This window comes from Haliotis rufescens, unplaced genomic scaffold (genome assembly GCF_023055435.1).
Source record: "Haliotis rufescens isolate VD_foot unplaced genomic scaffold, xgHalRufe1.0.p SCAF_84, whole genome shotgun sequence".
Lineage (NCBI taxonomy): Eukaryota > Metazoa > Mollusca > Gastropoda > Lepetellida > Haliotidae > Haliotis > Haliotis rufescens.
The window spans coordinates 295,748-367,836 of record NW_025964377.1 but is presented as its reverse complement, the minus strand read 5'-3'; the positions used below and the strand labels follow the sequence as shown (position 1 = coordinate 367,836).

The following is a 72,089-nucleotide window of genomic DNA, read 5'->3' as shown; positions in this document are numbered from 1 at the left end:
ACTCATTCACACACTCACTCACTCACTCACTCACTCACTCACTCACTCACTCACTCAAGTCATTTCCCCTGTCTTGTGACTTGACAACTTGAGTACAGTATAGAGCAGATACGCCAGTCCGACACCAGCCTTCAAGGACAACAAACTCTTCAGTGACAGGGAGTGATGTGTTTGCACCCGGCCGGGGGACAGTGATGGAAGGGGCAATGTTTGGCAGTGTTAGTTTTGCACTCACTCAACGCTCATTCTGACAACGTAACGGCGCTCATTAATAGCAAACTGAATCCATAACATCTGGTGATGAAGATTCGTTAATTAAAAATTCCTGTAGGCGTGTAAAAGATGACTCTGATTCCTGGGTCATGTTGGCAATATATTTGTTGAACACCCCGCTGTGAAGTAATTGGGCAACTGACGCACACACCTCGTCCCACGGCTTTTATGACACACTTTTTTACATAGTTGATCCATATTTGTCAGTATCTAAGCTAGATAAAACGCTCCAAAGTTTTGGTTGGTGTTGAGAAACCCGAGGGTAGCAGGGGTAGGGCGATGAAGTTCAAGGGGGATGATGAACTCCTTGCGGGTAGTTTCAGCAAGCTATGTCCTAGGTTATGTAAGTATCATCTTGAGAACAGCAGTATTAAAGGGCACGTTTACCTAGAGGGTAAGTTTTTCTAGAGGTCCAGTGTTCCAAGAGGGTCAGTTTTCCTTGAGGGGTAGTTTTCCTAGAGGGTCAGTTTTCCTAGAGGGTCAGTTTTTCTAGATGTCCAGTCTTCCTAGAGGGTCAGTTTTCCTAGATGGGTAGTTTTCCTAGAGGGTCAGTTTTCCTAGAGGGTCAGTTTTCCTAGAGGGGTAGTTTTCCTAGAGGGTCAGTTTTCCTAGATGGGTAGTTTTCCTGGAGGGTCAGTTTTCCTTGAGGGTCAGTTTTCCTAGATGGGTAGTTTTCCTTGAGGGTCAGTTTTCCTAGAGGGGTAGTTTTCCTAGATGGGTAGTTTTCCTAGAGGGTCAGTTTTCCTAGATGGGTAGTTTTCCTTTCGGGTCAGTTTTCCTAGATGGGTAGTTTTCCTGGAGGGTCAGTTTTCCTTGAGGGTCAGTTTTCCTAGAGGGGTAGTTTTCCTAGATGGGTAGTTTTCCTAGAGGGTCAGTTTTCCTAGAGGGGTAGTTTTCCCAGAGGGTCAGTTTTCCTAAAGGGCCAGTCTTCCTAGAGTGCCAGTTTTCCTTTCGGGTCAGTTATCCTGGAGGGCCATTTATCCCAGACGGGCAGTTTTCCTAGACGGGCAGTTTTCTGGGTAGTATCCCTGGTACCAGTTACCCTATAATCCCCAAAGCTGACAAGTGAAGTTAAGTTTTGAGGCGGTCGAGTCGCCAAGAGTCTAAAGTGTTTTGCGCGTCATTCTAAAGACCCTGGTTCGATTACTCACATGGTTACAATGTCCATTCTTTGCAACGGCGTGAAACAATATTCACTTGTTTCTTTGGGGCCTTAGACATACCAATATATATGTAGAAATACCAAGTGATGTTAGAGTCGCAATGCTGTCTTCACCCCCGTGTACCGAGCTGTATTGATATACAGTCCCAGGGGGTGTTTGTATCACAGCTTTGTCGCGTATAGTGTCCTGTAGTCACTGGTTCAACAGGCACTGTGTAATGTATTCACGAGACTTGCACTGACAAAGACGCCTTTGTTGGGACACACCCGGTTTCACCTCCACATACCTCCGAATTAAATCCCAGTATTACAAATACCTGTGTTATATACATGATAAGCGCTACGTGATCAAGCACTGGCTCCGAGTTGGAAGTACTGAAAGAAATAAGGAGATCGGGTGGTCAATAATAAGGGGATATGGTGGTCAGTAATAATGGGGTGGTGCGGTCAGTAATAAGGGGGTGGTGCGGTCAGTAATATGGTGATCGGGTGGTCAATAATAAGGGGGTGGTGTGGTCAATAATAAGGGGATATGGTGGTCAGTAATAAGGGGGTGGTGCGGTCAGTAATAAGGGGATATGGTGGTCAGTAAAAAGGGGATATGGTGGTCAGTAATAAGGGGATCGGGTGGTCAGTGGATCGGGTGGTCAGTAATATGTGGATCGGGTGGTCAGTGGATCGGGTGGTCAGTAATAAGGGGATCGGGTGGTCACCTTTTTCGGCACGTCACTTATTGATTCAGTGGTTGGTTAGCTTGGTCCAGACTGGAGTATGTGCACGTCATTGGCAATAACTGAAATATCCACACACTCACTCGACACCAAGGCCCGCCTTGCTCCGTACACATAGACATCTCCATCGCCAGCAACCCAGTGTATGAGTAATGGGAATTTTCCTATTACACAATCAATCCTGTAACCCCATCACCAGGGCTTCAAGAAACACGCATCTATGAACTAATGAACTGAGAGTTTGCAGATACTGTTGGTCTTATTAATGTCTACATCTCCAAAACAAATTCTGACAGACAGGTGTAAATTCAATTTTCTCATCCTCGATAACAGCTTGGTTGTAAATTAATCTAAAAACTTTGAGACGCCCACCCTGCTGGCAAGTCTCCAGTTCGTAACCACCCAGGTGGCCCGATCTGGAACTACTTTTATAACCATGTATTCATCCGCATACCTACCACATGCACTGACGTCTGGCAACTGCACCGGTACAGGTGGTTGAGGTCAACATGTTCGTAAAATAGTTCGTAACATATTGAACAATGTCAACACACATAGCTTTGATAACATTACAACCACATCTGTATGAAAGACCAGGTGATCCCCCGCCCCGCTCCCCGCGAGTACACCTGGGAGGTAGGGTTGTGTGTGTAACAGGGGTGTTATTAATGATATATAGGGGGAACATGTGACGTAAATCACGTGGAAGCGGTGAAAGACGGGTGTGTGAAATCCACAGGTGGTTGGACGAATGCCTTTCATCTTTTGACAGAATTGGACTGAGAGTGGAACACGGCGCATGCGTAACGTGATTAATAGGGGATATGTCAAAAGTCCCGAGATAGTACATTATATCATGGATGCATTGTGATATAATGGTTATCACATTGGTATTGTTCCCCAAGTATATGTTTATGGTGCTGTATCCAGTAAGAAACTGAACTGAGTGACTGAGTGCTGTGTTAATATCTGGGGTCTTTTTAACCCAGCTGTTAGATAACCAGTTTTATTCAGATGTATTACGCTCTGTGATATAAATGAGACGGTTAATACCTCACACCGCATCTAGCAATACTCGGCTGTATCACAGCTTGTAAATAACCGAGACTGGGTCGGGTAAACAGGTGGTTGATATCATGAGCATCAGTTCACGTCATCACCCACGTTATACATTGTAGCACGACTCTTATTCCGTGTGACTCGTGAAGATCCGGGGTAGAATAGGTCTTCAGCAATCCATGCTTGCCGTAAAAGGCGACGATGCTTGCTGGGAAAGGCGACTAACGGGATTGGGTGGTCAGGCTCGCTGACTTTGTTTGATGCATGTCATCGTATCCCAACTGCGTGGATCGATGCTCATGATGTCAATCACTGGAATTTCTGGTTCAGACTCGATTATTTACAGACCGCCGTCATATAGCTGGAATATTGCTGAGTGCAACGTCAGAGAACAAGTGAGTGAGTGAGTATGGTTTTACTGCGCTCTTAGCATTATTCCAGCAATATTACGGGGGTAACCAAAATTGGGCTTCACACATTGTACCCATGCAGGGAATGGAACCCGGGCTTTCGGCCTGACGAGCGAACGCTTTAACCACTAGGCTACCCCACCGCCAAACAAACAAACTTATTCCGTGTCCAAGATCAGCATTATCGTCCTACAACAGCGACTTGATGTACAGATGTCAAGCACAAACGAGCAGGCATATATGACTTGTATTGCGGCAATAAAACTCGAACTACTTTACGTTAAACCCTGTCCTGACCTCAGATTTGTACTAACCTCATACACATCAAACGTGTTGTCGTAATGTCATCCCGGGTCAGCAACTCGCTGTGGTTTGTGTTGCACTATGTATCCTGGACACAGACACATTGACAGAGGGACGCTCAGCTATTGAACCCCGGATCACAGCCAGCAGAGGTTTATGAGCTGTAATACCCGACCTCAGACATTCTCACTATGCCTTCAGCTTATAATGTCATAAATATTTATATGTTTCTGTATAAAAGGTTAGACCGATAAGATACCGTTAGAAAGCAACGTTCAGACCTCGTGGCGGGTCGGTGATGCACATCTATTTGTCGTGAGAGTTGGGGGTGGTGTTGGAGTGTTGGTCTGGTAAGCAAGGAAGTGAAGGGTTGGTGGTGTTTGGCTGGTTTGGCTCGTAAGTGTTAGACGGATTGGTTGCTTAGCAAAGAAGTAAATGGTTGGTTGTGCTTAGTTGGTTTGGCTCGTAAGCGTTAGACGGTTTGGTTGGTTTGGCCCGTAAACGTTAGACGGATTTTTTGGTAAGCAAGGAAGTGAAGGGTTGGTCTGACTTGGTTTACGTTGACCTAAATTTCTGTCTGGCTCAACCCACAGGTGCTCAATTGGGGTAACGGTCATGCTGAAAATTGCACCTGATGCTTGCAGTGCCAGGACAACGCGGGGACGTAGGATCTCGTCAGGATAACGCACACCTGTTAAGTTGCCCTGGCTATGAACACAATCTGTTTATCGCTCTGAGAGATGGCTCAACATATCAATGAAGGCATACACAGGCAAGGGTCTCGTTTTAATTTGGATAAATCACCAAGCAGGTTATTGAGAAAGAAATTCTACCTCGGACGTGGATAGTGAGACGCCATTGTTTTTAGATAGGAGCATTATGGCAGTAGGGTTCGTTCCGATTCGTTTAGGGGAAATCAATCGGAAAGATTTGGCTCGCATCCAGTTCTACTTGAAACAGCTGAAGTGTTATATTTGAAACAAGCTATAATCTTGAACCTAACACTTGCTGGCTAGCCCTTGTTTGAAGTATAAACAACTAACGCCATTAAATTGTTTCCTTGTCACTACTAGACCAGTTGTGTCTTTGGACAATCAGTGGTGAGGTGACTGACAAGACTACTACTACTACTACTACTACTACTACTACTACTACTACTACTACTACTACTACTACTACTACTGCTGCTGCTGCTACTACTACTGCTACTACTAGATACTACTACCACTACTACTACTACTACTACTACTACTACTTCTACTACTGCTGCTGCTGCTACTACTACTAGATACTACTACCACTACTACTACTACTTCTACTGGCACTAGGAACGCCTCTCTGGACCAGTGCATAGAGTCCTCCTGTTGTCACCCTGCCTCACGCTCGGCATTAAGGGGATAAAACAAGGACTGGTCGGCTCAGAGTCAGTATGCTGTATCTGAGTGGGGTATATATGTTGATATATATTGTTTTGCTTCAACTCCTAACATAATTAGTCCATTGTGATGTTTTTGAGTTCGTTTGAACTTCTTAATCATATATAGTCAAATAAAAGGACAGAGTTTTCAGTATATTTGAGAAATGTGACATTTAGGCATTTTATTAATTACCCAAGTAAATCACATTTTACACATTGACTGCAACGTATATACACCGAGAAAATTAGATCGACTGTCGACGATAATCTGTCGTATCCCTTATTCTGTACCTGAAGAAACAAGTGTTAAGTCAGTTTTCAGTGACAGTCAGTTGCTATACGTTTCATCCCGCGTGGAGAGATATGGGACACTTCATTTCTGAAAACTGTATCATCACAATCACGTGGACGACGTGAAAGGTTGGCATGTTCAATATGTGCATTCTACTAAAATAACCCGGCCGGTTTATAAATTTTGGCTCCACATCTGTACATTAGTGTTGCTCCATGTTAGTGGTATTCTGAATGTATAAATGGTTCCCCGGGTGGGAAAATAACGTCAGCAGTCTCGGTGGTCAATTGTCTGTTCCTAAGTAACAATGTAGCGTTTTTATACTGTTCAGTATATCACGTGAACCCGCAAGTTGGAGGGCGGTTTATGTGCTGTGTTCCCTAATCAGATGTTAAAGCTTGTAGTCTAATCTGATTTTAAAGGTTGTGACCCTTATCCGATGTAAAACAAGCTGGAGATGATTGAAATCACGTCACACAGCTAATTGCTTGAATGTGGGTCAAGGTCATAAGGAATAAATGTGTGTTTGATAAGCAAGGTCCTGTCCTAATCGGCGTTAAGCTGGTAAACAGAATAATCTCTAAGCCCAACAGCCCCTCTGCTGAGCGTGCTAATCACCGCATTCCATTTACAACCAGGTGAATATCAATAGTTCGATACTGCTAGCGTGCAATACAATACCTTCATTGTTTTCCAGAGCGTCACGTGACAGCGAGCAGACGACATTGAGCTCGGCAGACGACATTGCTAGAGTAGACGACGAGGAGAGGCTACGTCAAACGACTTGCAATGAAGTTTGATGACATGTAGAATTTTCGGAGAAGACGACACTGAATAAAGCAGACGACAGAAGGAAGAAGAGCAGACGACCGCAGTAATGGCGGACGCAGAGATCCTCAACGCTCTTTCGGAGGGTCTCTGCAGCTGCGGAATTTGCGGCCGTCCTCAGCGACGTCCTAAGGCTTTGCCCTGTCTACACTCTTTCTGCAAAACGTGTCTGAACGACCACATCAACGGCGAGCTCGAACGAAACGGGTCCAAGTCTTTCCCTTGTCCGAAATGCAGACAGACTACACTGCTTCCTTCCGACGGCAGGAGAGGGAGGTACGGCGATAGCTTCAAGGATGATTCGTTTGTAAATAAGCTCAGTGAGGTCTTGACCGCTTATAACGACGACAAATCCTGCGACATATGTGACAGAAGGGACGTGACGGCACCTGCAGTCAACTGGTGCATGGACTGCTATGACGCAATGTGTGACGCGTGCGGCAAGGTCCACCTCCACGGGGCGACCACCGCTGACCATGTCGTCATTTCCGCTGACGAGATGCGTAAACTTCCGCTGGAGAACGTCATGAAGCGGAAGCGTAGTGTTCTGTGCGGGAAGCACGAAGGGGAGGTGCTCAAGCTGTTCTGCGTAGACTGTCGAGGTCCTGCGTGTGTCCAATGTGCAGCGACGTCACATAGAACATGTAAGAACTGTGTAACGGTGGTGGAAGCTATGTCTGAGCGGGAGGAGGATTTAGGCGAGCTTATCGTTCAGGCAGAAGCGCTGCAGCTCAACCCCGAGGGGAAACCCAGGGGACAGGCCTTGGGGGACTCGGGGGAGGTCTTGGAGGAGACCATTAAGCGTTCAGAGGAGAGGATTAAATCCCTCTCGGCAGATTTGATCAAGAGGATCGAAGAGAGCCAGAGCAAACTTCTCAGTCGTCTGAACGACTCGGCACAGAAGCTTCGTAGCCAACTAAACGGGTCCAAAAAAGGCCCCCCAAAAGACCACATGACGACCCTAAAGTGCGCAAGTGAACGGATGCAGGCTCTGCTCAAGTACGGAAGTGACGTTGAGATCTTGCAGGTGTACGAGACTATCAAAGACTCGATCCAACAGATAGGGCAGGAGGGGGACTCGACCGTGGAACCCCCTGAAGACATGATGGTCAGGGTCAACTTTGCTGTGACAGACCCTGTGAAACTGTTCAACAGGGACTTTGAGGAACTCGGTGAGATTCAAATCGAGGATTGCAATTCGGACGAAGGTCTCTCCTCGTGGGGAGTCGCCTGCACGTCGAAGGGGGAGATAATCGTGGCTGATTGCCGGAACAAACGAGTTCAGAAGTTCACCGGTAATGGCGATCTCATTGATCAGATCCAGATCAGCGAGGAACCACGAGATTTGACGAGGTGTGGCGACAGAGAGGAGGTGGCCATTACCATCAACAAAAAAGTAATCTTCTTTGTCATCACTGGTGGACAGATGGCGCTCAAGAAGAGAGTGAGGACGGACAAACAGTACGACAGTATCGAAATGTCCAAATCGGAAGACAGTTTGCTCGTCAGCTGTCTCAAAGATGCTTCTGTGGATCTCATCAGCCTTGAAGGGGAGGTCCTGAAGTCCTTCAACGCAGATGCTGAGGGCAATCCGATATTCGTCCAACCACGATACGTTTGCTTCACAAGGGAGGGGAACTACGCTGTCACCGACGTCACCAGCAACACCGTCAAGTGTATATCCCCCGAGGGTCAGCTTGTCTACGCCTACCACCCCGACGGCGCCCACGTCCTCAGAAAACCTCAAGGTCTCTGCGCTGACAAGATCGGCAACATCTTCATCGCCGACTACGCCAACAGTCGGATCCAGCTGATCACCAGCGAGGGGTTCTTCCAGAGGTTTGTCCTGGCCAGAGAAAGTGGACTTTCTCGACCAGTGGCCATCAACATGACGTCCTCCAACAAGCTGATTGTGGTCCAGAGTGACGGGATGGTCAAAGTCTTCAGCTATGAATGACCCGGGCATATGAAGCCCCGCTTCAAAGTGAGTAAATTGCTTGTTGTGAGAATCTTGTTTTATGTCGAGTCAGTAATATTTCAGCTTATATGTCGGCGGCCTGTAAATAAGCCAGTCGGGGCATCCAAGCCAGTGGCTGTTATAATCAACAACAATGTACACCCTCTTGGTATGAAGACACAACAGGCACGATATTGTTTAACGCCGCTCTCAGCAATAGTTCAGCTTTATAGCGGCGGTGGCGGCCTGTAAATAATCAAATATGGATCAGACAATCCAGTGATTGATATCATGAGCAACGACCCACGCTGTATAGCGACGATGACTCGCAATCAACCAGGTCACCGGGCCTGACCACCCGATCGCCTCTTACAAGCATGGGTTGCTAGGGACCAATTTAAAAACCGAATCCCCACAGGGTACAAAATAGTTGTGATAACAGTACTATTATTGATGATGATGATGATGATGATGATGATGTTGATGTTGATGATGACTATATGCATTTAGCGTTAACAGCGCATTTTGTTAGGATGTGCATTTTGTCAACAAAGCTCCCATGTCTAAACAGAAAACGCGTCATCCCATGCAAACCGGAGCTTTCAAAAACCTTTTGAAAGATGCAAAGCTCAAAAGGATAAATCATTCTCGCATTTCAAATTTCCAACTCTGATTTGAAGATGAAAAGAAGGCCTCCTTATTTGCTATAGGTTTCCGTTTTGAAATTCAGAAGCCCGGAGTCATTTCGTAACTTTCTCTTTTACGGCGTTCATTCACAATACATTAAATTATGCGCGAAGTAGGAGGATTTTATTGCGCTTCAGGCGATAGGGATACCAGAAATGGGCTTCACACATTGTACCCATGTGGGGAATAGAACAGGCATTCAGCGTGTCGAGCGAACGCTTTAACCACTAGGCTTCACTAGGCCTGAAAGTAGGACTGGTGGTCAGCCTAAGTGACCGCTGGGCATGGGGTGCTGATATTAACCACTGGGGTGTCTGTGGTTTGAGGGTCGACCAGGGCGTAGGTCATCTTCCAAACTTGCTCGCCTACTCATTGTTTAACTGTTGCATAACACACACACACACACACACACACACACACACACACACACACACACACACACACACACACACACACACACACACACCTAAACAACATGCAAACGTTCCCCAATATTCTTTGGTGATTGACCCTCCATGGTAAGACCATTGATGCCTACCTACTATATATGCTCACGCCACACGGTAAAAACTGACGTCACGGGTAGGCACAATAAATAACCTATATATGACAAGCTTAGACACTTTCTGATATTCCCTCGTCTTGTTTGAAGGGGCATACAACGCTATCACTCACTCTATCACAATAATCAGTCGGGCTTTTGGGTGATCATTGGCTAGTTATTAAAGCGCTGGGTCGTCACGGATGCGATTCCCGACGTGTACAATGTGTGAAGTCCATATTCTTGCGAAACCCTCCTTCTTGTGAAGGCCATATTCTTGTGAATCCCCTCGTCTTGTGAAGGCCATAGTCTTGTGAATCCCCTCGTCTTGTGAAGGCCATAGTCTTGTGAATCCCCTCGTCTTGTGAAGGCCATAGTCTTGTGAATCCCCTCGTCTTCTGAAGGCCATATTCTTGTGAAGGCCATATTCTTGTGAATCCCCTCGTCTTGTGAAGGCCATAGTCTTGTGAATCCCCTCGTCTTGTGAAGGCCACAGTCTTGTGAATCCCCTCGTCTTGTGAAGGCCATAGTCTTGTGAATCCCCTCGTCTTGTGAAGGCCATATTCTTGTGAAGGCAATATTCTTGTGAATCCCCTCGTCTTGTGAAGGCCATAGTCTTGTGAATCCCCTCGTCTTGTGAAGGCCATAGTCTTGTGAATCCCCTCGTCTTGTGAAGGTCATAGTCTTGTGAATCCCCTCGTCTTGTGAAGGCCACAGTCTTGTGAATCCCCTCGTCTTGTGAAGGCCATATTCTTGTGAATCCCCTCGTCTTGTGAAGGCCATAGTCTTTTGAATCCCCTCGTCTTGTGAAGGCCATAGTCTTGTGAATCCCCTCGTCTTGTGAAGGCCATAGTCTTGTGAATCCCCTCGTCTTGTGAAGGTCATAGTCTTGTGAATCCCCTCGTCTTGTGAAGGCCACAGTCTTGTGAATCCCCTCGTCTTGTGAAGGCCATATTCTTGTGAATCCCCTCGTCTTCTGAAGGCCATATTCTTGTGAAGGCCATATTCTTGTGAATCCCCTCGTCTTGTGAAGGCCATAGTCTTGTGAATCCCCTCGTCTTGTGAAGGCCACAGTCTTGTGAATCCCCTCGTCTTGTGAAGGCCATAGTCTTGTGAATCCCCTCGTCTTGTGAAGGCCATATTCTTGTGAAGGCAATATTCTTGTGAATCCCCTCGTCTTCTGAAGGCCATAGTCTTGTGAATCCCCTTGTCTTGTGAAGGTCATAGTCTTGTGAATCCCCTCGTCTTGTGAAGGCCACAGTCTTGTGAATCCCCTCGTCTTGTGAAGGCCATATTCTTGTGAATCCCCTCGTCTTGTGAAGGCCATAGTCTTTTGAATCCCCTCGTCTTGTGAAGGCCATAGTCTTGTGAATCCCCTCGTCTTGTGAAGGCCATAGTCTTGTGAATCCCCTCGTCTTGTGAAGGTCATAGTCTTGTGAATCCCCTCGTCTTGTGAAGGCCACAGTCTTGTGAATCCCCTCGTCTTGTGAAGGCCATATTCTTGTGAATCCCCTCGTCTTGTGAAAGCCATAGTCTTTTGAATCCCCTCGTCTTGTGAAGGCCATATTCGTGTGAAGGCCATATTGTTGTGAAGCCCCTCGTCGTGTGAAGCCCATATTGTTGTGAATCCCCTCGTCATGTGAAGGCCATATTGTTGGTACCTTGCCTGGATATTGATGCACTATTTGCACTGGCGTGAAACTAACTCACTCACTCACTCACTCACTCACTCACTCACTCACTCACTCACTCACTCCATCTATCACCTATCCTCCATGTTTTTCAGGTGACATGTTGGTGCCCACACTGCCTCGCCAAGGAAGAACAGGAGGCGGCAGCTGCGCAGTAGACGCATTCAAAGAATTCTGGGAGATTATTGGCATCAAGGCCCTGCTGTAGACGCTATATCAAGACGCCGTCATAGATTCAGATGCTTGTAATGTGCTCGTAGAAAACATGACGTACTTCACTGTGTATATATCAGTCACGATGGCTTGTAACCTAGAGGACAAACTTGGCAGATTAGGAAGTAATAAACATATTGGCTTTACGAAAAAGTAGCAAAACCTCATTGACACATAGGTAGGGTTCTAATGAAGATTTGTATATCTGGATAAGTGTAGATTCACAGAAGATATAAAACTACATATACTGAACAAGAGAACCTTGAATATTTTTAGGGATATTATTTATGAAATAATGTACTTAATCTACAAAAAAGGATGTTTATGTTCAGTATATTTGTATCTTGGTAAGTAATGGGTTTCAAGACCATAACGAACACTGCTAGTCTTTAATACAAACTAACGACCCCTATTTGTTTTCCAAACAAGGAGACGGCGACGACAGTGTAGTCATCACGTCATCAACAACTCTTATCGTGCGCCACCTGTTTACCTGTAGAAACTTATGGCGGTTTATTCAAACAAGTTACCCAAGATGTAATCAGCAGCTACTAGTTATAAGGTATAATTTAAATACAGAATGTAATATGTTTTGTGAAAATGTTTTGCATGCTGTGTCTACACCATGCATATATCAAGTAATAAAGCCGAGAAATAATGGGGCGGGTTGGGTGGGTTCATTTCATCCCTAGATGTAGATTGGGTTCGACCCTCGGTAGGAGCAGGTTACGAGTTCATCAGTTCTACAAGTATTGAAACATGCATCATGTCATGTACAGGGAGACCCCGTTAATCCAGACGGTACCGTTCCTAGTATTGTCCGGATTAACAAATGTTAGGTCTGTCGAATCAAGGGACACGTTAATAGTGGCCCTTTGGCTTGGAACAAAACCTGGAATCGGCCGGATTAATGGGTGTCCGCTGTATATGTACACGACACACGGATAGGTAAGACTAAAAGATTAAATGGGGACTCCAGGAATAAGTTGAGTATGGAACCATTGGGAGTTGTTGAGCTCGAACTTAAAGTGAATTGATATCCCATCACAGCAGAAGAGGAGAAACAACCTTTTGACCTCGAAGAATATGATACGCATGACCCAAGCTCCTCGGGAGCGGTCACGTGTTGATGACGTCACTTCCGGTCACACTGGTAGGATTTCCGGCGCCTTTGCTTTTCCTTCCTTTCTATCACGTCAGTATTGCCATTTTAGTTCCTGTGTTTAGTTTGTATTTAGCTTTCTTATATTCCACGTCATGCGTCTTTCACCCGGATACACATGCGTTAGACAGTTTCAGAAATCCGCTGCCAAGTGAAATAGATCCTTAGGCTAAGGTTCTGCAAGTGGCAGCCAACCCCTACACGTTGCTGCTGAAAAAGCAAATATGAAAGATTGATTTTGATTACATACACCTTCACAAAATGATATTTTGATTTATTGTTAAAACAAACACCTCTTAAGCAAAACATAAGGGCAGGTATTCAAAGTCCGGACACTTGGCAGCGAATATATATTTCCATTAACCTTTCGTAGCGTTCCTAACAAAACATTCCTTTTTTTATGCATATATTATTCAACAAACTTCCTCTATGTGTTGTGTGTTAATATATTGTTGAAAACCTGATCCGTTAGGGATTGTCGTTTATTATGGAGATGGGTTGCACCAGAGATGTGCCACTCGTGACCTAACTAGGACCGTTCTCGTCAAAGTGGGTGAAAAGCCAGACATAACATAGTTCCCCTTTGTGAACCCGTCCCCCAACACCCTCTGTAATACCATGACAAGTCACTCACGCGCCATGTGGTTGTATGTTGCACTGAAGATGCTTGGCTTAAGACATAGGAATACTCATTCTTACTGAGGTCGTCACAAATGTAGGGCGACAAGGGACAACAAAGCTATGTTGCACTGAAGATGCTTGGCTTAAGACATAGGAATACTCATTCTTACTGAGGTCATCACAAATGTAGGGCGACAAGGGACAACAAAGCTATGTTGCACTGAAGATGCTTGGCTTAAGACATAGGAATACTCATTCTTACTGAGGTCGTCACAAATGTAGGGGGACAAGGGACAACAAAGGTTTGTGGAACTATTCCTTGCTTTACGCTTGTACAATATTTAACGAATTTGTTGATGTTTTCTTTTGTTCATTTCATCTTCACGTAAACGTTTCGTGTTTCAATTTCCTTAATAAAGTAGACAAACAACAGTTATCATACATGAGGGGGATTAACATGTGTACGTTAACTAGTAAGAACAGTGTCGAGGTTATCAAATTATGGCGACTGAACCAGACTGAACCAGGATGAAAATGTTGCCCAACATGAAGTATTATGGTACAACAAATACTATATTTAGTGTGTATATATATTTCGTTAGCAAATACATCTATCTTTCGTTATATCAGAATCGCTTATCTAGAATATTTCTTATTTTAATTCCCGTTACCTTTCTTGTCTATTTAGTTCCTCGACACATCCACTTATATTCTGTTTTTATTGTCTGCTAACACGGTGCTATGGACCCACGCGGCTTGCTGCCTTTCTTGCCTTTAACGTTTATAACGCTTTTATGCACTCGCTCTGTATTATTTGTACTTTCTAACAAGTGTTATTTTATTTCTGTTAGAAGCCGGAATGACTTCCTTGTGAAACGTGGCCCGATCGAATCATATGTTATGTTCATTAATGTTAATTCGACTTTGATACTGTATAGAGCATCTTCCTTGTTACCATTTACAGTATTATGAAATGAACAAAGTTGTATGTGTTCATTTTAAGATCTACGTCAAACATAACCCCCAAACACGTCATTGAAATATATTTCTAAATTCATAATCGTGTAAATGTAGATTCACTGACAAAATGTTTCTATCCAGACTAAATCCACAGATCACGTATAATGAAAAGCAGTCTTGCCAATTAATCGACAATTAGTACTTTTCTGGCACCTAGGTAAAACGTAGATAGGTTTCGATATATTTACACATGTGCCTATGTCAGGTAAACCGACACTTTTTTAAATCATGATGACGTTGAATTGCTTTTTCACTTTTTTAACATCAAAGCTGGTTCAGCCTCCAACATCACAACAACCTGGATTTATTCCTCACTACTCGAAAATGTATTTTTCCACATAAAAAATAATTACAGATAAACAACCTGTAAGCCTCAATTAAAAAAAAACAGGTGCTTAGTTTAACAGAGCAATATGATTACGTAAAGGAATTGGAAGATGCACTTACATATCCATTGTGTCGACTAAATACCGTCATATTATCCACATCTTCAAAAGGTCATCAATCACATCATAACCAACAGGACTGTATTACTTTCAAATACCCAAACGACGTAACTGATGGAGTTTCCACTTCAAAACATAACGCAAGATGAACTATTCCTGCTATGGATTGAAACTTGGTGCTACATTTCTTGTTTCCAAAATTCCGACAGTAGACCAACTTACATTGTCAGCTTACTATATATTCATTGGATTGTTGTGTTTGTAGTAATTTATTCATAGTTTCGTGATGACGTCTTACATTAAACAATTACTATAGACATTCATCAGAGGGGTTCTTGAAATTCCACAGTATTGTTTGAGCAAGTTGATACATACAAAAGCATGATGATGCCACTTTGGTACCATAATACTATTTTTTTCAAATAGAAGTTTACGTTTTTCCAATTCTTTTCCCGTTACTTCGAGTTTTTTCTTATTACTTCAAGAATATTTAAAAAACTTGAAATTTCGATTTTTTTCTCTTATTATTTTCCTTGTTTCAAATCTATTTCCAAAACTCGAAATTGCGAGAAAATTATTGACATAACGAGAATTAAACCAAAATAATGAGAATAAAATCGAAATAACGAGAAAAAAAATCGAAATTTCGAAATAATATTTGAAATAAGGAGAAATTTCGATTTAAAAAATAATTTAAAAATATTGTACCAAAGTGGCACCATTAGATTTTCGTAGATACACGATTAAAAGTAGTGTATAAAATAAAAGCGACAAAACCCTAAAATCAGAGTCCATTGTATGATTCAGACTATATCATAAACATGTGTTAATGAATCACTATCAAATAGTGATGACGGCAGGTGTTCGGCAGGAAGAGGTGAGCGTATCCTGCCGCACAGGTGGCACCCGTCACAAACACATGCAAAGGCAAGTGTTTACACGAAGAAAACAACCCACGGGAACACGTGTACCATTGCACATGTCATTATATTGTCAGTTTTTATTTGTATTATTTATGAATTGAATAATGTATGTTGTTGTTGAATAAATTAAGATAGAGATTTCCATTTTGGTGTTGTTTGTAAAACACACTTGTATAACAAAAGAACCTGACGAGTTCCAGAATGAAAGGAGTCTAATAAACATCACACAGTTACATCTCGGGACAAATCCCCGTGTTTCGGAAGGTCAAGGGTGGGCAGACTGTGAGTGAGTGAGTGAATGTGGTTTAACGCTGCTTTAAACAGTATTCCAGTTATATCACGGCGTGTCAGCTTGATGTGGGAGGAGTGAGTGAGTGAGTGTGGTTGAACGCTGCTTTGAACAGTATTCCAGTTTTATATCACGGCGTGTCAGCTTGATGTGGGAGGAGTGAGTGAGTGTGGTTTAACGCTGCTTTGAACAGTATTCTAGATATATGACTGCGTGTCAGCTTGATGTGGGAGAACTGAGTGAGTGTGGTTTAACACTGCATTGAACAGTATTCAAGATATATCACGGCGTGTCAGCTTGATGTGGGAGGAAAGCCAGAGGTGATGCAGGTCTCGGACGTTTGCCACTTTGATGAACCCACGAACATGGGTATAGTGCTGGGAGATGGAGGATGGCTTTACCGGTCGCACCAGCCACTCGGACACTGTGCATGACAAGTGTCAGCAGTGCTCCTGTTAAACACGGTGATAGTGCTGGGAGATGGAGGATGGCTCTACCGGTCGCACCAGCCACTCGGACACTGTGCATGACAAGTGTCAGCAGTGCTCCTGTTAAACACGGTGATAGTGCTGGGAGATGGAGGATGGCTCTACCGGTCGCACCAGCCACTCGGACACTGTGCATGACAAGTGTCAGCAGTACTCCTGTTAAACACGGTGAGGTGGCCTGGAATGGGGTTTGAGGTCGCGTCCAAGATTATTGCACATATATAGCGACGTAATGCACGTGCATGTGTTTGTGTGGCTGCTTGTTCTAGTCCAGGCTGATGCCAATTTTATAGTGCTAGCCAACCGAGATACAATGCCGCAGTTTAACATGAATACCCCACTCAGACACAGCAGTATACTGACTCCGAGTTGACCAGTCCTTGTTTTAGACCCTTAGTGCCGAGCAGACAGGTTAACAACAAGTACCATCTTTTAACGTGTTTTGTTATGACGCGGACGGGGATCGAATCCCGGAACTTCCGCTCATCGGGCATACGCTTTACCAGTAGACCACGGGAGCGGTTAATAAAACTGATATAAAGATATAGTTGTTTAGATGGCCCTAGTTCAGTAGCGGCCTTAAAATCGCGAAGACATTGTAAATCACCAAAGTTGCACTCTATCTTTAAACGTTAAGATAGCAATGGACAATATTTCGTCAGTGGTAACAAAATCCTATTTTTGGAAATTTGGACATATTATCCCCATTTAGTCAGTGTTTGGTTATCTCGCTTATTCCAACCATCGACCAGCCAGCCAGCTACTACGAACATAGGCACTCCAACCTCCAAGTTTCTTTCAGAAAATAAGTTATTTAAGTAATTTAAAAAAAACCCCACCATTTTACTCCCAGATGTCAAACAAATCTGTGCTTAATACCGTGTTTATTCTATATAGATTCCTGTGATTTCGAGATATGACAGGACATACAAACTATATCCCCCTTTTTAATGGAAAAGCATTTCAGTGTGGAGTTTATGATTATTGGGCATATGAATATTTTAAAATAAATTACAAAAGTACGTAAAATTTTACGTTGTATTGGTGTTTGGCCGCTGATTTTCATTTCCAAACGTTTTGAAGGATAACTTCTTTGAGAGGCATTAAGAAGTTGTTCATCCACACTGACTGATTTGAAGGATATTTTATGTCCGCTTCAGCGAATACGTGCACACCTCCGACTATCGCTGTTCAGATGGTGCGTCGGTTAGCTGTGTCACTTATGAACCTGGTGTTCGGTTAGAACGATTAATGGGTCAATCAAAGTCAATATGCGGCTTGATACTTCTAAACAAATATTGGATGTAATATTAAAAGTGTGACTAGATGAATAAACGTCTTAACATCTAAACAAAGAGTTCCTTATATTACTGCTTACATGGCATCACGAGAAAATATATTTTTGAATACATGGATATCTATGTACCTCGCCTAATGAAAAATATAATTATTATATAGGTTCCATATTCTCATTGTGAAAATTAGGTAATAATACATTACAGTTATCAACATAGGCCTGTAATCAACTACGGTAATTATACATAAGAGTTATCGATATAAACTTACAAATATCCCCCTACAACATGTACTGTATCAACAACGGTAATTATACATTAGAGTTATCAATATAAACTTACAAATACCCCCCCCCCCCCCCCCACCCCCCCCCCACCCACCACCACCACCCACAACACGCACTGTAGTCAACTACGATAATTATACATTAGAGTTATCATTATTAATGTAGTATATCACCAGGGAGCAGCACGGCGAGTGGTCTTGTCAAAGAACGTATATCCAGTATCATAATTTATTAGACGAGGTGTCATAAACCACTTTACATACGGCTAGCATGTTAGGTACTGAGTTCTGCAAACACTTGCTGGTTTGATCATTGCCAAAGCTACATTAGTACTTTAGGCACCATGTGTTAGGCGTGTACGTGCTTATAATAAACATGTAAACAAATACACTGCCCGAGGCACGTGTACGGCTCTAGATGGACTCAGGTATTAGGGAGAAAACCCAAAAGCCATAACTCCTACTGATTGTTTAATGAGTGAGCGAGTGAGTGTGTTTTTTTGTCGCTCTTTTGCAATGTTTCAGCAATATCACGGCAGGGGAAACCAGAAATGGGCTTAACACATTGTACCCATGAAGGGATTCGAACCCGGGTCTTCAGCGTGACGAGCGAACGTTTTACATCGCCGTCCCTATTCTTTTTTAGTCCAAATGTATTTATGTAAATATTACAGCTGCGTTCCCTCATCCATGTTTAAAGTGAATGAACATCTTAACAAATGTATTTATGTAAATATTACAGCTGCGTTCCCTCATCCATGTTTAAAGTGAATGAACATCTTAACAAATGTATTTATGTAAATATTACAGCTGCGTTCCCTCATCCATGTTTAAAGAGAATGAACATCTTAACAAATGTATTTATGTAAATATTACAGCTGCGTTCCCTCATCCATGTTTAAAGTGAATGAACATCTTAACAAATGTATTTATGTAAATATTACAGCTGCGTTCCCTCATCCATGTTTAAAGAGAATGAACATCTTAACAAATGTATTTATGTAAATATTACAGCTGCGTTCCCTCATCCATGTTTAAAGAGAATGAACATCTTAACAAATGTATTTATGTAAATATTACAGCTGCGTTCCCTCATCCATGTTTAAAGAGAATGAACATCTTAACAAATGTATTTATGTAAATATTACAGCTGCGTTCCCTCATCCATGTTTAAAGTGAATGAACATCTTAACAAATGTATTTATGTGAATATTACAGCTGCGTTCCCTCATCCATGTTTAAAGTGAATGAACATCTTTAAAAATATATTTCAGTTTACCGTTTCGTTTATTTTACTTTTTTTTCAAGGAAGACGTGAAGAAAGAAAAGAAATCTGACTGTGCGAAAATGTTTCTAAATAACTTGCTGTATGATAAGCCAACCTGAATATATCAATCACAATTTTGATTTTGTCTTTTTATATATATCTACAATTTAAAAACTAATTTATTCAACGATTGCGGGGGTCCTTTCACGGTGACCACTTAGGGATTCCTGGTAAGAATAACTCCCCAGCAACCTGTCAATCCCAAAATATCGCATGGCCTTTGTAAAAGTCGCTGCTAGTTGAAATTTAAATTGTTGTGGGGAAATGAATAATCACAATATTTTCAACAAATGTAAAGACATTAAATCACAACAGCAGATGAGACGTGGTTGTTTAGGCGACGGTGAACTGACTGCACCACACCAGATGCCACAGACCAATAAACCCATAAACCTGAGGGAGGCGTCCAGTCCGCAAACAATGTCCAGAGCTTGCACATATATCCAAATAGAGAGTGTGAAACCGGATCCCACCCATCAGACTCAAGGGTTGACTTAGTGTATCACAGCCCACGCCGTGAACATCTGCTGGATCTGGATGAGATCGTGACGATATATCATAGTTAGTCATTTTTAATTTTGGACCATATATGTCAATTTAATGTAACACCCTAGCTTATATAAAGAACACAAACTGTTTTCAACCCACGACGTGCAGCTGAGAGCCGATGCAGTCAGGTAAGCAGCAATTATACTGTTATCAATACAACAATCTATACCGCTGTATCGTGCAGTTTGTCGTTCATGCATCTTGCTTCAATAACACTTCAATCATACTTCAGTCATACTTCAGTCACACTTCAGTCATACTCCAGTCATACTTCAGTCATACTTCAATCATACTTCAGTCATACTTCAGTCATGGGAAATAAACTGGCGGGCAAAAGAAAGTAAGTTACAAACTTTATGAAAATGTTTCAAAACTAAAAACATTCGCCGAAACACTGCAAATTTGAGGTCCAAAACGCAACAGTGATACCCGTATCAAATACATCACCATCAAATAAACATTTCTTGTTTGTTTCATTTTAGCCTTATCGCACATGGTGTATACTCTTTTTTGCATACATACTTCTACAAGTAGAGGGTTACATCCTTGTGTGTTTCACTGTAGGTTCACATAATATTCGGGGCGGTCGGGTAGCCTAGTGGTTAAAGCGCTCGCTCCTCACGCCGAAGACCCAGATTCTAATCCCGACATGGGTAAAATGTGTGAAGCCCATTTCTGGTGTCCCCCGCCGTGATATTGCTGGAATATTGCTAAAAAGCGGCATAAAACCAAAACTCACTCACTCACTCACATAATATTCTGGGTATGGATGTGCTTTACGACCTCGTCACGGCTTGTCTGTAACATCAGGAGTTGTGTAGTTGTCACATCAAGGTGGGTCCCGTCACACAAGTGTGCTGGTACCGTGTTAGCCCTGCCGGGTAGCGTTTGTAATTGTCACCTCGTTTGCACCCTTTACACTACTCCAACTGTACAACCTCTCTTGTTGGTTGTCAGTACAACAGTGTGACGAGAGGGGGCCATTGTACAAAATGACAGTACAAGAGAATGACGAGGAGGCGAGATTGTATAATATGACAGTACAACAGTATGACGAGAGGGCGAAATTATAGAATATGACAGTAAATCGGTATGAAAAGAGGGCACGATTGTATACTATGACAGTACAACAGTGTGATGTGAGGGCGCGATTGTAGACTATGACAGTACAACAGTGTGAAGTGGGGGCGCGATTGTAGACTATGACAGTACAACTGTGTGATGTGAGGGTGCGATTGTAGACTATGACAGTACAACAGTGTGAAGTGAGGGCGCTATTGTAGACTATGACAGTACAAGAGTGTGATGTGAGGGCGCGATTGTAGACTATGACAGTACAAGAGTGTGATGTGAGGGCGCGATTGTAGACTATGTCAGAACAACAGTGTGAAGTGGGGGCGCGATTGTAGACTATGACAGTACAACAGTGTGAAGTGGGGGCGCGTTTGTAGACTTTGACAGTACAAGAGTGTGATGTGAGGGCGCGATTGTAGACTATGACAGTACAACAGTGTGATGTGAGGGCGCGATTGTAGACTATGACAGAACAAGAGGGTGATGTGAGGGCGCGATTGTTGACTATGACAGTACGATAGTGTGATGTGAGGGCGCGATTGAGGCTATGACAGAACAAGAGGGTGATGTGAGGGCGCGATTGTAGACTATGACAGTACAACAGTGTGATGTTTGGGCGCGATTGTAGACTATGACAGAACAAGAGTGTGATGTGAGGGCGCGATTGTAGGCTATGACAGAACAAGAGAGTGATGTGAGGGCGCGATTGTAGGCTATGACAGAACAAGAGTGTGATGTGAGGGAGCGATTGTAGACTATGACAGTACAACAGTGTGATGTGTGGGCGCGATTGTAGACTATGACTGTACAACAGTGTGATGTGAGGGGGCGATTGTAGACTATGACAGTACAACAGTGTGATGTGAGGGCGCGATTGTAGACTATGACAGTACAACAGTGTGATGTGAGGGCGCGATTGTAGACTATGACAGTACAAGAGTGTGAAGTGGGGGCGCGTTTGTAGACTTTGACAGTACAAGAGTGTGATGTGAGGGCGCGATTGTAGACTATGACAGTACAACAGTGTGATGTGAGGGCGCGATTGTAGACTATGACAGAACAAGAGGGTGATGTGAGGGCGCGATTGTTGACTATGACAGTACGATAGTGTGATGTGAGGGCGCGATTGTAGGCTATGACAGAACAAGAGAGTGATGTGAGGGCGCGATTGTAGACTATGACAGTACAAGAGTGTGATGTGAGGGCGCGATTGTAGACTATGACAGAACAAGAGTGTGATGTGAGGGCGCGATTGTAGGCTATGACAGAACAAGAGAGTGATGTGAGGGGGCGATTGTAGACTATGACAGTACAACAGTGTGATGTGTGGGCGCGATTGTAGACTATGACTGTACAACAGTGTGATGTGAGGGGGCGATTGTAGACTATGACAGTACAACAGTGTGATGTGAGGGCGCGATTGTAGAATATGACAGTACAACAGTGTGATGTGAGGGCGCGATTGTAGACTATGACAGTACAAAAGTGTGATGTGAGGGTGCGATTGTTGACTATGACAGTACAAGAGAGTGATGTGAGGGCGCGATTGTAGACTATGACAGTACAACAGTATGATGTGAGGGCGCGATTGTAGACTATGACAGTGGAAGAGTGTGATGTGAGGGAGCGATTGTAGACTATGACAGTACAACAGTGTGATGTGAGGGAGCGATTGTAGACTATGACAGTAGAACAGTTTGATGTGAGGGCGCGATTGTAGACCATGCCAGTACAAGAGTGTGATGTGAGGGCGCGATTGTAGAATATGACAGTACAACAGTGTGATGTGAGGGCGCGATTGTAGAATATGACAGTACAAGAGTGTGATGTGAGGGCACGATTGTAGAATATGATAGAACAGCAGTAAAACGAGAGGATGCGATTGTAGACTATGACAGTACAACAGTATTACGAGAGGGGACGATTGTTCAAAATAACAGTACAAGAGTATTACAAGGAGGCGAGATTGTATAATATGGCAGTACAACAGTATAACGAGAGGGTGCGATTGTAAAAGATGACAGTACAACAGTATGACGAGAACGCCAGATAAAAACCAGTCCCCCGTGGAAAAGGCAAGATTGTGGTGAAAACTATTTTCTATGAACAGATTACTGTTACGTCGCGAAAAGGGTAAGCATGTCCTGCCCTGCCGGTAACACCCGCCATTCACACCCGCCATTCACACCCGCCACTCACACCCGCCATTCACACCCGCCACTCACACCCGCCACTCACACCCGCCGCTCACACCTGCCACTCACACCCGCCACTCACACCCACCTCTCACACCCGCCATTCACACCCGCCACTCACACCCGCCTCTCACACCCGCCATTCACACCCGCCACTCACACCCGCCACTCACACCCGCCACTCACACCCGCTATTCACACCCGCCATTCACACCCGCCACTCACACCCGCCACTCACACCCGCCACTCACACCCGCCATTCACACCTGCCACTCACACCCGCCACTCACACCCGCCGCTCACACCCGCCGCTCACACCCGCCATTCTCAGAGCCGCCACTCACACCCGCCACTCACAGCCGCCACTCACACCAGCCACTCACACCCGCCACTCACACCCGCTATTCACACCCGCTATTCACACCCGCCACTCACACCCGCCACTCACACCCGCCACTCACACCCGCTATTCACACCCGCCACTCACACCCGCCACTCACACCCGCCGCTCACACCCGCCACTCACACCCACCTCTCACACCCGCCACTCACACCCGCCACTCACACCCGCCGCTCACACCCGCCTCTCACACCCGCCACTCACACCCGCCTCTCACACCCGCCACTCACACCCGCCACTCACACCCGCCACTCACACCCGCCACTCACACCCGCCGCTCACACCCGCCTCTCACACCCGCCACTCACACCCGCCTCTCACACCCGCCACTCACACCCGCCACTCACAGCCGCCACTCACACCCGCCACTCACACCCACCTCTCACACCTTCCACTCACATCCGCCACTCACACCCGCCACTCACAGCCGCCACTCACACCCACCTCTCACACCCGCCGCCACTCACACCCGCCATTCACACCCGCCACTCACACCCGCCACTCACACCCGCCTCTCACACCCGCCACTCACACCCGCCTCTCACACCCGCCACTCACACCCGCCACTCACAGCCGCCACTCACACCCGCCACTCACACCCACCTCTCACACCCGCCACTCACACCCGCCACTCACACCGCCACTCACACCCGCTATTCACACCCGTCACTCACACCCGCCACTCACACCCGCCAATCACACCCGCCGCTCACACCCGCCACTCACACCCGCCGCTCACTCCCGCCACTCACACCCGCCATTCACACCTGCCACTCACACCCGCCGCTCACACCCGCCACTCACACCCGCCTCTCACACCCGCCGCTCACACCCGCCGCTCACACCCGCCACTCACACCGGCCCCTCACACCCGCCACTCACACCCACCTCTCACACCCGCCATTCACACCCGCCACTCACACCCGCTATTCACACCCGCAACTCACACCCACCTCTCACACCCGCCACTCACACCCACCTCTCACACCCGCCATTCACACCTGCCACTCACACCCGCCACTCACACCCGCCTCTCACACCCGCCGCTCACACCCGCCACTCACACCCGCCATTCTCAGAGCCGCCACTCACACCCGCCACTCACAGCCGCCACTCACAGCCGCAACTCACACCCGCCACTCACACCCGCCGCTCACACCCGCCACTCACACCCGCCGCTCACACCCGCCGCTCACACCCGCCGCTCACACCCGCCGCTCACACCCGCCGCTCACACCCGCCCCTCACACCCGCCACTCACACACACCTCTCACACCCGCCACTCACACCCGCCTCTCACACCCGCCACTCACACCTGCCACTCACACCCGCCGCTCACACCCACCTCTCACACCCGCCTCTCACACCCGCCATTCACACCCACCGGTCACACCCACCTCTCACACCCGCCTCTCACACCCGCCACTCACACCCGCCTCTCACACCCGCCTCTCACACCCACCTCTCACACCCGCCACTCACACCCGCCATTCACACCCGCCGCTCACACCCGCCATTCACACCCGCCATTGACACCCGCCACTCACACCCGCCTCTCACACCCGCCATTCACACCCGCCACTCACACCCGCCACTCACACCCGCCACTCACACCCGCTATTCATACCCGCCATTCACACCCGCCACTCACACCTGCCACTCACACCCGCCACTCACACCCGCCACTCACACCCGCCACTCACACCCGCCGCTCACACCCGCCACTCACACCCGCCATTCTCAGAGCCGCCACTCACAGCCGCCACTCACAGCCGCAACTCACAACCGCCAATCACACCCGCCGCTCACTACCGCCACTCACACCCGCCCCTCACACCCGCCGCTCACACCCGCCGCTCACAACCGCCACTCACACCCGCCCCTCACACCCGCCACTCACACCCACCTCTCACACCCGCCATTCACACCCGCCACTCACACCCGCCCCTCACACCCGCCACTCACACCCGCCACTCACACCCGCCACTCACACCCGCCACTCACACCCGCCACTCACACCCGCCATTCACACCCGCCACTCACACCCGCCCCTCACACCCGCCACTCACACCCGCCACTCACACCCGCCACTCACACCCGCCACTCACACCCGCCACTCACACCCGCCACTCACACCCGCCACTCACACCCGCCACTCACACCCGCCACTCACACCCACCATTCACATCGCCGCTCACACCCGCCACTCACACCCGCCTCTCACACCCGCCACTCACACCCGCCACTCACACCCGCCTCTCACACCCGCCACTCACACCCGCCACTCACACCCGCCACTCACACCCGCCACTCACATCATTTGCATAAAAACCTACGTAAGGAATGAGGGAGACATGAACGACAGTAGGACACTGCAGTACTACATTGCGACATAATGAGCCAGCGATATAATGAGAGCAACACCACAACGCGGGGCTATATTGATCAATACAGCGACATTACGTAACTGAAGATGCTATTATTACGTGTGCTGTCCTGGAATTACCATGCGATCTCGTCTAGAATTACCTAACTTACGGTAGGGCGACTGTAGGACGACACAAGTTGGCACATGGCAGCGATTGTTTTTTACATCACCCATTGTCTTGTTTCTTAGGCAACCGTAGAAAAAAAGTATTTTGTTTAAATCTCAGGGAAATTGGGGGAAATTGAGGGGTGTGGCTAAATCTCAAGGAAGACATTAACTCAGTGAGTATATTTCTAAAACGACGTCACAGAAAATCTTGCATGACGCAATAAACAAATGGTGTCATCTTCACTGGTTAAAACATTACATTCATAACGTGAATGGAAACAATGACACAGTTAGCCATTCAGAGCGAAGGGAAACGTTTGTAGTTATACACACTAAAGAAGTTGTTGTCCATAATAAAGTGTCATATATTAACCACTAGCATGTCACTGACCTCATGTCTTCTTTGGGTTTGGCGTGGTTTCATTATTTAGCACGTAGTCATGACAAACCAAGGCGACTTTGGTCAATATATGTCTCTGTTCACACAGCAGGATGGTAATGTGACTGTGACCTCACAGCGCCTGACAAGGCAGCCTGTGTTGTATACTTCCTAGGGAGCTGAGAATGAAAATCGAGGACACTTAATAATGTTGGCACTGTGCGCATGCACCGAGTGTAGGGAGGCTAGCGCCATAGAAGTACACACATTATTATTATCATTATTATCTAAACAAGATCAAGCATGGTTCCTCAGGATGTAAACACCTAGCATATTATAAATTCACAGAATGGTAAACAAGATCAAGCGTTATTCCTCAGGATGTAAACACCTAGCATATTATACAATTCACAGAATGGTAAACAAGATCAAGCATGATTCCTCGGGATGTAAACACCTAGCATATTATACAATTCACAGAATGTAAACAAGATCAAGCATGATTCCTCGGGATGTAAACACCTAGCATATTATACAATTCACAGAATGTAAACAAGATCAAGCATGATTCCTCGGGACGTAAACACCTAGCATATTATACAATTCACAGAATGGTAAACAAGATCAAGCATGATTCCTCAGGATGTAAACACCTAGCATATTATACAATTCACAGAATGGTAAACAAGATCAAGCGTTATTCCTCAGGATGTAAACACCTAGCATATTATACAATTCACAGAATGGTAAACAAGATCAAGCATGATTCCTCAGGATGTAAACACCTAGCATATTATACAATTCACAGAATGGTAAACAAGATCAAGCATGATTCCTCAGGATGTAAACACCTAGCATATTATACAATTCACAGAATGGTAAACAAGATCAAGCGTTATTCCTCAGGATGTAAACACCTAGCATATTATACAATTCACAGAATGGTAAACAAGATCAAGCATGATTCCTCAGGATGGAAACACCTAGCATATTATACAATTCACAGAATGGTAAACAAGATCAAGCGTTATTCCTCAGGATGTAAACACCTAGCATATTATACAATTCACAGAATGGTAAACAAGATCAAGCATGATTCCTCAGGATGGAAACACCTAGCATATTATACAATTCACAGAATGGTAAACAAGATCAAGCATGATTCCTCAGGATGTAAACACCTAGCATATTATACAATTCACAGAATGGTAAACAAGATCAAGCATGATTCCTCGGGATGGAAACACCTAGCATATTATACAATTCACAGAATGGTAAACAAGATCAAGCATGATTCCTCAGGATGGAAACACCTAGCATATTATACAATTCACAGAATGGTAAACAAGATCAAGCATGATTCCTCAGGATGGAAACACCTAGCATATTATACAATTCACAGAATGGTAAACAAGATCAAGCATGATTCCTCAGGATGTAAACACCTAGCATATTATACAATTCACAGAATGGTAAACAAGATCAAGCGTTATTCCTCAGGATGTAAACACCTAGCATATTATACAATTCACAGAATGGTAAACAAGATCAAGCGTTATTCCTCAGGATGTAAACACCTAGCATATTATACAATTCACAGAATGGTAAACAAGATCAAGCATGATTCCTCAGGATGTAAACACCTAGCATATTATACAATTCACAGAATGGTAAACAAGATCAAGCGTTATTCCTCAGGATGTAAACACCTAGCATATTATACAATTCACAGAATGGTAAACAAGATCAAGCGTTATTCCTCAGGATGTAAACACCTAGCATATTATACAATTCACAGAATGGTAAACAAGATCAAGCATGATTCCTCGGGATGTAAACACCTAGCATATTATACAATTCACAGAATGGTAAACAAGATCAAGCGTTATTCCTCAGGATGTAAACACCTAGCATATTATACAATTCACAGAATGGTAAACAAGATCAAGCGTTATTCCTCAGGATGTAAACACCTAGCATATTATACAATTCACAGAATGGTAAACAAGATCAAGCGTTATTCCTCAGGATGGAAACACCTAGCATATTATACAATTCACAGAATGGTAAACAAGATCAAGCATGATTCCTCAGGATGTAAACACCTAGCATATTATACAATTCACAGAATGGTAAACAAGATCAAGCATGATTCCTCGGGATGGAAACACCTAGCATATTATACAATTCACAGAATGGTAAACAAGATCAAGCATGATTCCTCAGGATGGAAACACCTAGCATATTATACAATTCACAGAATGGTAAACAAGATCAAGCATGATTCCTCAGGATGGAAACACCTAGCATATTATACAATTCACAGAATGGTAAACAAGATCAAGCATGATTCCTCAGGATGTAAATACCTAGCATATTATACAATTCACAGAATGGTAAACAAGATCAAGCGTTATTCCTCAGGATGTAAACACCTAGCATATTATACAATTCACAGAATGGTAAACAAGATCAAGCGTTATTCCTCAGGATGTAAACACCTAGCATATTATACAATTCACAGAATGGTAAACAAGATCAAGCGTTATTCCTCAGGATGTAAACACCTAGCATATTATACAATTCACAGAATGGTAAACAAGATCAAGCATGATTCCTCAGGATGTAAACACCTAGCATATTATACAATTCACAGAATGGTAAACAAGATCAAGCATGATTCCTCAGGATGTAAACACCTAGCATATTATACAATTCACAGAATGGTAAACAAGATGAAGCATGATTCCGCAGGACGTAAACACCTAGCATATTATACAATTCACAGAATGGTAAACAAGATCAAGCATGATTCCTCAGGATGTAAACACCTAGCATATTATACAATTCACAGAATGGTAAACAAGATGAAGCATGATTCCGCAGGACGTAAACACCTAGCATATTATACAATTCACAGAATGGTAAACAAGATCAAGCATGATTCCTCAGGATGGAAACACCTAGCATATTATACAATTCACAGAATGGTAAACAAGATCAAGCTTTATTCCTCAGGATGTAAACACCTAGCATATTATACAATTCACAGAATGGTAAACAAGATCAAGCATGATTCCTCAGGATGTAAACACCTAGCATATTATACAATTCACAGAATGGTAAACAAGATCAAGCATGATTCCTCAGGATGTAAACACCTAGCATATTATACAATTCACAGAATGGTAAACAAGATCAAGCATGATTCCTCAGGATGTAAACACCTAGCATATTATACAATTCACAGAATGGTAAACAAGATCAAGCATGATTCCTCGGGATGTAAACACCTAGCATATTATACAATTCACAGAATGGTAAACAAGATCAAGCGTTATTCCTCAGGATGTAAACACCTAGCATATTATACAATTCACAGAATGGTAAACAAGATCAAGCATGATTCCTCGGGATGTAAACACCTAGCATATTATACAATTCACAGAATGGTAAACAAGATCAAGCGTTATTCCTCAGGATGTAAACACCTAGCATATTATACAATTCACAGAATGTAAACAAGATCAAGCGTTATTCCTCAGGATGTAAACACCTAGCATATTATACAATTCACAGAATGTAAACAAGATCAAGCGTTATTCCTCAGGATGTAAACACCTAGCATATTATACACTTCACAGAATGGTAAACAAGATGTATCTGGTTTTGGCACTGTTCCTGTCTGGCACACTCGGAACTGCAGGCGGAGCGGACTTGACGTTGAATCCCGGAGTTTCCGGAAGCTATGTTGTCAACGCCGTCATAGACAGGATCAGGTCCAAGTGCATCCTCGGTGACGACCGACTGTTCCTGCGACGTCTGGCCTACGTGGAGACTAACGATGGCAAAGACTCTAAAACCTACAGGTCTGGGTATGACGGAGGAATCTGGCAGGTAGGACAAACCATCATTGCCATGTGTACACAAATACAGGCATGCACTCAGAAGCTGCCTTCCAACATAGATTTTATAACTGATATTTCATGTCCCGATGAAACAGTAAAGCAGAACGTGCACCAGCACCCTATTGTTGTAAGAAAAACTTAAATGGATCAGACCGTCAACCCAGGTTTATTGCATGTCATCGTGTGACCCGGCAGCATCTGACGTCGCTCGTCATCACCTATAGTTTCTTTGGTCCAGACTCGATAAGATGCAGCTGGGATACTGCTGACCTGGGTGTTCAGCAGTATTTACCATCACAGAATAACTTCATGCTGGGCACAGAGCTAAGGTTTCAGATATGAGTTTTTCATTTAATTGAATTAAATAGACAGAGCTTCTAAATAATCCTTAATAGAAGGACATGCCATTCTGGTGCAGAAGTACAACGAGTGTTTAAAAAGAACTTTATCAGTCTATGACCATTAGCCCTTGATCATATGTGTGTGTTTGCGAAACGCTGTCAACGTGGCATCAGAATATCTCAAAGAATGCCTACTGATCAGTGTAATTGTTATGTGATTTGGACATCTGAGTTCATTATTTACCACTATTACTATATATATTACATCTTTCATTTTGAATATTTACAGGTCGATAAATCAAAGTTCCTGATGACAAAGACTTGTCCATCATCCATCGCAGCTGAGTGTAGTATTGTCCAGTCAGCCTTCAACATCGACTGGCGCAGTACATCCTGGGCTGACCTGAGAAAGCCTCTATATTCCGGCCTGGCAGCTGCCCTCTACATAAAGGAGAACCAGAGCAACAGTCCTCCTGGTGACGTCGCCAGTCAAGCCTCGTTCTGGGCCTCAAAGCTGAGACCTGGTGGCAGCCAATCTGGATTCATAACTAAAGCTAGAGCAATGAAAGGAATTGGTATGTTAGTGTGTGTGTGCGTGTGTGCGCATGCGTGCGTGTGTGTGTGCGAGAGATATGTTTTTATGTCCGTCAGTACAATGCCCGCACTTGTCGGCTTTCCTCCCACACTAAGCTGAAACAAATCCATATAACTGAAATACTGTTAAATGCGGCATTAAACCCAACTCAATCAAACCATCCATCTATCCGACTATATGTATTCATCATAACATGTACATTCTAGATTGCAGAACACAACTTGACCTTACGTTCATTCTTGATGGTTCGGGAAGCGTCTCACGACGTGACTTTCAACGTATGATTGAATTCGTTAAAGCCGTTGTCACTAAACTGGACATATCAAAAGATGCAGTCAAGATCGCAGTCGTAGAATATGCTTCCAAGGTTGGTGATGACATCAAGTTCCAGGACCACACAACCAAAAGCAGCTTGTTGAAAGCTATCGGCAGAATCAGTAAGAGTAACGGTGGCACAAACACATCTGCTGCCATTCTTCACACCTTTAACGTCCTGCTGAGCTCAGCAGCAGGGGCCCGGGCTAATGCCAAGCGTGTAGCAATCCTTTTGACCGACGGCAAGTCCAATGACAAACCAGCGACCATCAGCGCTGCTGCGAAGGCTAAAGCGGCCGGCATCACGATGATATCGGTCGGCATAGGAAACGCTGACGAGACTGAGCTGAGGGGTGTGGCTACTCATCCTTCCTGTACCCACGTGATCATGCTCAATTCATTTAAGGAGATCGACAGTCTGCTCTACCAACTGAAAGACAGTTCGTGTGGAGGTAGGTCGCTTTAGACTTGTAGGTATTGTGCAAGCAGCAAACGTTTGAGAGGAAGCAGTTGTATGTCAATCCGTGTTTCTGTCATATGAGTATCAGATTATTAATTGTTGTCATAAAATTATGAAGCAAGAGCGATTCTAAATGTGGCACAAAGGATACTTCTTAGAATGTTATTTCATAGGTATGTCAAATGTGTGTCTGGCAGTGAAATGTATTCTCCGTTCCGGCAACACACATGATACATGAAATACACTGTATGACATAAGGCCATAGTGTCACAGTGCTACTGGTGTATGCTACATATTACGGAGAGTAAATCACAACTCTCAGTTTCATTTGTATCGTTATGTTCAAAGTGGTAGACATCGAAATACTTGTCGCTGGGTATGTGCTTTGTAAGAAATGTTGGTGTGTTTTCTTCAGGTTAACAATTGACTTGCCTTTGCATGTGCTTGTGTCGGATGGCACATGGGGGCCGGGGGGAGGGGGGGGGGGGGGGAGGGGGCGGGACTTTTTGCGAACACCTAGTATCATCGCTGTTTGAAAGTTATTCATAAACACACGCTCATGATCCAGTCGAAATCGTACAATGGACTCTGCCTTTAGTAGACATTCCTTATGATTATGGATATTATTTTGGTTTTACGTAAGGGACATACCTTGTGCAATGCTAAAACTTTGGGCTGCAGCTTCAACTGCTGTTGAGGAGGGACATCCTATTAATAAACCGCTGCCAGAGAACGGCACAGTGGAAGAAACATTTGTCACCAATGAGGGTAACCTCACCAGCCCCGACGAAAACAAAGCAGTGGTATGTGGAGGCGGATATTATATACATATGAAGATTTACTAAGTATCACTTGATTCCAAATCCAATTCCGAAAACTAATGACAAACCCTCATATGAACACCTCTGAGAGTACGTAGGCCGCCAAGTGAGAGCTGGGGGCCTCACGGTTGAAGACCTGAAGGAATCCACACTGCGCCAGGACTGCCAGAGCATCCCAGTATTGAACATGAGACGTCTGAGCAGCAGCAGGCCCCTCTCGAATGTCATCCGTGTGAGGGGTGAACACTCCAGATACTGATTGCAGTCTCAGTGCTGACTCCTTTTGTTTCACTGCACAATGTGACAGTCCGATTAGAGGTGTGGCTTGGTGCTGATACTTTTCAACGTTGTTGAAATGAACGTTTTAGACTTTGTGTTCCTTGTAAAAAAAGTTGACGTCCATAAATTCTCTTCCTTATGTGTATCACTTCTGAATGCATTTCAAAGACTTTTGAATTTTGAAACATTAACATCACTGCTAACCTAATTTGAACGTGTTCACAGATTGTGAAGGTGGTGTGTGGTACCCTAGAAATGTACTCCTCCTACAACACCCCCCGTCCTGGACCCGCCTTCTATGACGTCAGACACAGTGTTACGGATGGGAGGCCGGGTATCATGCACTTTAACGAAACCATGAAAGGGAGACCACTCTATATTACTGTGATTGGAACACGTCTGACCATTCAGCAGGTGGCTTCTTGTATCAACGCCAGTTACAGCATAGACATTAATCAACCTCCTACAGGTAGGTCACACAATGATTATGATATAAATAATAACAATAATAAGAAAGGTAAATATGAAATGTACATTATGTAATGAATTTAATGACTGTGCAACACATTGTCAATGGATGCACAGCTTGGGCACAAACACAGTATCTTAAGCGGCATGATGGAGTGATTGATCATTTTGTTACCATCTTCGTCATACTTGTGGTTTCGAAATGTCATGCTTGCACCCAAGTACCAAGTTGTCCGACTCCCCACTGTTCTCAGTGCCTTAGGTTTGGTACCTCCCAATTTGTTGTCTGACATTGGGAAAATACCCGGGTTTGCTACCAGTAATACAGCCCTTCTGACAAACTGGGTAATGCAGAAGGCTGCAGAGTTTCACATTATCCGAGGCAGCACTTCCTATGAGAAGTCCCATTCGCTGCCTGTGCTGCGTGTAGAGGGGCCAAGGACCCTGGGCTGATGATGAGCCTAACCAGCCAAACTGTGCAAAGATCACCCAAACCCTCTCAGCTGCAGTTTTTATTATATCTGTACACAATACAAAAAATGAACGTTCTTGTCTCTCCATGTATGATTCATAATGACTCATCAACTTAATGGCCATATTTCAAGAGAGAAGTAAACATATTTATTGTCTCCAAACCTTTCAGTTGTGATCGTGTTGTTTCAAGGAAATACGTCACTGAGATGTATATGCAAGTATTTTATGTTACAGACACCTTCAACAATGTCACCAACCCCTGTTCCCCTGGCGACACCTGTGACTACGCCCACCCCTCTGACACCACTAAATTCATCCATTGTGACACCAAGGGCAACATGTTCGTCACCCAGTGTCCGGGTCAAACCCAGTACGACCCTGATACTGTCAGCTGTGGATCTATAGCAATCGAGGGAGGAAAGGCCTGTCAAATCTGCCAACCCTAAAATAATCCCCCACATGCCGGAAACCATTTAAAGTACAGTAAACTACGGTTATAACGAACTCAAAGGGACTACTAATTTTAGTTCGTTATAACCGTAATTCGTTATAAGCATATATACAGCATAACTACAGCATATAGTCGGGACTAAAAAGTTAGTTCGTTATATCCGTTAGTTCGTTATAAGCGTGTTCGTTATAACCATAGTTTACTGTACACCTGACGTTATGCATTCGGGAAACTCTGATTAACGGAATGCCTTAACCTTTGTTATTGAAGCCTGGCTTTCAATACTGTAGTAACATACCCTCTGAAGTTCGGAACTGACGTCAACCTCTACACTAACTTACTTCACTGTCTTTGTCCATGCAACCTCCAACCACTGTGTATGACAAGCAGCACTGGTGTTTCTGTTGATTTACCATTTGTGATTACCTTAATGAAAATAAATATGCTTTGCAAAGCTCATTGTGGTTTGTGTGGCTGCATAAAGGTATGTCGTGGTGTTGCATTTGTTCGATGTCTGGGCCTTGGTCAGTGACATCTTATGCCACACAGACATAGGCGGGGATGAGACTAACCGATACAAGAACTAATCAACTACCTGACATGACTTTAATGTTGAGATCTGAGCAGAGCTAGAACTGCCATGTCCTCTGATGTGGCTTTTGAACGTTTAAGAAAAATATATAGATGAACTCTCACATAGGAGTATGTACACTACTCACCAGACGCGAAAGAATACCGACAATTGGAAGGTTGTGTGTTGCAATACCCACCAGCTACCACAGTTTAACTCTCGTCGTTACCATGGTAACGACTTAATTAGATGTAGATGATCACACACACACACACACACACACACACACACACACACACACACACACACACACACACACACACACACACACACACACACACACACACACAGTCTCCTGGAACTAGCTAAGAGTATTTGAGTATTTTTTTAGTAGATTTGACACTCAACTTCTACAGACCAAGACTGCTACCTTAATTAATCTATTGCCATATTGAAATTAAACAAATAACTGATTATTTTCCTCAGCGGTAACTATGCAATTTCTTCTGCATTCGACTTTTTGGATACAATGTGATGATACATATTGAAATGATGGAATCACAACACACTCTCTGCTCCCAATCAGCAGATGCAACTCACTCTGCATGGAACTGAACACCCCAAGTCTCGTTTTCGATCCAAGATGACGAAAGGGTGAAAAAGGTCTGTGCCAAACTGTGCATTCAGATTCGTCAAGGTGGATTCGGTACTAATCCACATATGCCAACGTTAGGGGACGAAATAAGCAACTATCTTCACTGAGCATGAACAAATGTCAGAAACTGACAACTTGAGAGTCTCGTCACAATCAATATTCAATTACTGGAAAGTCTTGCTGTAGTTGATGTCCTTGTGTAAGACTTCTTAAGCCTCACCTACACCTGACAAAATACCCCCTACTGACTGCACTCTGACGTGTAAATAGATTCCCTTCACATTGATAGGCTACATTAATACATTAGCATGAACTTCTCTTCAACCAAACATGAGTGCAGTGCGGGTCCACAGTCCAGGCTGCATCTATCAGTATATATTGGCGGGCCATAGTTTGTACTTGGTTTACAGGAATCATTCGATCTTGCAGTTATATGTGCATGTACTAAATTACTGATGTGTTTATCCTTCTGCTTATAATAATAGGAATAGTTAAATCTTGCTGAGAAAGGTTCATATAGGAAATCCCGAAGCATGTATTCATCGGCTTATAATTATAGGAAGAGTATACTCTTGTAGAAGATGATACATATAGGAAATCCCGAAGCATGTATTCATCGGCTTATAATTATAGGAAGAGTATACTCTTGTAGAAGATGATACATATAGGAAATCCCGAAGCATGTATTCATCGGCTTATAATTATAGGAAGAGTATACTCTTGTAGAAGATGCTACATATAGGAAATCCCGAAGCATGTATTCATCTGCTTATAATTATAGGAAGAGTATACTCTTGTAGAAGATGATACATATAGGAAATCCCGAAGCATGTATTCATTGGCTTATAATTATAGGAAGAGTATACTCTTGTAGAAGATGATACATATAGGAAATCCCGAAGCATGTATTCATCGGCTTATAATTATAGGAAGAGTATACTCTTGTAGAAGATGATACATATAGGAAATCCCGAAGCATGTATTCATTGGCTTATAATTATAGGAAGAGTATACTCTTGTAGAAGATGATACATATAGGAAATCCCGAAGCATGTATTCATTGGCTTATAATTATAGGAAGAGTATACTCTTGTAGAAGATGATACATATAGGAAATCCCGAAGCATGTATTCATTGGCTTATAATTATAGGAAGAGTATACTCTTGTAGAAGATGATACATATAGGAAATCCCGAAGCATGTATTCATCGGCTTATAATTATAGGAAGAGTATACTCTTGTAGAAGATGATACATATAGGAAATCCCGAAGCATGTATTCATCGGCTTATAATTATAGGAAGAGTATACTCTTGTAGAAGATGATACATATAGGAAATCCCGAAGCATGTATTCATTGGCTTATAATTATAGGAAGAGTATACTCTTGTAGAAGATGATACATATAGGAAATCCCGAAGCATGTATTCATCGGCTTATAATTATAGGAAGAGTATACTCTTGTAGAAGATGATACATATAGGAAATCCCGAAGCATGTATTCATCGGCTTATAATTATAGGAAGAGTATACTCTTGTAGAAGATGATACACATAGGAAATCACTGATGTATTTATTCATCTGCCTGTAACTAGAGGAAAAAGTTAAATCTTGAAGTCCAAGCTAAATGTATGAATTTTGTGATACGTTTATTCATGTGCCTATAATTATAGGAATAATATTGTTTGGTTGGCCAAAATGTTGAAAATAACTAATAATAGGAATAGTGGCCTTGCAGACCAAGGTATTAAAAGCATTACCTGTTTTCAATGATATTTAAAAGAAAGGAGCGGGTGGTATAACGTGCTCCGTCGCCTGGTAGCCTCGTAGAAAAAAACGTTAGGTTATGGTACTTGTTGTTACCCTGCTGGCGCTCGGAATAAAGGAGATAAAACAAGGATTGGTCTGTATATTCTGTCTGAGGTAAACATGTCAAACTACAGCATGATATCTCAGTGGGCTGGCAGGCACTATGTAATCAGCATAAGACTGGAATAGCACAAGTTCTCTCTCACTCTCTCTCTCTCTCTTTCTCTATCTATCTATCTATCTATCTCTCTCACTCACTCACACACACACGCACACACACACACATACACAGACAGACAGACAGACAGACACAGACACACACACACACACAGACACACACACACACACACACACACACACACACACACACACACACACACACACACACACACACACACACACACACACACGAACCTCATTTCACCTTACACCAGCCAACGGGGAGAGTGGGCGCCACATTTCACATTTCTTTCAGGGATCAGTCATTAACTCTTATAATCAAATCGTTCAAGGGTGTCTCTAGCATGTGGCAGAGTTTTACAATCTCAATGCACATGAAGCCATGCCCCAGAATGTTGCATAGCCGTGAATTCACTGGTGTTCACAAAGTGTTGAATGAGGCCATTAAGAAATACCGAGTATCATATTATTGTGATTTGTTTGGTTCCCTCAGGATTATAGCCTTCGAGGTAATATTTATACAGAACCTAAAAACTTCAACTAATGGAAACTGAGTATTAAAAATTCCCTCCCTCACGCCTCTTCTTTCAAATAATGCTAAAATGTTTACTGCTGCCAAAATCGCTGACCAGAAATGTCCCCGCGCTTCGTTACTTGTGGACGATATTATCACGTCCAAGACAGTACAACGTATTGGAAGGACAAAGCACGGCATCAAAGATTGTGTCAAGAACCAAACGGTCAGCCTTATTTTACACCCGTGTTTATCGATCTGCACCTGATCCTGACCTTAACGTACCACGGCTATAACCAGTCAGCACCTTCCTACCATGTAGATCCCTCCGTTCTGCCGAGAAACATCTTCTTTGTATAACTAAGACAAAACTGACATTATTATTATTATTATTATTATTATTATTATTATTATTATTATTATTATTATTATATTCGTACCTAATAGTTATGCACATGACAATCATTTTTGAAAACAACACTCTTTGCTACTGATACTGATTATAAAGGGCATGATGATGGGCGCTCATAGGCTGAGGAGAACAATAGTTGTTCCATTCAGGGCAAAGTGAGGTCTGTTCTTATAATTGGAAATGCAAGAGCAGTTAATGATAACATGTTTACCAACAATGCGAAAATTTGTCTGAAAGCAGTTGATTTTCTTAAGATAATTCAAGTGAGAAGGCAGAGATCCGTGGATGTATTGAAGCAGTTAACAGGTAATTTAAAATTTAATGTTATGAGTGAACAAACCAACAAACCAAACATCAATTATGTTCCAGGATTATCAATAGTCATTATATGGCTTCAGGGTATATAGTTGCTTTCGTCATGTGTTATGCATTGTCACTGGCGACACTGATTGATACTCACGGGAACATCCTAACTGACTGCCATATTTCTTCGTGTATATCACTTGAGCTATAAACATGTTACTGGTGGTTCTGTACATTCTAGTAATGGCAGTTCAAGGGAATGGACACACGGTCATCTCAGGACAACTCGTGTCCGGTGTTTTCAAAGAGACTCGCGTCCCCAGCTTCACGCTGTGTCAGTCTCTGTGCTGGTACTCCACTCCGTGCAGGGCCTACACCTGGGCTACAGGGACAGGCTTGTGTCAGCTCAGCAGAGACACCAGGAACACCTCACCTGCCTCCTTCTCTGTCAGCCGGCATCATGTATACTCGGACGCCATGGCTCCCCTGGGACTGGTATGTAGCTTTATATTTTTTATCCTATTTATTATCTAGTTTTGTCCAATTATTTTTATCATCACTTGTTTGTGTCTCAAAACATTGTTATATAAGCCTTTTATCGTAACAGATCAGCTTCTGTGCTGGGATGGTACTGATTCAGTTGAAAGAACTATATAAACTAAGTTGTATCAATAGTATCAAGCATTGACATATTTGAATAAGATTACATTAAATGGTTTTAGGCGTCAGACATTGAGTACACGAGTAGGCACGTATGATAGACTATTTTAAGAATTCGTTGATTTGATTATGTGAAAACAAAAAATGCCAACGAGCGAAAAAAATCAGCCCTAATCATTCGTTAAAACTTGTGAAAGGGGACACTTTAAGGATTATTTTGATCACAGTATGGGGCTTGGAAGGCATAGCCATTGCTCCCGATGCCACAAGGGTGAGTCACTTTGAATCATGTTTAGGCCAGTGAAAGTGGTTTGGTTGGAAATTCCAGGCCAATATGTTCAGAATTAATCCACTTCATCCTGCTCCCTCCACAAGCTTTGAAGCTTCGGCTCTCATGTTTGAAAAAAGGTTGAGAAGGTACAGCCCCGAAAACAAAACTAATATATTTAAAAAGAAAATGCTTTCATAAACATGCGTTTGACATAAACTACACAGACTATATTTAGTAAACACATTTGAAAACTCTCAACATCGCTAGGTTTATTTAATGACATTGCTTTTGGAGATGATAGATCACTGACAGGAGCTTATGCAAACTCGATGACCACAGCAATTCCCTTGCTAGGCTGACGTCACAGGTCGTTGCTACCTCCAGTGTATCTTGCAAAATCAATCACAAATTACTTCATAAGGTATTCAGACTGGTGCTGAACTCTGTGTTGTTGACATGACTTTGACTCCTAAAAACAGGCAGTTGTATTGTGAAAAACGTTGCATTATAATCGAAATATGAATATTGGATGCACCAGATCAATTCTACTTGGAGAACTGGTATAGGTGTATTGACGACTGCTGATGCTTGCCGTTCTGTGTCGAGCTTTTATTTAGTGATTTATGGGAACGTATTTTAGAACTAATTGATGGAGGCTTCCCGGACAGTGAAACATGAATACTTATGCACGACAACATGATAGTTCAATTTTTATTTACTAAAATTGTACTCAAAGACAATCGATGTTGAGGGTGAGCCTCGGTTGGACAGTTTTAGTTTCTTTCTTTCGTCAAGGTATTCACAATGCCTTTTGATATTTAATAATAATTCATGTTTTGTTGTCAGAAATTTGACCACCCCTGTGGGGGACGACCATGTTCTTTAGATGAGACGTGTGTGCCAACGAAGGCAGTCACGGGATACCTGTGTCTGCATGGAGGTAAGCGATGGTGCATTAGCAGCCAAACCTATTTTTACACAAGTCGGAGGTACGTTATTGTTTGTTTGATACCTCTAATTTGAACACCATTTGTTATTGTATAATTTTGAGGTATTATGTCAACGACGATATACTTCAAACATGAGAGGTTAAATTAGACTAACTAGACCAAAGAACAACCTCATAATATATAGTTCCCAGGTTAGTGGGCGTGGTCGGGTAGCCTAGTGGTTGAAGCGTTCGCTCGTCACGCCGAAGACCCGGGTTCGATTCCCCACATGGGTACAATGTGTGAAGCCCATTTCTGGTGTCCCCCAACGTGATATTGCTGGAGCATTGCTCAAAGCGGCGTTAAGCTTTGGCGTGTGTACATATATCTTAGTGACATAATATGATTTTAGTGTGTTTTACAGTCACTGCACGTTAGCCATGATATATTTGTTCCCTTACACACATGGAAAGAGACGCTAAACCTCTGCGAAATGTTTTTTGAATATTGTGAAACACACTTTCCGTTTGTTTGGAACTGGCCGCGGACCAGATGGTATAAGTTATATATGCTTAGATGACTCCCCATTAGGGCATACGTCATTCGTTTAAACATAAACGTTTGGCACATTCAAGGTCAAATTGTTAAACAAGCAAAATCAAAAGTACCCATACCATTGGAAAGATAACAATTTGGATTTTGTCTTTTTTGTGCACACCAAGAAGTGACAGATGTACCATCCACTGGCCAGTCTACATCACAGCTCACTGGTGCATCTACAGCTGCGTCTGCGTCTGCGTCTGCGTCTGCGTCCACTACACTAACTACTGTAGGATCCACATCTTTGACAACTGATCTGCTGACTACATCAATGAACACAGTGACAGGTTCCACAACTACTGAACGAGCTACTGCTGCAGGGCCTACCACTGTGACAACTACCACTGCAGCACCTACTACTGTGACAACTACCACTGCAGCACCTACTACTGTGACATCTACCACTGCAGCATCTACTACTGTGACAACTACCACTGCAGCACCTACTACTCTGACAACTACCACTGCAGCATCTACTACTGTGACAACTACCACTGCAGCATCTACTACTGTGACAGCTACCACTGCAGCACCTACTACTGTGACAGCTACCACTGCAGCATCTACTACTCTGACATCTACCACTGCAGCACCTACTACTGTGACAACTACCACTGCAGCACCTACTACTGTGACAACTACCACTGCAGCAACTACTACTGTGACGACTACCACTGCAGCACCTACTACTGTGACTACCACTGCCGCACCTACTACTGTGACCACTGCTAATAAACGAACTACCACTGCAGCAACTACGACTGTGACAACTACCACTGCAGCACCTACTACCGTGACGACTACCACTACAGCACCTACTACTGTGACAACTACAGCAGAACCATCTCAAGTAACCACTACAACTGCAGCAACTACTACTGTGGCCACTACAACTAGGCAAGTCAACACAGAGCAACCTACTGGAACTTCATCACGTAAGCAATGATCCTACACACGCCACACATACAACACACACACACACACACACACACACACACACACACACACACACACACACACACACACACACACACACACACACACACACACACACACACACACACACACACACACACACACACACACACACACACACACACACACACACACACACACACACACGTTGGGTTCAGCACGTTCATATCAAATTTGACCACAATTAGTCTCAGTACCCAACTCTGCGGACTTCTATTGAAGGAAAGTATGTAGCAGGGCATGGAATGGAGTCATCCCGCAGATGACATCCCTACCATGTTAGGAGGCTGCTGAGTTAAGCTCTTCCATTGTGTATGTATACAAGGCGTCCGACCTCGATGATCGAGGGTTCTAGTCCCTGTACGCCCTGATTCTGTGTCATGGTTGGTCAGCACCAGCGCTTGCCTACCACATCAAGTTCACACACGGTCATAAGCTGCGCTCAACCAAACCCATATTCTCACTCATTCAGTCTGATTTCAATGTAACAATCCATTATATATGTTACTTAAAAATTCTAACATTGTAGAAATCTATATACTTTAGAGAGAAAATACTAAAAGATGATGCACTGTTCCAGATGCCTGTGTGTCGGACGACTGTGCTGATCGCCTCGGGAGCTTTCCATCATGCGCAGGTTGCGACAAGTACGTCGAGTGCACGGTTAACGGTCTCTTTGAAAGGCTCTGTGGAGGAGGGACTGTATGGTATGATACCATCAAGCGATGCGACTTTCCACCATCACCAACATGCAATTGAAACCTGCTGCGTTAACAGACTGCCTGGGATGATTTGGTGTGCAATGTCCGTGTTAGTATACATCAACCTTGTATAGAAAGTGCGTAGGTGTTTGATTCTCACTTGCCACAAGAAGCATCACTGAACACTTTCATCAGTTTCCTCGTGTTTGCTTTGAGGATGTCAGTTTTGTTTGACAAAGTGATCAATTTGCATAATACCTGATTGATGGGACTAAACACATGAGTTATAACCTATACCTGTTGTATAATACGTGAGCACATGTATCTTGTAATTATGTAACAATGTCTTGTCACCTGTTGTGCTTTACCCGAGCACCAGTACCTTGTCACTGTTGTGTTGCACCCCCGCACCAGTACCATGTCACTGCTGTGTTGTACCTGAGCACCAGAACCATGTCACTGCTGTGTTGTACCTGAGCACCATTACCTAGTCACCTGTTGTGCTGTACCTGAGCACCATTACCTTGTCACCTGTTGTGTTTTACCTGAGCACCATTACCTTGTCACCTGGTGTGCTGTACCTGAGCACCATTACCTTGTCACCTGTTGTGTTGTACCTGAGCACCATTACCTAGTCACCTGTTGTGCTGTACCTGAGCACCATTACCTTGTCACCTGTTGTGTTTTACCTGAGCACCATTACCTTGTCACCTGTTGTGCTGTACCTGAGCACCATTACCTTGTCACCTGTTGTGTTGCACCTGAGCACCATTACCATGTCACTGCTGTGTTGTACCTGAGCACCAGTACCTTGTCACCTGTTGTGTTGTACCTGAGCACCATTACCTTGTCACCTGTTGTGTAGTACCTGAGCACCATTACCTTGTCACCTGTTGTGGTGTACCTGAGCACCAGTACCTTGTCACCTGTTGTGTAGTACCTGAGCACCATTACCATGTCACCTGTTGTGGTGTACCTGAGCACCAGTACCTTGTCACCTGTTGTGTTGTACCTGAGCACCATTACCTTGTCACCTGTTGTGTAGTACCTGAGCACCATTACCTTGTCACCTGTTGTGTTTTACCTGAGCACCAGTACCTTGTCACCTGTTGTGTTGTACCTGAGCACCATTACCTTGTCACCTGTTGTGTAGTACCTAAGCACCAGTACCTTGTCACCTGCTGTGTTGTACCTAAGCACCAGTGCCTTGTCATCTGTTGTGTTGTACCTGAGCACCATTACCTTGTCACCTGTTGTGGTGTACCTGAGCACCAGTACCTTGTCATCTGTTGTGGTGTACCTGAGCACCAGTACCTTGTCACCTGTTGTGTAGTACCTGAGCACCATTACCTTGTCACCTGTTGTGTTGTACCTGAGCACCAGTACCTTGTCATCTGTTGTGGTGTACCTGAGCACCATTACCTTGTCACCTGTTGTGTTGTACCTGAGCACCATTACCTTGTCACCTGTTGTGTTGTACCTGAGCACCAGTACCTTGTCACCTGCTGTGTTGTACCTAAGCACCAGTGCCTTGTCATCTGTTGTGTTGTACCTGAGCACCATTACCATGTCACCTGTTGTGGTGTACCTGAGCACCAGTACCTTGTCACCTGTTGTGTAGTACCTGAGCACCATTACCATGTCACCTGTTGTGTAGTACCTGAGCACCATTACCTTGTCACCTGTTGTGTTTTACCTGAGCACCAGTACCTTGTCACCTGTTGTGTTGTACCTGAGCACCATTACCTTGTCACCTGTTGTGTAGTACCTAAGCACCATTACCTTGTCACCTGTTGTGTAGTACCTAAGCACCAGTGCCTTGTCATCTGTTGTGGTGTACCTGGGCACCAGTACCTTGTCACCTGTTGTGTTGTACCTGATCATTTTTACTTTGTCACCTGCTGTGTAATAACCGAGTACCATTGCCATGTCATCCGTAGTTTTATACCCGAACACAATTGCCTTGTCACCTGTTGTATAATGCATGAGCATGATTGTCATTTGGATGTCAAGAGTTCAAACTGGAGGACATTAACTTTAGCCCGTCCACGGTATACTTAAAACCGTATATTCATCCAGCAACTACATACAATCTTAAACTACACCAATGGCTTCGAAAAAGATAACATTATTAGACACAATGTTGACCCGCATCTTCATTATTGTTTGATGCCCTGCACTGATACAGAAGATGACATATCTTGTGGCTCATCTGGAAGTGAAAGGTCGAATATATTCATGTAGGTCGTTTACAGGTAGAAATGGACAAACGCAAGCGGATTCATTCACACCTGTCAATACAATGCGGTGAATTTAAGAGACATGTCAACAATCGTGACTCTCTGCGTCATGGAGGGTGGAGATCCGTGTCACTTAATCCCCTGATTATGCACAGAAGCATAATGTGAGTGAAATAGGATGATGATGTGACTATGGTTTCAGAGGGTATTTGGATTCTGAAGATGTGACTGTATACCAGAGTAAAGAACAATGAAATTGTAACCCGAGTCAACATGGCTGTATTTTAACCGTGGCTAATAAATATATGCTCATATATGTGATTGCTTTCTTACACACCGTGATGATATTGTATTTGCTCATCAATATTTCTGTATAATGTGATACCGAATCATAATAATTTAATTCTCAAACAGCTTAAGTCTTGTTAAATGCACGATCAAAATTAACACAAAGTACATAACCAGTAAAAAGAGAGATTGCCATTGGGAAATGAAGACGTGCTGTTGGGATATGCATCATTACAATTAGCTCAAACTACGTACTACTGTCCACTGGCTACTGACTACTGAGCATTGACATCTACCCACTGTCCAATGCCTCCTGACTACTGAGCATTGACATCTACCCACTGTCCAATGTCTACTGACTACTGAGCATTGACATCTACCCACTGTCCAGTGCCTACTGACTACTGAGCATTGACATCTACCCACTGTCCAGTGCCTCCTGACTACTGAGCATTGACATCTACCCACTGTCCACTGGCTACTGACTACTGAGCACTAACATCTACCCACTGTCCAATGCCTACTGACTACTGAGCATTGACATCAACCCACTGTCCAATGTCTACTGACTACTGAGCATTGACATCTACCCACACTCCAATGCCTCCTGACTACTGAGCATTGACATCTACCCACACTCCAATGCCTCCTGACTACTGAGCACTGACATTTACCCACGCTCCAATGCCTCCTGACTACTGAGCATTGACATCTACCCACTGTCCACTGGCTACTGACTACTGAGCACTGACATCTACCCACTGTCCAATGCCTCCTGACTACTGAGCATTGACATCTACCCACTGTCCACTGGCTACTGACTACTGAGCATTGACATCTACCCACACTCCAATGCCTCCTGACTACTGAGCATTGACATCTACCCACTGTCCACTGGCTACTGACTACTGAGCATTGACATCTACCCACTGTCCAATGCATATTGACTTCTGAGCATTGACATCTACCCACTGTCCAATGCCTCCCGACTACTGAGCATTGACATCCACCCACTGTCCAATGCCTCCTGACTACTGAGCATTGACATCTACCCACTGTCCAATGCCTACTGACTACTGATCATTGACATCCACCCACTGTCCACTGGCTACTGACTACTGAGCATTGACATCTACCCACTGTCCAATGCCTACTGACTACTGAGCATTGACATCTACCCACTGTCCACTGGCTACTGACTACTGAGCACTGACATCTACCCACTGTCCAATGCCTCCTGACAACTGAGCATTGACATCTACCCACTGTCCACTGGCTACTGACTACTGAGCATTGACATCTACCCACACTCCAATGCCTCCTGACTACTGAGCATTGACATCTACCCACTGTCCACTGGCTACTGACTACTGAGCATTGACATCTACCCACTGTCCAATGCATATTGACTTCTGAGCATTGACATCTACCCACTGTCCAATGCCTCCCGACTACTGAGCATTGACATCTACCCACTGTCCAATGCCTCCTGACAACTGAGCATTGACATCTACCCACTGTCCAATGCCTACTGACTACTGATCATTGACATCCACCAACTATCCATTGCCTACTGACTACTGAGCATTGACCTCTACCCACTGTCAAATGGCTACTGACTACTTTGCATTGACATCCACCCACTGTCCAATACCTACTGACTACTGAACATTGACATCTACTCACTTTCCAATGCCTACTGACTACTTTGCATTGACATCCACCCACTGTCCAATGCCTCCTGACTACTGATCATTGACATCTACCCACTGTACAATGCCTCCTGACTACTGAGCATTGACATCTACTCACTGTCCAATGCCTACTGCTTATTTGCATTGACATCCACCCACTGTCCAATGCCTACTGACAACTGATCATTGACATCCGCCCACTGTCCAATGCCTACTGACTACTGATCATTGACATCCATCCACTGTCCAATGTCTACTGACTACTGAGCATTGACATCTACCCACTGTCCAATGCCTACTGACCACTTAGCATTGACGCCTGCCTACACTCCAATGCCTACTGTCTACTGAGCATTGACATCCACCCACTGTCTAATGCCTTCTCACTACTGAGCATTGACGCCTGCCCACTTTCCACTGACGATTGACCTGTGACCATTGACATCCGTCCACTTCCCACTGACATCATGCCACTGACTACTGTCTACTGACTATTGACATCCGCCCACTTCCTACAAACATCTGCCCACTGACCTCTTGCCACTGACTTCTGACCATTGACATCCGCCCACTGACTACTGTCTACTGACCGCTGCCCACTGACATCTGCCAACTGACTACTGTATACTGACCTCTGCCGCTGACTGTTGACTACTGACTACTGACTACTCAATACTGACCATTGACATCTGGCATTGCCGTCTGACCACTGCCAATATATCACGGACCACTGACTACTGACTACTGACATCATACCATTGACTATTGAATGCTGCTGATGACTACTGAGTATTGACCACTGGCTACTGACCACTGATTCCTGGGCATGGACTTTTGGCCACTCTCCTAGGAACTCTGACCTCAGACTACTGACATTTGATGACTGACCTCTGACCTGTGACCCCTGACCACTGACCTCTGATCCCTGACCTCTGACATTTTACGAATGACCAATGACCTCTGACCTCTGACCTTTGACCTCTGATCTCTGACTTTGACGAATGACCACTGGTTCTGACCTTTGACGTCTAACTCTTGAGCCCTGACCTTTGACTTTTGTCCACTGGCCAGCGACCATTTACTACAAACCACTGACATAACCAATGACTACCTACGACTAGCACTGACCTGTTACTTCTAACTACTGCCTATTGACCTTTGACTGACTGTCGACTATTTACCTCTGACCACTGACATTTGACCAATGACGAATGACGAATGACTATTGACCACTTGCCATTACATAATTTTGACTATTGACAACTGGCCACTGTCTACTTACTACTGACCTCTGACTACTAGATATTGATTGCTCCTGATGACTACTACTATTGACAACTGGCCACTGTCTACTTACTACTGATCTCTGACCACTGGATATTGATTGCTCCTCTTGACTTCCACTATTGACAACAGGCCACTGTCTACTTGCTACTGACCTCTGACCACTGGATATTGATTGCTCCTGATGATTACTACTATTGACAACTGGCCACTGTCTACTTACTACTGATCTCTGACCACTGGATATTGATTGCTCCTGATGACTACTACAATTGACAACTGGCCACTGTCTACTTACTACTGATTTCTGACTTGACCTCTGATTTCTGACCACTGACCACTGACCAATGGCTAAAGATTGACTACTGACTACTGACCACTGATCGCGCATCACTGACTGCTGACTACTGACATCAGGATTATGACCACCGACCTCTGACAAATGACTGTCTACTGACTGCTGAATACTGACATCAGACTGAGGACCACCGACCTCTGACAAATGACTGTCTGCTGTTTACTGAAAATTCTACCATGACACTGACGAATGCTTGATTCTGATGGGTTAAAAAGAGGTTTCCTTTTTGTTGAGGAAACGCATTGAAATATGTTAAGACTTTTCACACAAAAACGTGCGTATGAATACATCGATAGCCTACGTATCGATTCATAAAAAAATGTCTGCCAATCGATCACCCCCACATGAACTGTAAAACGTATCTTTATTTCCACCATTACACGCTGGGGTCTAATACAAGCCAGGTGTCTAATACACGCCGAGTCAGGGACTTTCGCCAAATAAATATACGGCCTGGCGTCTAGTTAGAGGAAATACGGTAGTTTGATATCGGATGTTTTTGGCGTTCTAGGCTGACTGTTTCGAAGATGACATTACATTATCACTAGGCTACCCGACAGCCCCGCATGGAATTAGAACCTTGCATCTTGAAATGTTAGTTGTGCACATGCATGTATTTGTGTTGTATACGTGCGCACATTTATCGTGAATGTCACCTGCTTTGGTTCAATGATTTAACGGTAAAGCTAAGTTTGTGGACATCTTTGACAACTGTATTGTGCCATTATACTCAGGTGTCAGAGTAAGCTATCATCCTTCAATAGGTCAAGTGTTTGATTGGAATACAAAAAACCTGTCAACCATGGAAACGTCCAGCAAGTCAGTTTTCAGACTTTAAAATGCCAGTCGTTCCAAACCTCTTTCCTATCCGGTATATATTAAAGGATAATGCCTATCACGTTGTTATGTTTTAATCACACTCAGCAACGTTACTAACTGCGTCCACCATTATCAACACACACAATACCAACAGCTGCAGGTACTGTCTTTACTGACGTCGTCTATTTCTTATGATTTCCATTTGTATGAATCCAAGTGCAGGTTTTTGTAACTTCACGTCGTACGTTAACGACTACGAAATAATTGTTATAGTTTCCAAAGCATTCTCATAGAATTGTTTTGTTGTACTAATGTTCAATGGTTGATTCGTAAGTATTTAAAATGTTATTTTAAACATAAAACGTCAACGGCAAATAATAACGTCAACGTCAGTCTCGATTATCCAGAGAAATATATTTCAATGAGCCTAAATGACATAATTATAATAGCGGTGGAAATTAAAGGAAAGACTGTTTATAGGTATGTGAGTCCATGACTCACTGTTTCCTAATAAGAACCAGATCGGATATCGTTGCCATATGATTATGGTTTGTGTTGTACGTGGAAATAATCATTTGGTACAACTTTAAATTCCTTCTCACACTGAGAAAAGTTGAGGTGCCGATGGTTCATAGTGCTCACAGTTCATGTTCAGCCGATGCACTTAGCAAATTACAGCAGGTGTTCTGCACTCAATTAACTCCCTATACAGGTGGCGGCTGTCATTTGTCGATAAGAAGGTCCTCTGCTTATTTGACACTGCAGAATCCATCAGATGAACTGTGCGGATAGAATGTTAACATTTCCCTGGCACATGCGAATATTACATTGCCGTATGAAACCTTGGAATATGCCTTTCGTAAAGAGTGTAGTTAAATTGTTGTTGCTGATTCTGTATGCCACAGTAATGGCAGTTCAAGGGAATGGACACACGGTCATCTCAGGACAACTCGTGTCCGGTGTTTTCAAAGAGACTCGCGTCCCCAGCTTCACGCTGTGTCAGTCTCTGTGCTGGTACTCCACTCCGTGCAGGGCCTACACCTGGGCTACAGGGACAGGCTTGTGTCAGCTCAGCAGAGACACCAGGAACACCTCACCTGCCTCCTTCTCTGTCAGCAGGCATCATGTATACTCGGACACTACAGCTCCTCTTGGAATGGTATGATTTGTTTAATATTCACCTGGGATCTCTTTAGATATTCTGTTCTTAAATTTGTCCCTCCTGTGTACCATCCTACTCCGAAATTATAAGGGAAGAGTCAAATTTAGGCCCATTAAGATTTTGGTGTGGTAAAATATAACATGGGTATTAAATGGTCTGGCGAAGATTTTCAATTCCTTTTCGACATTTTAAAGTTTTGAAAACCTTTCTAAGCAACTCACGAATGTTAAACTGTTTGTGCTAAGGTCCGCCCGTGTTCATTTTGTATTATGAAATGTGTCGAAACCCCTATATGTGTGTTTTAGGAGAGATATTACAAAGATCCAAAGTATAAGGTGTATATATCCATATATATCCATAGGAGGTTGGTAACTCGAAGGCTCACTCGTGACGTGACAAGCATGCAACGTCATATGACGTCTATAAAACATTGTGATACCTGTAGAGACTCGATTTGCATTATTAGTTAATTAGTGTTAGAAGAGGAATGTACTTATCTTACGTGCCCAATGGTTTTGTACACCTCGGGACAGAAGGGCAAGGCATGTACATCTTGCTAATGACGCATGTAACTAGTCTATCATTATTGAATCACAAATTGCACAGACAAATGTCCTGACGTCGATCTTTGAGAACAGCATCTTCTTTCAAACATTGGGTCTTATTGAAGCTCTTGAATTTCATTGAAGTGGTAAACGTCCAAGAACTGCATCATTTCGGGCCTTTCTCCCACCCACATTAAGCCTACACTCCGTGATATAACTGGAATACTGTTTAAAGCGGCGTTATATCAAGCCCACTTTCTCACTCGTGCATGCATGTGTCACAGGTGCATGTTCCATTGATTCTTTCTTCAAAAGAGATCCTAACAATGGCAGTTTGCATACAAGCATGACATTTGCTGCAATTTCAGTATGCTGTCATTGTCGCACTGTCGGGTTAGAGAAACTTATGCTGATAATGGACATTTTTAAAAGTGGAAAGAAAGACGAATGTAAAAAGGCAGAAATACATAAAGAAATCGATGGTAATTACTTAGGTATATTTTTTATTTTGTCTGCGTTACCTTATGATCACGTGGATGCGAATAGCAGCTGCATGTCTAACTTCAGCTGATGACGTCATCACACTTAGCTGATGAGAAAACATGGTAGTTGATGGCCATGTCGGAGCATTATGACAGTGTTATAGAAGTACTTATTCACGTCCACTGATTTACCCACCTCAACTAGAAATAAAGGAGACCAGTAGACATGGTAGTTGATGGCCATGTCGGAGCATTATGACAGTGTTATAGAAGTACTTATCCACGTCAACTGATTTACCAACCTCACATAGATATAAAGGAGACCAGAAGACATGGTAGTTCATGGCCATGTCGGAGCATTATGACAGTGTTATAGAAGTACTTATCCACATCAACTGATTTACCCACCTAAACTAGATATAAAGGCGACCAGTAGACATGGTAGTTGATGGCCATGTCGGAGCATTATGACAGTGTTATAGAAGTACTTATCCACGTCAACTGATTTACCCACCTAAACTAGATATAAAGGAGACCAGTAGACATGGTAGTTGATGGCCATGTCGGAGCATTATGACAGTGTTATAGAAGTACTTATCCATGTCCACTGATTTACCCACCTCAACTAGATATAAAGGCGACCGGTAGACATGGTAGTTGATGGCCATGTCGGAGCATTATGACAGTGTTATAGAAGGACTTATCCATGTCCACTGATTTACCCACCTCAAGTAGAAATAAAGGAGACCAGTAGACATGGTAGTTGATAGCCATGTCGGAGCATTATGACAGTGTTATAGAAGTACTTATCCACGTCCACTGATTTACCCACCTCAACTAGACATAAAGGAGACCAGTAGACATGGTAGTTGACGACCATGTCGGAGCATTATGACAGTGTTATAGAAGTACTTATCCATGTCCACTGATTTACCCACCTCAACTAGATAAAAAGGAGACCAGTAGACATGGTAGTTGATGACCATGTCGGAGCATTATGACAGTGTTATAGAAGTACTTATCCATGTCCACTGATTTACCCACCTCAAGTAGAAATAAAGGAGACCAGTAGACATGGTAGTTGATAACCATGTCGGAGCATTATGACAGTGTTATAGAAGTACTTATCCATGTCCACTGATTTACCCACCTCAATTAGAAATAAAGGAGACCAGTAGACATGGTAGTTGATGGCCATGTCGGAGCATTATGACAGTGTTATAGAAGCACTTATCCACGTCCACTGATTTACCCACCTAAACTAGATATAAAGGAGACCAGTGAGACTGCTTCATGTGTTTCATATTTAGATCTATGCACAAAGATTCAGAGTGACAAAAACTCTCCACAAGATTGTATGGCAAGAAGGATGACTTCAACTTTCCAATAGTCAACTTTCCCTTCATTTGAAGCATTATTCCAGCAGCTCCAGCCTTTGGTGTTTACATTTCACAACTTTAGAGATCCAAGATTTCAAAGAGCGTTATTCGACTCTTGCTCAGACGTTGTTTGATCAAGGCTACAACATTCAAGGCCTCGGTAAAGCTTTCGAAAAGGGTTATGGTACACATGTGGAGGACACTATCAAATTTGACGCATCAGTGACAAAAATGATGGCCGATGCAAATTCCTATTTTGACTTATACCACATGTTCCCGTGCCTTTTGAGGTGAAAAATGACTTGACTTTGCATGTGTTTTTAACGGGTGCCACTGGTGGGGCAGGATACGCTCACCTTTTCGCGAACACCTTGTATCATTACTGTTTGATACTAATTCATAAACACATGCTCGTGATATAGTCGGGATCGTACAATCAACTCTGGTTTATGCAGAGAATTCTATTGGATATGGAAAGGGTTTTGTCTCTTTCTTATCATAAATATTAAACTGAATTCTTTGGCTCATACTGTTACGAGAGAAATATAAAATATAAAAAAATGCAAAAGATGTTGCACAACATAAGTGGATTGATTCCGTCAATAGTTAGGATACAAATCTGAACACAGTCACCTATGCTCTACACCACTTTATTAAATCCTGAAACGTACATCATTTCGAGATTTCCTCCCGGATTTAACTGAATCGCCGTGATATAACTGGAATACTGTTAGCAGCGTTAATGCCAATTAACTCACTCAGGATGTAAATCAGAATACAACATAATTGTGCCATTCTAAACTGTTCTTGTTCTTTTTCATTGGATATTCTGCTAGAATTGCGTGTAATTTTGACCTTTGAAATTATTTCTGAGGGAAATTGTTATATATTCTCTTTTTGTCTAATTATCTTGTTTGATACTGCTCATGGTGTTATTTCACTGGTAAACATTAAAACCAGGAAAACTTAGACTCATAAAAATGACAGAGAAATGTGTATGATGACAGGTTATCAGGGGTAGGTTGGCCCAGGTGTGTATGGCTCAGTTTGCAACGGGGGCACGGGTGGCCCAGTCGTCTAAGGCGCCGCGATTCGCTGTGCAGAGTTGCGTCCCTTGGACACGCCAGAAACCTATGATTGTGGGTTCGAATCCCGGTTCGCCCCGATTATGTTTCTAGGTTTGTCAGCACCATACCCGTGCTCCTGGGTTTCACCGAAGTGGTAAACGTCTTAGACCTGCATCACTTCGGGCTTTCCTCCCACATTAAGCTGACACGCCGTGATATAACTGGAATAATGTTAAAAGCGGCGAAAACCCAACTCACCCACTCACTCACTCAATTTGCTACGGAGGGTTGGATAAAGTTCTGGTAGTGATGTCTGATTCCTGTATGTGTAGAATCTAATCTTGTAGCACGGAAGTTCGATTCTACTTAATGCAAACAAATGCAGTTTATATGCAATTTCTATACATGCATGATTTCATTATGACCGGGTATTGTTGAGTAAATTCGCGTAATTGTCCAGCCGAATTCCTTTACAACACACAGTAGTACATTTTGAAATTTTAAAATTTTGTAACGACGTTTGTTATACAAAGTCATATCCAGAATGTACTTGCATGTGTCGAGGTTACGATGCTAGTTTTTGCACTGAAAATACACGTTTCCTTTTGTCAGAAGAGCGCCCATCCTTGTGCAAGTCAACCGTGTTCTGTAGATGAGGTGTGTGTGCCTGTTGCTGCAGCTAGCGGGCACCTGTGTCTGGACGGAGGTAGGAACAATAGCAACGCATACGTGTAACCAGATTGTCAGGTGTGTTATACACACAAGCAGAAAGTTGTGGGTGTTGATGTGGGTGTGGATGTGGGTGTGGCGTGGGCGTGGGCGTGGGCGTGGATGTAGGTATGGGTGTGGGTGTGGGTGTGGGCGTGGATGTGGGTGTGGGTGTGGGTGTGGGTGTGGGCGTGGATGTGGGTGTGGTGTGGGCGTGGGAGTTGGCGTGGGTGTGGGTGTGGGTGTGGGTGTGGGTGTGAGTGTGGGCGTGGGCGTGGGTGAGGGTGGGTTGTGGGTGTGGGTGTGGGTGTGGGTGTGGGTGTGGGTGTGGGTGTGGGTGTGGGTGTGGGTGTGGGTGTGGGTGGTGGCATTGTCATGGCATTTGGTTGGGTGGAGTCACAGGTAGATAAATGCGTGACATTGGCTAAGGGGGTTCTAAAGTCTGATCGAGACATTACATGCATCTTTCTTTTGGGGCCTTTTCCTTAGCACAGGCACCTGAAACAGTTTTGTGCAAAATGCTCTTGAGTTCTACCGAGAGCTTTTCGGAGAATGTGAAGACTCCCCAACACTGCAGCCTTTTGTATTTCCCAGAGTGTCAGAAGGGCTGCAAACCCGGGTACCCTCCCAATGTCAGTCAACAGATTGGGAGGTACCAAACCCAATGGGGAGTCGAACAACTTTTTACTGGGGATGCAAGCGTGATATTTCGAAAAACAAGGTCTGCATATTTGCCAGGTTTTTCCTGAAACTTGTCAATCACATCCGTGTCAAAAGGGACAGAAAATTCAATGATATAACTGATTTCATTGGATGTATCAAAAAGGACAAGATCAGATTTGTTGGCCTGGATACGTCTGATACATAAACACGATGCAGTGGTCGTTCAGAAAGCCTTTCCTTGAAAAACTGAGTCTGGGCCGATTTGATATGGCACTTCGCTTGGTTGACACTCATTTCTGTACCGTCCAGCAGTACAGAACCATCAACAAAATCAACACTGACATTGAGAGTATGTCCCACATCCTTGGCTATTATTATTATTATTATTGTTATTGTTATTATTATTATTATCGTCGTCGTAGTCGTCGTCATCATCATCATCATCAACATCATCATCATCATCATTATTATTACAACAATAACAGCAATACATGCTTTTTATATATTTTCACCTTAGGTGCAATGCTCGAGCGGGATTTAAACTCACACACTGCATTTGCGCCACATAGCACCACGACATCTACCACAGAGTCTTTTATCACGAGAACTACTGAAGAAGCAACTTCTTCAACAACTACGGTTACGGTTACGGCTGTGATAGGATCTTCAACAAAAACGACGACTTCTACAACCCTCTCTCAACCATTAACAACAGTCACTGCGCCGACAACTATAACAACACCGACTCCACCTACAACTACTACAAAAACTACAGTTGCTACAACTACTCCAACGTCAACACCCACGGTAACGACACCAACTACAGCTGGGGTCACATCAACGACTATAACGGCCGCGGTAGCTACTACAGAAACGTCTACAACTACAGTTGTTGCAACTACTACCACAACAACACCTAATACACCAACTACTACAAGTACGGTTACTACAACCAATAAAGAAACCACTACTGCGACAACTTTAGCCACCCGGACCCAAGCTACAACTACAACAACAACTACAGTTGCTACAACTACTCCAACGTCAACACCAACGGTAACGACACCAACTAAAGCCTGGGTCACGTCTACGACTATAACACCTGCGGTAACTACTACAGAAACTTCTACAACTACAGTTTCTGCAACTACTACCACTGCAACAACTACTACACCAAGTACTACAAGTACGGTTGCTACAACCACTACGGAAACCACTACTGTGACGACTACTTCAACGACCACAACGACACCTACTACCGCCAACAAAAGTATGTATTTTTTGCAAAGAATTGTGTGTATATATTGATGACCGTATATGTCATAGACTAAACATTTGTATTATGCCCTTTATTTATCCATTTATTATTATTATGAATACAACTCACATAACTGATACAGTAATAACTGCGACATAACTATTTCTTTGTGGTGAGAACAAAAAACACATTTATCAATAAGGTGGATTCTTTTATCTCCAATATTACATAATAGACCGTTATTAAACTGAAATGGTGTCTATACTAGTGTAGGAGCCCACTCAATCAGGATGTGCAGGGCAAACCATTTGTACATGACTCATAAAGTCTTTTCAGATATTCATGTGAGCACTGTATTTCAGACTGCTATGTGAATGATATAGAACACCATGAGAACATGGTGTAACAGATGGTTGAGTGACTGCACACTATACTAGTATTTAAAGGACACTGTGTAACAGATAGCTGAGTGACTGCACACTCTATATTTAGAGAACACTGTGTAACACATAGCTGAGTGACTGCACACTATATATTTAGAGGACACTGTGTAACAGATGGTTGAGTGACTGCACACTATATATTTAGAGGACACTGTGTAACAGATGGTTGAGTGACTGCACACTATATATTTAGAGGACACTGTGTAACAGATAGTTGAGTGACTGCACACTATATATTTAGAGAACACTGTGTAACAGATAGCTGAGTGACTGCACACTATATATTTAGAGGACACTGTGTAACAGATAGCTGAGTGACTGCACACTATATATTTAGAGGACACTGTGTAACAGATGGTTGAATGACTGCACACTATATATTTAGAGGACACCGTGTAACAGATGGTTAAGTGACTGCACACTATATATTTAGAGGACACTGTGTAACAGATGGTTGAGTGGCTGCACACTATATATTTAGAGAACACTGTGTAACAGATCGCTGAGTGACTGCACACTATATATTTAGAGGACACTGTGTAACAGATAGTTGAGTGACTGCACACTATATATTTAGAGAACACTGTGTAACAGATAGCTGAGTGACTGCACACTATATATTTAGAGGACACTGTGTAACAGATGGTTGAATGACTGCACACTATATATTTAGAGGACACCGTGTAACAGATGGTTAAGTGACTGCACACTATATATTTAGAGGACACTGTGTAACAGATGGTTGAGTGGCTGCACACTATATATTTAGAGAACACTGTGTAACAGATCGCTGAGTGACTGCACACTATATATTTAGAGGACACTGTGTAACAGATGGTTGAATGACTGCACACTATATATTTAGAGGACACCGTGTAACAGATGGTTGAGTGACTGCACACTTTATATTTAGAGAACACCGTGTAACAGATAGCTGAGTGACTGCAGACTATATATTTAGAGGACACTGTGTAACAGATAGTTGAGTGACTGCACACTATATTAAGAGGACACTGTGTAACAAATAGCTGAGTGACTGCACACTATATATTTAGAGGACACTGTGTAACAGATGGTTGTGTGACTGCAGACTATGCTAGTATTTAGAGGACACCGTGTAACAGATAGCTGAGTGAGTGCACACTATATATTTAGAGGACACTATGTAACAGATGGTTGAGTGACTGCACACTATATATCTAGAGAACACTGCGTAACAGATGGTTGAGTGACTGCACACTATATATTTAGAGGACACTGTGTAACAGATAGCTGAGTGACTGCAGTTTATATATTTAGAGGACACTGTGTAACAGATAGTTGAGTGACTGCACACTATATATTTAGAGAACACTCTGTAACAGATAGCTGAGTGACTGCACACTATATATTTAGAGGACACTGTGTAACAAATAGCTGAGTGACTGCACACTATATTTAGAGAAAACTGTGTAACATATAGTTGAGTGACTGCACACTATACTAGTATTTAGAGGACACGGTGAAACAGATAGCTGAGTGACTGCAAACTATATATTTAGAGGACACTGTGTAACAGATAGTTGAGTGACTGCACACTATATATTTAGAGGACACTGTGTAACAGATGGTTGAGTGACTGCACACTATATATTTAGAGAACACTGTGTTACAGATAGCTGAGTGACTGCACACTATATATTTAGAGGACACTGTGTAACAGATGGTTGAGTGACTGCACACTATATATTTAGGGGACACTGTGTAACAGATAGCTGAGTGACTGCACACTATATATTTAGAGGACACTGTGTAACAGATGGTTGAGTGACTGCACACTATATATTTAGAGGACACTGTGTAACAGATGGTTGAGTGACTGCACACTATATATTTAGAGGACATGTATAACAGATGGTTGAGTGACTGCACACTATATATTTAGAGGACACCGTGTAACAGATAGCTGAGTGACTGCACACTATATATTTAGAGGACACTGTGTAACAGATGGTTGAGTAACTGCACACTATATATTTAGAGGACCCTGTGTTACAGATAGCTGAGTGACTGCAGACTATATTTAGAGAAAACTGTGTAACAGATAGCTGAGTGACTGCACACTATATTTAGAGAAAACTGTGTAACATATAGTTGAGTGACTGCACACTATACTAGTATTTAGAGGACACGGTGAAACAGATAGCTGAGTGACTGCAGACTATATTTAGAGAACACTGTGTAACAGATAGCTGAGTGACTGCACACTATATTCAGAGAACACTGTGTAACAGATAGCTGAGTGACTGGACACTATATTTAGAGAACACTGTGTAACAGATAGCTGAGTGACAGCACACTATATTTAGAGAACAATGTGTAACAGACAGCTGAGTGACTGCACACTATATTTAGAGAACATGGTGTAACAGATAGCTGAGTGACTGCACACTATATTAAGAGAACACTGTGTAACAGATAGCTGAGTGAATGCAGACTATATTTAGAGAACACTGTGTAACAGATAGCTGAGTGACTGCACACTATATTTAGAGGACACTGTGTAACAGATAGCTGAGTGACTGCACACTATATTTAGAGAACACCGTGTAACAGATAGCTGAGTGACTGCACACTATATTTAGAGGACACTGTGTAACAGATGGTTGAGTGACTGCACACTATACTAGTATTTAAAGGACACTGTGTAACAGATAGCTGAGTGACTGCACACTCTATATTTAGAGGACACTGTGTAACAGATTGTTGAGTGACTGCACACTTTATATTTAGAGGACACTGTGTAACAGATGGTTGAGTGACTGCACACTATATATTTAGAGGACACTGTGTAACAGATAGCTGAGTGACTGCATACTATATTAAGAGAACACTGTGTAACAGATAGCTGAGTGACTGCACACTATATTTAGAGAACACTGTGTAACAGATAGCTGAGTGACTGCACACTATATTTAGAGAACAATGTGCAACAGACAGCTGAGTGACTGCACACTATATTTAGAGAACACTGTGTAACAGATAGCTGAGTGACTGCACACTTTATTTAGAGAACACTGTGTAACAGATAGCTGAGTGACTGCACACTATATTTAGAGAAAACTGTGTAACATATAGTTGAGTGACTGCAGACTCTGCTAGTATTTAGAGAACACTGTGTAACAGATAGCTGAGTGACTGCACACTATATTTAGAGAACACTGTGTAACAGACAGCTGACTGCACGTGACAGCACACTATACTAGTATTATTTACGCTATGTATCAGATGGTTGCGTGTGTGTAAACTACATTTAGAGAATTCTGTGTTTCAGATAGCTGTGTGGACAATTGTGAGGGCCTCAGTGATAAATACCCGCACTGCAGTGGCTGCAACATGTACGTGGTCTGCGCCGTCACCGGTAAAGTGGAAATGACGTGTGCAGGATCATTGGAATGGAACAATGACATTAAGACGTGTGTTTTCCCGCCATCGCCAACATGCACTTAGAGTCTGGCTTACACTAAACATGGCATGTACTACATCATGCCAACGCTACGCATGGCACCTGCTACATCAGGCCTAAACTACACATGGCATCTGCTACATCAGGCCTACACTGCACATGACATCTGCTACATCAGGCCTATACTACATATAGCATCTGCTACATCAGGCCAACACTACACATGACACCTGCTACATCAGGCCTACACCTCACATGTTACCAGCTACATCAGGCCTACACTACACATGGCACCTGCTACATCAGGCCTACACTACATATGGCATTTGCTACATCAGGCCTATACTACACATGGTTCTTGCTACATCAGGCCTGCACTACACATGGTTCCTGCTACATCAGGCCTACACTAGACATGGCACCTGCTACATCAGGCCTGCACTACACATGGTTCCTGCTACATCAGGCCTACACTACATATGGCACCTGCTACATCAGGCCTACACTACACATGGCACCTGCTACATCAGGCCTGCACTACACATGGTTCCTGCTACATCAGGCCTACACCTCACATGTTACCAGCTACAGCAGGCCTACACTACACATGGCACCTGCTACATCAGGCCTGCACTACACATGGTTCCTGTTACATCAGGCCTACACTACAGATTGTACCTGCTACATCAAGCCTACGCTACATATAGCATCTGCTACATCAGGCCTATACTACACATGGTATCTGCTACATCAGGCCTACACTACACATGGTCCCTGCTACAGCACGCCAACACTACACATTGCATCTGCTACATCATGCCTACACAACACATGGCACCTGCTACATCAGGCATACACTACACATGGCACCTGCTACATCAGGCCTGCACTACACATGGTTCCTGCTACATCAGGCCTTCAAATCACATTGCATCTGCTCCATCAGATTAACACATCACAAAACATCTGTTATAACAGGCGTACACTACACATGACATTTACTACATCAGGCCTACTCTGCAGAAATTTTATCAATTGGTCATTTCGATAACGACATTGGTAATTTTGTCCAGGAGAAAGTTCCAATTCAAGTTGACATCAGTCCGGCCGTCAACTCGAATCAACAAGGAGGCACTTTTCTCTCCTTCCTTGCAAGTGCAACAGAAACTTTGACTAATTCAGTGCGGTTTTTTAGATAAGTGGATCAGTGTCACAGCCAGATTGATGACGAAGATGTCTGGACATACTCCTTTTTTTAACCATGCGTGACACAACACAGGCAATCGTGGTGGTGCCCCACCAAGTTGCAGAAAGACGTCGATTTGAAAACAGCGCAACATACACTGAGTTGAACAGATATAGTAATTGGAGAGATCTACTTGGACTTGAAGAAACGGACCTGGGAGCAGATGAAGGATTGGTGTGGACAAAACGGAAAGCGATGCCAGATTGTGTTTTAAAACTTGTGCGCGAATTGTATCCAAATCCATCGGACAAAACTTACATTGGACACATGTGGATCTAATGATCAAACTCAGTTTTGTGTGTGAAAATTATGTGAAAAAATACGATATCCATGATTTAAATTGTCTTGGAATATGTGTTGGATGTTTAGTTTATCGTAAGTACATTATTTTCTGGACAGGCCTAATGTAGGTACAAACATATATTTTTTACTCGTTACTTATTTATCAGGTGGTTGTTTTCATTATTATGTATATACACGTGACATACATGTATTCATGTACTATGTTCAAGGTAAGAAATATTGGCGCAACTCCTGGTGTTTCAAATTAGACCTCTTCCAAAACACTAGTTGAAACATCTGTATAATAATCGAAGTTTAAAATATATAATCTGATTATTGTGAGATATAACAGCTGAATGATTGTGAACAAAACTAAACAAATAAGCTAACCATATATCTATTTCATTTTCCGATTGTGACTGAAAGAATCTTGGCGCTAATACTTGTGTTACTAACGTCAATTTCGTATGTTTGTATCATTGTTATATTTACCGAAATTGTTGTTGTGCTTCGGTTCACCCGTAAATGTATACACCACAATACAATATGACCACAAATGCATCGTATGTATCACTACACATGACCATGTGCTGTGCTATTCATAGCGCAAACCTATATATGCTCCGCCCACTATGACTGATGCAAACACACTCAAACACGACCGAATGTACTTTTTTAATGAAAAAAACCCGACAGAAACTTTATTGACTTATATCTAGATATGAAGCTACGAGGGCTGGCTGAAATGTTCTATGCCTAACTGTAAAAGACTCGTACCAAGTCGATGGTTTTCATTTATTTCTCCACATAGTCCCCTTCCAGGTTTACACACTTTTGCCAGCGATGCTGCAAGGCCTGGATGCCGGTCAAGAAGTAAATTTTCTTCAGCCACCCTAAAAATAGTCATTCACAGCGGAAATGACGTCATCATTACTAGGAAAATGGCGACCGGCTTGTTCCTTGTTCATTTTGGGAAACAGGTGGAAGTCTGAAGGGGCCAAATCGGTTGAATAAGGGGGATGGTCAATGAGTTCAAAGCCACAAACATGGATCGCTGACATGGCAACCACCGATTTGTGAACAGGAGCATTGACTTGGTGGAACAGGACTCCTTTAGTGAGCATTCCCCGTCGCGTAGCTTTGATGGCTTCACGCAACTGTCTCAGTAGGTCAGCATAATATCTGTTTTTAACAAGATTGTCAATCACCAGAATATCCTTGAATCCCAAAAGACTGAAGCCATCACCTTTCCAGCTGGTGTTTCCGGATGCTTCCATTGTTTGGACTGAATTTTGGTTTCTGGTTGAAGGTGATGAATCCAGGTCTCATCCATGGTTACAAATCGGGCCAAAAATACATCGGGATCTGCTTCAAAACGGCATAAATTGTCACGGGACGTCAGGAATCTAACACGTTTCTGATCCGCTGTCAAGAGCTTTGGCAACCATCTTGCAGAAACTTTTGTCATTCCCAACTCGTTGGTGATAATGTGCTCAACCCTCTCATGAGAGATCCCCACAACACTGGCAATATGTCGAGTGGTTAATCGTCGATTAGCCATCACCATGTCATGCACCCGGGTAATGTTTTCCGGAATGGCCTTCCTGGACGCGGGTAATCGTCAAGGCTCTCTCTTCCACGCCTGAATTCCGCAGCCCACTTCTTTACAGTGGAAAAGGAAGTCTATGATTCATTAAATGATTGTACTTGTTGGTGGCAAAAGTTTGTTTCAATCCTATTGAGATATCCCACTTAGACTTAGAACTTTTCAGCCAGCCCTCGTATTTGTGGTATCCAAGGTTTGCCATTTAAGTTGATACGCAGCTTTACGGTCTTTGGGGATGTTCTTTACGCACGGTTATCAAAAAGCTTCTCTCGACACTCGGTTGTGTTTACGTTGTCAATCACTGTTCGAAACTGAAACACCGCCACCTTGCGGGCTATGTATAGTTAAGGTGGAGTTTTAAACAGCTGCCTGAACAAATACTATGTCTGAAGCAACTGCAAAACGTCATCACAAGGGAACAGTCAGTCTCGATTATCTCCCGGAACAGATTCCATTGGGCGTAAAAGGCAATATCGCGGTGAAAACTACTTGTACATGGATCACTGAAAAACTGTGATGACACCAGGTGTTGGCGAAAAGGGTAAGCATGTCACCCGTCATCCACACAATCGGCATGAAAAAGAGTAATTTGTTTTTTTACTACCTTATACTGAGTCTTTTCAATTGCCAATGCAAATTTATAACATTTCTATTCCCCCCAAACCACCGTACAACTAGGATTTGTTTGATTATTATGTAGCTCAAGTAGTTTCACCTGTCTGGCTCTTCTTTTCTTTTCATGAGAGGTCGAGTCAATGCTATTCGGAGTTGTGTCGCTTAGCTGTGCAAGGACTGATATCCCCCTTTATCCCGATTTGCCCCGTTAAGAGTGAGTGAGTGAGTGAGTGAGTTGGGTTTAACGCCGCTTTTAACAATATTCCAGTTATATCGCGGCGTGTCAGCTTAATGTGGGAGGAAAGCCCGAAGTGATGCAGGTCTCAGACGTTTCCACTACGGTGAAACCCAGGAGCACGGGTATGGTGCTGACAAACCTAGAAACATAATTGGGGCGAACCGGGATTCGAACCCACAATCATAGGTTTCTGGCGTGCCCAAGGGACGCAACTCTGCACAGCGAATCGCGGCGCCTTAGACAACTGGGCCACCCGTGCCCCGCCCCGTTAAGAAAACTTCAAATGGTACATCATAACAGTTACTTACGATTAGCTTTCGAACTTTGAATTCCGTTTTATCATACAGATTGAAACACCCTTACCTAGAATTACATTAACTTGACGATGACCCTTCAGAGTACCATATGTATTGATAACATTGCCCACCTCGAACTACGGATAACTCGAAACCTCCCGGCGACTTCAAATTCGTGAGGACATGTCAGCATTGACCAGGAAGATTGAAATGCTACTATTGTATGTTGATGCTTGTTGTCCATAGTCACGTAACCAACCAGAGCAGCATATGTTTATGTGCTGTTATGCTTATATTGACTCGTGGCGTGACTCTAATCACCATAGTAACTGCTGCTGTCTTGTGTTAATAAATGATCTTGTTCATGTTTTTGCTGTTCCTTGTATCCAAAGAATTGTGTTCTGGTGAATACTTATGACGCGCAGGGCACATTCGGTGTCTCTTCCTACCAGGGCGCCCAGCAGGAAATGGTGTTGTTGTTGCATTAAGTGTTTATGAGGTCGCCTTCTGCCTAGGCAATTTCGGCTGACCCCTAAATAAAGCTATCCCTCTACTTTTATTTCGTACTTCATGCCATCACTTACGAATTGAAAAAGGAAGATGGAATGGGATAACTATTTGTGAAAGAAAATGTAAACTGTGTTTTATTGATGATATTGGAGATGAATTTCACTATATTTTTAAATGTCCATATTTTACTAAAGAAAGAATTTTGTATATCCCACCTACATATTCTAAAAGACTCTAATATGATTAAATTTCAAAGACTTTTCACTTGTAAAGAGATATCTGTATTCAAAAACCTTAGTAAATTCTGTAAATATGTAATGCAAATTGTAAAATCTTCCGGCTAACCACATATCCGCTATTATAATGTGTATTTTGCTGTCATTTTGTACCTCATATGCCGAGGATCTCGGCCTGAGCGTAATAAAGTTCTGTTCTGTTCTGTTCTGTCCCTCTTTGGGACTCCTGTGTGTGAGTAGGGTAGACATATCTATTGTGAGTTCGGTGTTCACATAACTTCTGTTTTTGCATTGATATGATTTCTATTTTCTTATATTGATATGATTTCATTTTTATCCTTGGCTGCTCTGTTTATATACTTTCGAGCAGCTGTCCATGGAAATGGTGGATGATCGTCTGACTTTATACCTTCTACCACCTAGCTGGGATTGTATATGTAATGAGCTGAGAATCTAATTAGAGTGCACGATAATCCATTGCTTCAATGCTTCAATGGGAGGACTAGACGCGTTAAATACACATAATTATTGTTGTATTACTATAATCTACAAACAAACAAATGGGTGGTGTCTTCAAGGGAAGACGTGTACGAAGCGTGTGCGTGCATTTATACATCTGACTCACCAAGAGAAAGGGGACCTCATGGGTGCTGGGATGCAACTGTGCTATGAAGTCATAAAGACGTCAACTCGCCATGTGAGCGGACTGCACAAACAAGTATCATTTCTCTCTCGTTAGTTCGTATTGTAATAAAACCATTATTTTAGCGTACATGTCTACTTTCAAATCATCAGACATTATGTCGAAAAACTGCAATTATTACAAGTTACAATTCGAAAAATGAGTCCTCGTATCTCATGTATCTCTCTAATAAATATAAATTGAAGCTTGGGAATTGTATTTTTGTGTTCCGAAGATACTGTAGCTTTAAAATATAATGAGAAGTCAAAATGTGATTTTTCACCCATAAGGCCCCTTTTATCCTGGTGGGTCACGTATATTACTGAGGGTTGTTGACAAGGAAATAGCAAGTGTATGAATGCTGTGTGATACACAGAAAGGTAACACCTGTTCAACAAAAGGCTTCATTATCGAACTGAACGGTAAAATCGATAGCCAGGACAGTCGTGAAGATGAAAATAGACACAGCAGGCCGGAAAGCTTGAAAGCAAGTAATTAAAATAATCGAATACATAACATTAATATTTATTGTTTTTGTTGTTGTTGTTTTTAACGCCGTACGCAGCAAGATACCAGATATATGACGGAGCTCTGTAAATAATCGTGTCTGGACCAGACAAAACCAGTGATGCAGCGATCTGAGTAATTGGTCAGAGAGCCTGATCACCGTTCCAGTTAGTCGCCTCTCAAGACAAGCATAGCCGCCTCTACCAGAAACCATGAAATATTTAGCGGCAGAATTTGGTACATGACAGACGTTCGCGAATTGTTTTATATTAATTGTTGCATCAACCGGAAAGCATTTTTTGGCGTCAATATACTTAGAATAAGCACCCCCCCCCCCCCCACCCCCCCCCCACCCCCACCCCCACCCCCACCCCACACACATACACACCATACACACTAAACTATCGAATCCTTCGCTTCTTATGATCGGTGATGCATGGTAGTTTACATTACCTGATACCCCATATCCCGTTTCCCAAGAGACATTCAAGACAAGTGATGACATTAAATATTCAGTTTGATCCAACAGTGCATAACCATTCTTTTCTCATGGACATTAGTTTATGCTAGCAGTTACAGTATTTGTGCGTGAAACTCAGAGGAACACAAGCACCTATCTTGTTAAAACAGGAAGCACGTCTTCAGTTTGTTTTACATTGTTATATGCAGTTTCACGTTTCAGTTTTAAACGAAATGAGTTGAGGTAATCACACAAGAAGAGACGTGCAGAACTTTACCAGACACTTAACCAAATGATCATGTCTTTGAAAGACATTTAAGACATTTAGAAGTGATACACATAAGAAAGAGAATTTAAGAATGTCAACTTATTTATTATGAGGAACGCAACGTTTCGGAGTAAATACTTACTCGGGTGAATTCACCTGAAGAAGAAGTGAGTATATACTCCGAAACGTTGTGTTCCTCATAATAAATAAGTTGACCTCCATGTAAGTCCTATTCCTCAAATGAACAACAGTTTCAGGTACGTCATGCCTTGCAAATCATTCAAATGAGGACGCAAATTGTGCGACGTGCTTTTAATTCAAAGTGAGGTGCACCTGACACCTGCATTAGATACATATCCAACAGAGCATGCAAACACATGTTATACGTTTGGGGATTCCGGGGAAGAATAACGTCAGGATCGCATGCTTGATCATGCTTGATCATGCTTGATCACCTGATGAAGGAACAAGAATTAGCCCTGAATTGTCATGGCAAAAAATAACAGAAGGTGTTTTTTTTTCCATAAAGTGTCATGTATTCATGTTCTAATAACTTCTAAATGCCTATCCAACGTCTAAATGCATTGTAAATGACTTAGATCGGATTGTTATCTATTTAGGTGTGCCAAATGTAAATCATTGTTATTGGAGAAGAACAAACATCTATCAGTATCCTAAGTGTTACAGTTGAACAACGCGAGCATGACGTCATCTATCAGTATCCTAAGTGTTACAGTTGAACAACGCGAGCATGACGTCATCTATCAGTATCCTAAGTGTTACAGTTGAACAACGCGAGCATGACGTCATCTATCAGTATCCTAAGTGTTACAGTTGAACAACGCGAGCATGACGTCATCTATCAGTATCCTAAGTGTTACAGTTGAACAACGCGAGCATGACGTCATCTATCAGTATCCTAAGTGTTACAGTTGAACAACGCGAGCATGACGTCAACCATCAGTATCCCAAGTGTTACAGTTGAACAACGCGAGCATGACGTCATCTATCAGTATCCTAAGTGTTACAGTTGAACAACGCGAGCATGACGTCATCTATCAGTATCCTAAGTGTTACAGTTGAACAACGCGAGCATGACGTCATCTATCAGTATCCTAAGTGTTACAGTTGAACAACGCGAGCATGACGTCATCTATCAGTATCCTAAGTGTTACAGTTGAACAACGCGAGCATGACGTCAACCATCAGTATCCCAAGTGTTACAGTTGAACAACGCGAGCATGACGTCATCTATCAGTATCCTAAGTGTTACAGTTGAACAACGCGAGCATGACGTCATCTATCAGTATCCTAAGTGTTACAGTTGAACAACGCGAGCATGACGTCATCTATCAGTATCCTAAGTGTTACAGTTGAACAACGCGAGCATGACGTCAACCATCAGTATCCCAAGTGTTACAGTTGAACAACGCGAGCATGACGTCATCTATCAGTATCCTAAGTGTTACAGTTGAACAACGCGAGCATCACGTCATCTATCAGTATCCTAAGTGTTACAGTTGAACAACACGAGCATGACGTCATCTATCAGTATCCTAAGTGTTACAGTTGAACAACGCGAGCATGACGTCATCTATCAGTATCCTAAGTGTTACAGTTGAACAACACGAGCATGACGTCATCTATCAGTATCCTAAGTGTTACAGTTGAACAACGCGAGCATGACGTCATCTATCAGTATCCTAAGTGTTACAGTTGAACAACACGAGCATGACGTCATCTATCAGTATCCCAAGTGTTACAGTTGAACAACGCGAGCATGACGTCATCTATCAGTATCCTAAGTGTTACAGTTGAACAACGCGAGCATGACGTCATCTATCAGTATCCCAAGTGTTACAGTTGAACAACGCGAGCATGACGTCATCTATCAGTATCCCAAGTGTTACAGTTGAACAACGCGAGCATGACGTCATCTATCAGTATCCCAAGTGTTACAGTTGAACAACACGATGATGACGTCATATATCAGTATCTTAATTGTTACAGTTGAACAACACGAGCATGACGTCATCTATCAGTATCCCAAGTGTTACAGTTGAACAACACGAGCATCACGTCATCTATCAGTATCCCAAGTGTTACAGTTGAACAACGCGAGCATCACGTCATCTATCAGTATCCTAAGTGTTACAGTTGAACAACACGAGCATGACGTCATCTATCAGTATCTTAATTGTTACAGTTGAACAACGCGAGCATGACGTCATCTATCAGTATCCCATGTGTTACAGTTGAACAACACGAGCATCACGTCATCTATCACTATCCCAAGTGTTACAGTTGAACAACGCGAGCATGACGTCATCTATCAGTATCCCAAGTGTTACAGTTGAACAACGCGAGCATCACGTCATCTATCAGTATCCCAAGTGTTACAGTTGAACAACACGAGCATCACGTCATCTATCAGTATCCTAAGTGTTAAAGTTTAACAACGCGAGCATGACGTCATCTATCAGTATCCTAAGTGTTACAGTTGAACAACGCGAGCATGACGTCATCTATCAGTATCCCAAGTGTTACAGTTGAACAACGCGAGCATGACGTCATCTATCAGTATCCTAAGTGTTACAGTTGAACAACGCGAGCATGACGTCATCTATCAGTATCCTAAGTGTTACAGTTGAACAACGCGAGCATGACGTCAACCATCAGTATCCCAAGTGTTACAGTTGAACAACGCGAGCATGACGTCATCTATCAGTATCCTAAGTGTTACAGTTGAACAACGCGAGCATGACGTCATCTATCAGTATCCTAAGTGTTACAGTTGAACAACGCGAGCATGACGTCATCTATCAGTATCCTAAGTGTTACAGTTGAACAACGCGAGCATGACGTCAACCATCAGTATCCCAAGTGTTACAGTTGAACAACGCGAGCATGACGTCATCTATCAGTATCCTAAGTGTTACAGTTGAACAACGCGAGCATCACGTCATCTATCAGTATCCTAAGTGTTACAGTTGAACAACACGAGCATGACGTCATCTATCAGTATCCTAAGTGTTACAGTTGAACAACGCGAGCATGACGTCATCTATCAGTATCCTAAGTGTTACAGTTGAACAACACGAGCATCACGTCATCTATCAGTATCCTAAGTGTTACAGTTGAACAACACGAGCATGACGTCATCTATCAGTATCCCAAGTGTTACAGTTGAACAACGCGAGCATGACGTCATCTATCAGTATCCTAAGTGTTACAGTTGAACAACGCGAGCATGACGTCATCTATCAGTATCCCAAGTGTTACAGTTGAACAACGCGAGCCTGACGTCATCTATCAGTATCCCAAGTGTTACAGTTGAACAACGCGAGCATGACGTCATCTATCAGTATCCCAAGTGTTACAGTTGAACAACACGATGATGACGTCATCTATCAGTATCTTAATTGTTACAGTTGAACAACGAGAGCATGACGTCATCTATCAGTATCCCAAGTGTTACAGTTGAACAACACGAGCATCACGTCATCTATCAGTATCCCAAGTGTTACAGTTGAACAACGCGAGCATGACGTCATCTATCAGTATCCTAAGTGTTACAGTTGAACAACGCGAGCATGACGTCAACCATCAGTATCCCAAGTGTTACAGTTGAACAACGCGAGCATGACGTCATCTATCAGTATCCTAAGTGTTACAGTTGAACAACGCGAGCATCACGTCATCTATCACTATCCCAAGTGTTACAGTTGAACAATGCGAGCATGACGTCATCTATCAGTATCCCAAGTGTTACAGTTGAACAACGCGAGCATCACGTCATCTATCAGTATCCCAAGTGTTACAGTTGAACAACACGAGCATCACGTCATCTATCAGTATCCTAAGTGTTAAAGTTGAACAACGCGAGCATGACGTCATCTATCAGTATCCCATGTGTTACAGTTAAACAACACGAGTATGACGTCCACTATCAGTATCCCAAGTGTTACAGTTGAACAACACGATGATGACGTCATCTATCAGTATCCCAAGTGTTACAGTTAAACAACACGAGCATGACGTCATCTATCAGTATCCTAAGTGT

At 43.2% G+C, this 72,089-nt stretch overlaps 3 protein-coding genes across 6 annotated transcripts in view; all 3 read left to right on the top strand.

Moving 5' to 3' along the window:
• LOC124129622 (tripartite motif-containing protein 2-like) overlaps positions 1-12,217 on the top strand; it is a 15,946-nt gene extending 3,729 nt beyond the window's left edge. The window contains exons 2-3 of the mRNA XM_048390154.1: positions 6,345-8,459; positions 11,447-12,217. Of these exons, the coding sequence (XP_048246111.1) occupies positions 6,525-8,432 (1,908 nt within the window). The 5' untranslated portion in view covers positions 6,345-6,524 and the 3' untranslated portion in view covers positions 8,433-8,459; positions 11,447-12,217. The remainder of the gene's footprint in view (positions 1-6,344; positions 8,460-11,446) is intronic.
• Positions 12,218-20,062: 7,845 nt separating this feature from the next.
• LOC124128466 (vitrin-like) lies at positions 20,063-35,125 on the top strand. Its single transcript, XM_048390156.1, has 7 exons — positions 20,063-20,098; positions 30,199-30,451; positions 31,093-31,378; positions 31,605-32,165; positions 32,855-32,976; positions 33,499-33,742; positions 34,450-35,125. The coding sequence occupies exons 2-7, from the start codon at positions 30,200-30,202 to the stop codon at positions 34,659-34,661; spliced, it is 1,677 nt and encodes a 558-aa protein (XP_048246113.1). The 5' UTR covers positions 20,063-20,098; position 30,199; the 3' UTR covers positions 34,662-35,125.
• A 4,126-nt stretch (positions 35,126-39,251) lies between these two features.
• LOC124123920 (salivary glue protein Sgs-3-like) lies at positions 39,252-61,125 on the top strand. 4 transcript variants are annotated; one of them, XM_048390151.1, is made up of 4 exons: positions 39,252-39,604; positions 55,179-55,269; positions 56,452-57,204; positions 60,949-61,125. In XM_048390151.1, exons 1-4 carry the CDS (start codon positions 39,323-39,325, stop codon positions 61,122-61,124), a joined length of 1,302 nt encoding a protein of 433 aa, XP_048246108.1. In that variant the 5' UTR covers positions 39,252-39,322; the 3' UTR covers position 61,125. The 4 variants fall into 4 exon arrangements, with proteins under 4 accessions (XP_048246108.1, XP_048246107.1, XP_048246106.1 ...); XM_048390150.1 differs by having other exon boundaries at positions 55,176-55,269; XM_048390149.1 differs by lacking the exons at positions 55,179-55,269; positions 56,452-57,204; positions 60,949-61,125 and adding exons at positions 40,887-40,980; positions 41,692-42,504; positions 43,125-43,795.
• The last annotated feature ends 10,964 nt before the right edge of the window (positions 61,126-72,089 follow it).

Coding starts and splice junctions, on each gene's coding strand:
- LOC124128466 (XM_048390156.1), top strand. CDS start 30,200: ATGGTAAACAAGATGTATCTGGTTTTGGCACTGTTCCTGTCTGGCACA. Junction 32,166..32,854: donor GAAAGACAGTTCGTGTGGAG/GTAGGTCGCTTT, acceptor TTTGGGCTGCAG/CTTCAACTGCTGTTGAGGAG. Junction 33,743..34,449: donor CATTAATCAACCTCCTACAG/GTAGGTCACACA, acceptor TTTATGTTACAG/ACACCTTCAACAATGTCACC.
- LOC124123920 (XM_046487123.2), top strand. CDS start 50,722: ATGTTAACATTTCCCTGGCACATGCGAATATTACATTGCCGTATGAAA. Junction 51,088..55,175: donor CTACAGCTCCTCTTGGAATG/GTATGATTTGTT, acceptor TCCTTTTGTCAG/AAGAGCGCCCATCCTTGTGC. Junction 57,205..60,948: donor ACCTACTACCGCCAACAAAA/GTATGTATTTTT, acceptor TCTGTGTTTCAG/ATAGCTGTGTGGACAATTGT.